Raw genomic sequence first — 72,089 nt, forward strand, 5'->3', positions numbered from 1 at the left:
ACACGCTAGCACCAGTGTTCCTATATCAGAACACACGCTAGCACCAGTGTTCCTATATCAGAACACACTAGCACCAGTGTTCCTATATCAGAACACACGCTAGCACCAGTGTTCCTATACCACACCAGCACCAGTGTTCCTATACCACACCAGCACCAGTGTTCCTATATCAGAACACACCAGCACCAGTGTTCCTATATCAGACCACACCAGCACCAGTGTTCCTATATCAGACCACACCAGCACCAGTGTTCCTATATCAGAACACACCAGCACCAGTGTTCCTATATCAGAACACACCAGCACCAGTGTTCCTATATCAGAACACACCAGCACCAGTGTTCCTATATCAGAACACACTAGCACCAGTGTTCCTATGTCAGAACACACTAGCACCAGTGTTCCTATATCAGAACACACGCTAGCACCAGTGTTCCTATATCAGAACACACGCTAGCACCAGTGTTCCTATATCAGAACACACGCTAGCACCAGTGTTCCTATATCAGAACACACGCTAGCACCAGTGTTCCTATATCAGAACACACGCTAGCACCAGTGTTCCTATATCAGAACACACACAGTAGCACCAGTGTTCCTATATCAGAACACACGCTAGCACCAGTGTTCCTATATCAGAACACACGCTAGCACCAGTGTTCCTATATCAGAACACACACTAGCACCAGTGTTCCTATATCAGAACACACTAGCACCAGTGTTCCTATATCAGAACACACTAGCACCAGTGTTCCTATATCAGAACACACGCTAGCACCAGTGTTCCTATATCAGAACACACAGTAGCACCAGTGTTCCTATATCAGAACACACAGTAGCACCAGTGTTCCTATATCAGAACACAGTAGCACCAGTGTTCCTATATCAGAACACAGTAGCACCAGTGTTCCTATATCAGAACACACAGTAGCACCAGTGTTCCTATATCAGAACACACGCTAGCACCAGTGTTCCTATATCAGAACACACGCTAGCACCAGTGTTCCTATATCAGAACACACGCTAGCACCAGTGTTCCTATATCAGAACACACGCTAGCACCAGTGTTCCTATACCACACCAGCACCAGTGTTCCTATACCATACCAGCACCAGTGTTCCTTTTTCAGAACACACAGCAGCACCAGTGTTCCTATATCAGAACACACTAGCACCAGTGTTCCTATATCAGAACACACTAGCACCAGTGTTCCTATATCAGAACACACCAGCACCAGTGTTCCTATATCAGAACACACTAGCACCAGTGTTCCTATATCAGAACACACCAGCACCAGTGTTCCTATATCAGAACACACAGTAGCACCAGTGTTCCTATATCAGAACACACTAGCACCAGTGTTCCTATATCAGACGACACCAATGTTCCTTTATCAGAACACACTAGCACCAGTGTTCCTATATCAGAACACACTAGCACCAGTGTTCCTATATCAGAACACACCAGCACCAGTGTTCCTATATCAGAACACACTAGCACCAGTGCACACCAGTGTTCCTATATCAGAACACACTAGCACCAGTGTTCCTATATCAGACACACACCAATGTTCCTATATCAGAACACACTAGCACCAGTGTTCCTATATCAGAACACACTAGCACCAGTGTTCCTATATCAGAACACACTAGCACCAGTGTTCCTATATCAGACGACACCAATGTTCCTATATCAGAACACACTAGCACCAGTGTTGCTATATCAGAACACACTAGCACCAGTGTTCCTATATCAGAACACACTAGCACCAGTGTTCCTATATCAGAACACACTAGCACCAGTGTTCCTATATCAGAACACACTAGCACCAGTGTTCCTATATCAGACACACGCTAGCACCAGTGTTCCTATATCAGAACACACGCTAGCACCAGTGTTCCTATATCAGAACACACTAGCACCAGTGTTCCTATATCAGAACACACGCTAGCACCAGTGTTCCTATACCACACCAGCACCAGTGTTCCTATACCACACCAGCACCAGTGTTCCTATATCAGACCACACCAGCACCAGTGTTCCTATATCAGAACACCAGTGTTCCTATATCAGACCACACCAGCACCAGTGTTCCTATATCAGACCACACCAGCACCAGTGTTCCTATATCAGAACACACCAGCACCAGTGTTCCTATATCAGACCAGCACCAGTGTTCCTATATCAGAACACACTAGCACCAGTGTTCCTATATCAGAGCACCAGTGTTCCTATATCAGAACACACCACCAGTGTTCCTATATCAGAACACACGCTAGCACCAGTGTTCCTATATCAGAACACACGCTAGCACCAGTGTTCCTATATCAGAACACACGCTAGCACCAGTGTTCCTATATCAGAACACACGCTAGCACCAGTGTTCCTATATCAGAACACATAGCACCAGTGTTCCTATATCAACACACACAGTAGCACCAGTGTTCCTATATCAGAACACACGCTAGCACCAGTGTTCCTATATCAGAACACACACTAGCACCAGTGTTCCTATATCAGAACACACACTAGCACCAGTGTTCCTATATCAGAACACACAGCACCAGTGTTCCTATATCAGAACACACTAGCACCAGTGTTCCTATATCAGAACACACTAGCACCAGTGTTCCTATATCAGAACACACAGTAGCACCAGTGTTCCTATATCAGAACAGACAGTAGCACCAGTGTTCCTATATCAGAACAGACAGTAGCACCAGTGTTCCTATATCAGAACAGACAGTAGCACCAGTGTTCCTATATCAGAACACACGCTAGCACCAGTGTTCCTATATCAGAACACACGCTAGCACCAGTGTTCCTATATCAGAACACACGCTAGCACCAGTGTTCCTATATCAGAACACACGCTAGCACCAGTGTTCCTATACATCAGAACACACTAGCACCAGTGTTCCTATATCAGAACACACCAGCACCAGTGTTCCTATATCAGAACACACACCAATCCAGTGTTCCTATATCAGACACACAGCACCAGTGTTCCTATATCAGAACACACCAGCACCAGTGTTCCTATATCAGAACACACTAGCACCAGTGTTCCTATATCAGAACACACTAGCACCAGTGTTCCTATATCAGAACACACTAGCACCAGTGTTCCTATATCAGAACACACTAGCACCAGTGTTCCTATATCAGCACCAGTGTTCCTATATCAGAACACACTAGCACCAGTGTTCCTATATCAGAACACACACTAGCACCAGTGTTCCTATATCACAGAACACACTAGCACCAGTGTTCCTATATCAGAACACACTAGCACCAGTGTTCCTATATCAGAACCACATGTCAGAACACACTAGCACCAGTGTTCCTCAGAACACACTAGCACCAGTGTTCCTATATCAGAACAGCACCAGTGTTCCTATATCAGAACACACGCTAGCACCCAGCACCAGTGTTCCTAGCACCAGTGTTCCTATCAGAACACACCAGCACCAGTGTTCCTATATCAGAAGCACAGTGTTCCTATATCAGCACCAGTGTTCCTATATCAGACCACACCAGCACCAGTGTTCCTATATCAGAACACACTAGCACCAGTGTTCCTATATCAGAACACACTAGCACCAGTGTTCCTATATCAGAACACACTAGCACCAGTGTTCCTATATCAGAACACGCTAGCACCAGTGTTCCTATATCAGAACACGCTAGCACCAGTGTTCCTATATCAGAACACACTAGCACCAGTGTTCCTATATCAGAACACACCAGTGTTCCTCAGAACACAGCACCAGTGTTCCTATATCAGAACATCAGCACCAGTGTTCCACTACCAGCACCAGTGTTCCTATATCAGAACACACCAGCACCAGTGTTCCTATATCAGAACACACAGCACCAGTGTTCCTATATCAGACCACACCAGCACCAGTGTTCCTATATCAGAACACACCAGCACCAGTGTTCCTATATCAGAACACACAGCACCAGTGTTCCTATATCAGAACACACCAGCACCAGTGTTCCTATATCAGAACACACTAGCACCAGTGTTCCTATGTCAGAACACACTAGCACCAGTGTTCCTATATCAGAACACGCTAGCACCAGTGTTCCTATATCAGAACACACGCTAGCACCAGTGTTCCTATATCAGAACACACTAGCACCAGTGTTCCTATATCAGAACACACGCTAGCACCAGTGTTCCTATACCACACCAGCACCAGTGTTCCTATACCATACCAGCACCAGTGTTCCTATATCAGACCACACCAGCACCAGTGTTCCTATATCAGACCACACCAGCACCAGTGTTCCTATATCAGAACACACCAGCACCAGTGTTCCTATATCAGAACACACCAGCACCAGTGTTCCTATATCAGAACACACGCTAGCACCAGTGTTCCTATATCAGAACACACTAGCACCAGTGTTCCTATATCAGAACACACGCTAGCACCAGTGTTCCTATATCAGAACACACGCTAGCACCAGTGTTCCTATATCAGAACACACGCTAGCACCAGTGTTCCTATATCAGAACACACGCTAGCACCAGTGTTCCTATATCAGAACACACTAGCACCAGTGTTCCTATATCAGAACACACACCAGCACCAGTGTTCCTATATCAGAACACACTAGCACCAGTGTTCCTATATCAGACCACACCAGCACCAGTGTTCCTATATCAGAACACACCAGCACCAGTGTTCCTATATCAGAACACACTAGCACCAGTGTTCCTATATCAGACCACACCAGCACCAGTGTTCCTATATCAGACCGCACCAGTGTTCCTATATCAGAACACACCAGCACCAGTGTTCCTATATCAGAACACACTAGCACCAGTGTTCCTATATCAGAACACACGCTAGCACCAGTGTTCCTATATCAGAACACACGCTAGCACCAGTGTTCCTATATCAGAACACACGCTAGCACCAGTGTTCCTATATCAGAACACACGCTAGCACCAGTGTTCCTATATCAGAACACACGCTAGCACCAGTGTTCCTATATCAGAACACACGCTAGCACCAGTGTTCCTATATCAGAACACACAGTAGCACCAGTGTTCCTATATCAGAACACACTAGCACCAGTGTTCCTATATCAGAACACACACTAGCACCAGTGTTCCTATATCAGAACACACACTAGCACCAGTGTTCCTATATCAGAACACACTAGCACCAGTGTTCCTATATCAGAACACACGCTAGCACCAGTGTTCCTATATCAGAACACACGCTAGCACCAGTGTTCCTATATCAGAACACACAGTAGCACCAGTGTTCCTATATCAGAACACACAGTAGCACCAGTGTTCCTATATCAGAACACACAGTAGCACCAGTGTTCCTATATCAGAACACACAGTAGCACCAGTGTTCCTATATCAGAACACACAGTAGCACCAGTGTTCCTATATCAGAACACACGCTAGCACCAGTGTTCCTATATCAGAACACACGCTAGCACCAGTGTTCCTATATCAGAACACACGCTAGCACCAGTGTTCCTATATCAGAACACACGCTAGCACCAGTGTTCCTATACCACACCAGCACCAGTGTTCCTATACCATACCAGCACCAGTGTTCCTTTTTCAGACCACACCAGCACCAGTGTTCCTATATCAGACACACCAGCACCAGTGTTCCTATATCAGACCACACCAGCACCAGTGTTCCTATATCAGAACACACCAGCACCAGTGTTCCTATATCAGAACACACTAGCACCAGTGTTCCTATATCAGAACACACCAGCACCAGTGTTCCTATATCAGAACACACTAGCACCAGTGTTCCTATATCACCAGTGTTCCTATATCAGAACACACTAGCACCAGTGTTCCTATATCAGAACACACGACACCAATGTTCCTATATCAGAACACACTAGCACCAGTGTTCCTATATCAGAACACACTAGCACCAGTGTTCCTATATCAGAACACACTAGCACCAGTGTTCCTATATCAGAAACACTAGCACCAGTGTTCCTATATCAGAACACACTAGCACCAGTGTTCCTATATCAGAACACCATGTTCCTATATCAGAACACACTAGCACCAGTGTTCCTATATCAGAACACACTAGCACCAGTGTTCCTATATCAGAACACACTAGCACCAGTGTTCCTATATCAGAACACACTAGCACCAGTGTTCCTATATCAGAACACACTAGCACCAGTGTTCCTATATCAGAAACACGCTAGCACCAGTGTTCCTATATCAGAACACGCTAGCACCAGTGTTCCTATATCAGAACACACTAGCACCAGTGTTCCTATATCCAGAACACACACTAGCACCAGTGTTCCTATACAGAACCAGCACCAGTGTTCCTATATCAGAACACACAGCACCAGTGTTCCTATATCAGAACACACTAGCACCAGTGTTCCTATATCAGAAGACCACACAGCACCAGTGTTCCTATATCAGCACCAGTGTTCCTATATCAGAACACACTAGCACCAGTGTTCCTATATCAGAACACACTAGCACCAGTGTTCCTATATCAGAACACACGCTAGCACCAGTGTTCCTATATCAGAACACACGCTAGCACCAGTGTTCCTATATCAGAACACACGCTAGCACCAGTGTTCCTATATCAGAACACACGCTAGCACCAGTGTTCCTATATCAGAACACACCTAGCACCAGTGTTCCTATCAGACCACACCAGCACCAGTGTTCCTATATCAGACACACCAGCACCAGTGTTCCTATATCAGACACACCAGCACCAGTGTTCCTATATCAGACCACACCAGCACCAGTGTTCCTATATCAGAACACACAGCACCAGTGTTCCTATATCAGACCACACCAGCACCAGTGTTCCTATATCAGACACACCAGCACCAGTGTTCCTATATCAGAACACACTAGCACCAGTGTTCCTATATCAGAACACACTAGCACCAGTGTTCCTATGTCAGAACACACTAGCACCAGTGTTCCTATATCAGAACACGCTAGCACCAGTGTTCCTATATCAGAACACACGCTAGCACCAGTGTTCCTATATCAGAACACACTAGCACCAGTGTTCCTATATCAGAACACACGCTAGCACCAGTGTTCCTATACCACACCAGCACCAGTGTTCCTATATCAGACCACACCAGCACCAGTGTTCCTATATCAGAACACACCAGCACCAGTGTTCCTATATCAGACACACACCAGCACCAGTGTTCCTATATCAGAACACACCAGCACCAGTGTTCCTATATCAGAACACACTAGCACCAGTGTTCCTATATCAGAACACACGCTAGCACCAGTGTTCCTATATCAGAACACACTAGCACCAGTGTTCCTATATCAGAACACACGCTAGCACCAGTGTTCCTATATCAGAACACACGCTAGCACCAGTGTTCCTATATCAGAACACACTAGCACCAGTGTTCCTATATCAGAACACACCAGCACCAGTGTTCCTATATCAGAACACACACTAGCACCAGTGTTCCTATATCAGAACACACTAGCACCAGTGTTCCTATATCAGACCACACCAATGTTCCTATATCAGAACACACCAGCACCAGTGTTCCTATATCAGAACACCAGCACCAGTGTTCCTATATCAGACCACACCAGCACCAGTGTTCCTATATCAGACCACACCAGCACCAGTGTTCCTATATCAGACCACACCAGCACCAGTGTTCCTATATCAGACCACACCAGCACCAGTGTTCCTATATCAGAACACACTAGCACCAGTGTTCCTATATCAGAACACACTAGCACCAGTGTTCCTATATCAGAACACACTAGCACCAGTGTTCCTATATCAGAACACACGCTAGCACCAGTGTTCCTATATCAGAACACACGCTAGCACCAGTGTTCCTATATCAGAACACACGCTAGCACCAGTGTTCCTATATCAGAACACACGCTAGCACCAGTGTTCCTATATCAGAACACACGCTAGCACCAGTGTTCCTATATCAGAACACACACTAGCACCAGTGTTCCTATATCAGAACACACACTAGCACCAGTGTTCCTATATCAGAACACACACTAGCACCAGTGTTCCTATATCAGAACACACACTAGCACCAGTGTTCCTATATCAGAACACACTAGCACCAGTGTTCCTATATCAGAACACACGCTAGCACCAGTGTTCCTATATCAGAACACACAGTAGCACCAGTGTTCCTATATCAGAACACACAGTAGCACCAGTGTTCCTATATCAGAACACAGTAGCACCAGTGTTCCTATATCAGAACACACAGTAGCACCAGTGTTCCTATATCAGAACACACTAGCACCAGTGTTCCTATATCAGAACAGACAGTAGCACCAGTGTTCCTATATCAGAACACACGCTAGCACCAGTGTTCCTATATCAGAACACACGCTAGCACCAGTGTTCCTATATCAGAACACACTAGCACCAGTGTTCCTATATCAGAACACACGCTAGCACCAGTGTTCCTATACCACACCAGCACCAGTGTTCCTATACCATACCAGCACCAGTGTTCCTTTTCAGACTACACCAGCACCAGTGTTCCTATATCAGACCACACCAGCACGAGTGTTCCTATATCAGACCACACCAGCACCAGTGTTCCTATATCAGAACACACCAGCACCAGTGTTCCTATATCAGAACACACTAGCACCAGTGTTCCTATATCAGAACACACCAGCACCAGTGTTCCTATATCAGAACACACTAGCACCAGTGTTCCTATATCAGACCACACCAATGTTCCTATATCAGAACACACTAGCACCAGTGTTCCTATATCAGACGACACCAATGTTCCTATATCAGAACACACTAGCACCAGTGTTCCTATATCAGACCACACAGTAGCACCAGTGTTCCAATATCAGACCGCACCAGTGTTCCTACATCAGAACACACTAGCACCAGTGTTCCTATATCAGAACACCACACCAGCACCAGTGTTCCTATATCAGAACACACTAGCACCAGTGTTCCTATATCAGAGCACCAGTGTTCCTATATCAGAACACACACTAGCACCAGTGTTCCTATATCAGAACACACTAGCACCAGTGTTCCTATATCAGAACACACAGCACCAGTGTTCCTATATCAGAACATGTTCCTATATCAGACTAGCACCAGTGTTCCTATATCAGAACACACTAGCACCAGTGTTCCTATATCAGACCGCACCAGTGTTCCTATATCAGAACACACTAGCACCAGTGTTCCTATATCAGAACACACGCTAGCACCAGTGTTCCTATATCAGAACACACGCTAGCACCAGTGTTCCTATATCAGAACACACGCTAGCACCAGTGTTCCTATATCAGAACACACTAGCACCAGTGTTCCTATATATAGCACCAGTGTTCCTATATCAGAACACACGCTAGCACCAGTGTTCCTATATCAGAACACACCAGCACCAGTGTTCCTATATCAGAACACACAGCACCAGTGTTCCTATATCAGTGTTCCTATATCAGACACACCAGCACCAGTGTTCCTATATCAGACCACACACCTAGCACCAGTGTTCCTATATCAGAACACACCAGCACCAGTGTTCCTATATCAGAACACACACTAGCACCAGTGTTCCTATATCAGAACACACTAGCACCAGTGTTCCTATATCAGAACACACTAGCACCAGTGTTCCTATATCAGAACACACTAGCACCAGTGTTCCTATATCAGAACACACGCTAGCACCAGTGTTCCTATATCAGAACACACGCTAGCACCAGTGTTCCTATATCAGAACACACGCTAGCACCAGTGTTCCTATATCAGAACACCAGCACCAGTGTTCCTATATCAGAACACACGCTAGCACCAGTGTTCCTATATCAGAACACACACTAGCACCAGTGTTCCTATATCAGAACACCACTAGCACCAGTGTTCCTATATCAGAACACACTAGCACCAGTGTTCCTATCAGAACACACTAGCACCAGTGTTCCTATATCAGAACACACTAGCACCAGTGTTCCTATATCAGAACACACACTAGCACCAGTGTTCCTATATCAGAACACACTAGCACCAGTGTTCCTATATCAGAACACACTAGCACCAGTGTGTTCCTATATCAGAACACACACTAGCACCAGTGTTCCTATATCAGAACACACGCTAGCACCAGTGTTCCTATATCAGAACACACGCTAGCACCAGTGTTCCTATATCAGAACACACCAGCACCAGTGTTCCTATATCAGAACACACACTAGCACCAGTGTTCCTATATCAGAACACACTAGCACCAGTGTTCCTATATCAGAACACACGCTAGCACCAGTGTTCCTATATCAGAACACACGCTAGCACCAGTGTTCCTATATCAGAACACACGCTAGCACCAGTGTTCCTATATCAGAACACACGCTAGCACCAGTGTTCCTATATCAGAACACACGCTAGCACCAGTGTTCCTATATCAGACACACAGCACCACTATATCAGAACACACCAGCACCAGTGTTCCTATATCAGAACACACTAGCACCAGTGTTCCTATATCAGAACACACTAGCACCAGTGTTCCTATATCAGAACACACGCTAGCACCAGTGTTCCTATATCAGAACACACGCTAGCACCAGTGTTCCTATATCAGAACACACGCTAGCACCAGTGTTCCTATATCAGAACACACGCTAGCACCAGTGTTCCTATATCAGAACACACACTAGCACCAGTGTTCCTATATCAGACTAGCACAGTGTTCCCAGCACCAGTGTTCCTATATCAGACACACCACCAGTGTTCCTATATCAGAACACACTAGCACCAGTGTTCCTATATCAGAACACACCAGCACCAGTGTTCCTATATCAGAACACACAGCACCAGTGTTCCTATATCAGACCACACCAGCACCAGTGTTCCTATATCAGAACACACCAGCACCAGTGTTCCTATATCAGAACACACCAGCACCAGTGTTCCTATATCAGAACACACCAGCACCAGTGTTCCTATATCAGAACACACTAGCACCAGTGTTCCTATATCAGAACACACTAGCACCAGTGTTCCTATATCAGAACACACTAGCACCAGTGTTCCTATATCAGAACACACACTAGCACCAGTGTTCCTATATCAGAACACACTAGCACCAGTGTTCCTATATCAGAACACACACTAGCACCAGTGTTCCTATATCAGAACACACGCTAGCACCAGTGTTCCTATATCAGAACACACGCTAGCACCAGTGTTCCTATATCAGAACACACGCTAGCACCAGTGTTCCTATATCAGAACACACGCTAGCACCAGTGTTCCTATATCAGAACACACACACTAGCACCAGTGTTCCTATATCAGAACACACGCTAGCACCAGTGTTCCTATATCAGAACACACGCTAGCACCAGTGTTCCTATATCAGAACACACGCTAGCACCAGTGTTCCTATATCAGAACACACGCTAGCACCAGTGTTCCTATATCAGAACACACGCTAGCACCAGTGTTCCTATGTCAGAACACACTAGCACCAGTGTTCCTATATCAGAACACACTAGCACCAGTGTTCCTATATCAGAACACACGCTAGCACCAGTGTTCCTATATCAGAACACACGCTAGCACCAGTGTTCCTATATCAGAACACACGCTAGCACCAGTGTTCCTATATCAGAACACACTAGCACCAGTGTTCCTATATCAGAACACACGCTAGCACCAGTGTTCCTATATCAGAACACACGCTAGCACCAGTGTTCCTATATCAGAACACACGCTAGCACCAGTGTTCCTATATCAGAACACACGCTAGCACCAGTGTTCCTATATCAGAACACACCAGTGTTCCTATATCAGAACACACTAGCACCAGTGTTCCTATATCAGAACACACTAGCACCAGTGTTCCTATATCAGAACACACACTAGCACCAGTGTTCCTATATCAGACACACGCTAGCACCAGTGTTCCTATATCAGAACACACTAGCACCAGTGTTCCTATATCAGAACACACTAGCACCAGTGTTCCTATATCACACCAGTGTTCCTATATCAGAACACACTAGCACCAGTGTTCCTATATCAGAACACACTAGCACCAGTGTTCCTATATCAGAACACACCAGCACCAGTGTTCCTATATCAGAACACACGCTAGCACCAGTGTTCCTATATCAGAACACACTAGCACCAGTGTTCCTATATCAGAACACACTAGCACCAGTGTTCCTATATCAGAACACACGCTAGCACCAGTGTTCCTATATCAGAACACACTAGCACCAGTGTTCCTATATCAGAACACACGCTAGCACCAGTGTTCCTATATCAGAACACACTAGCACCAGTGTTCCTATATCAGACACACATTTCAGCACCAGTGTTCCTATATCAGAACACACCAGTGTTCCTAGCACCAGTGTTCCTATATCAGAACACACTAGCACCAGTGTTCCTATATCAGAACACACCAGCACCAGTGTTCCTATATCAGAACACACCAGCACCAGTGTTCCTATATCAGAACACACAGCACCAGTGTTCCTATATCAGAACACACAGCACCAGTGTTCCTATATCAGAACACACTAGCACCAGTGTTCCTATATCAGAACACACGCTAGCACCAGTGTTCCTATATCAGAACACACTAGCACCAGTGTTCCTATATCAGAACACACTAGCACCAGTGTTCCTATATCAGAACACACTAGCACCAGTGTTCCTATATCAGAACACACTAGCACCACTGTTCCTATATCAGAACACACACTAGCACCAGTGTTCCTATATCAGAACACACGCTAGCACCAGTGTTCCTATATCAGAACACACACTAGCACCAGTGTTCCTATATCAGAACACACACTAGCACCAGTGTTCCTATATCAGAACACACTAGCACCAGTGTTCCTATATCAGAACACACTAGCACCAGTGTTCCTATACACACTAGCACCAGTGTTCCTATATCAGAACACACGCTAGCACCAGTGTTCCTATGTCAGAACACACTAGCACCAGTGTTCCTATATCAGAACACACTAGCACCAGTGTTCCTATATCAGAACACACGCTAGCACCAGTGTTCCTATATCAGAACACACGCTAGCACCAGTGTTCCTATATCAGAACACACGCTAGCACCAGTGTTCCTATATCAGAACACACGCTAGCACCAGTGTTCCTATATCAGAACACACGCTAGCACCAGTGTTCCTATATCAGAACACACGCTAGCACCAGTGTTCCTATATCAGAACACAGCTAGCACCAGTGTTCCTATATCAGAACACACCTAGCACCAGTGTTCCTATATCAGAACACACGCTAGCACCAGTGTTCCTATATCAGAACACACGCTAGCACCAGTGTTCCTATATCAGAACACACGCTAGCACCAGTGTTCCTATATCAGAACACACTAGCACCAGTGTTCCTATATCAGAACACACTAGCACCAGTGTTCCTATATCAGAACACACTAGCACCAGTGTTCCTATATCAGAACACACTAGCACCAGTGTTCCTATATCAGAACACACAGCTAGCACCAGTGTTCCTATATCAGAACACACTAGCACCAGTGTTCCTATATCAGAACACACTAGCACCAGTGTTCCTATATCAGACGACACCAATGTTCCTATATCAGAACACACTAGCACCAGTGTTCCTATATCAGAACACACGCTAGCACCAGTGTTCCTATATCAGAACACACGCTAGCACCAGTGTTCCTATATCAGAACACACGCTAGCACCAGTGTTCCTATATCAGAACACACGCTAGCACCAGTGTTCCTATATCAGAACACACGCTAGCACCAGTGTTCCTATATCAGAACACACTAGCACCAGTGTTCCTATATCAGAACACACCTAGCACCAGTGTTCCTATATCAGAACACACTAGCACCAGTGTTCCTATATCAGAACACACTAGCACCAGTGTTCCTATATCAGAACACACTAGCACCAGTGTTCCTATATCAGAACACACTAGCACCAGTGTTCCTATATCAGAACACACTAGCACCAGTGTTCCTATATCAGAACACCAGTGTTCCTATATACCTAGCACCAGTGTTCCTATATCAGAACACACGCTAGCACCAGTGTTCCTATATCAGAACACACGCTAGCACCAGTGTTCCTATATCAGAACACACTAGCACCAGTGTTCCTATATCAGAACACACGCTAGCACCAGTGTTCCTATATCAGAACACACGCTAGCACCAGTGTTCCTATATCAGAACACACGCTAGCACCAGTGTTCCTATATCAGAACACACGCTAGCACCAGTGTTCCTATATCAGAACACACGCTAGCACCAGTGTTCCTATATCAGAACACACGCTAGCACCAGTGTTCCTATATCAGAACACACGCTAGCACCAGTGTTCCTATATCAGAACACACGCTAGCACCAGTGTTCCTATATCAGAACACACGCTAGCACCAGTGTTCCTATATCAGAACACACGCTAGCACCAGTGTTCCTATATCAGAACACACTAGCACCAGTGTTCCTATATCAGAACACACGCTAGCACCAGTGTTCCTATATCAGAACACACGCTAGCACCAGTGTTCCTATATCAGAACACACGCTAGCACCAGTGTTCCTATATCAGAACACACGCTAGCACCAGTGTTCCTATATCAGAACACACGCTAGCACCAGTGTTCCTATATCAGAACACACGCTAGCACCAGTGTTCCTATATCAGAACACACGCTAGCACCAGTGTTCCTATATCAGAACACACTAGCACCAGTGTTCCTATATCAGAACACACTAGCACCAGTGTTCCTATATCAGAACACACGCTAGCACCAGTGTTCCTATATCAGAACACACTAGCACCAGTGTTCCTATATCAGAACACACACTAGCACCAGTGTTCCTATATCAGAACACACTAGCACCAGTGTTCCTATATCAGAACACACTAGCACCAGTGTTCCTATATCAGAACACACTAGCACCAGTGTTCCTATATCAGAACACACTAGCACCAGTGTTCCTATATCAGAACACACTAGCACCAGTGTTCCTATATCAGAAACACACTAGCACCAGTGTTCCTATATCAGAACACACTAGCACCAGTGTTCCTATATCAGACACACTAGCACCAGTGTTCCTATATCAGAAACACACTAGCACCAGTGTTCCTATATCAGAACACACACCTAGCACCAGTGTTCCTATATCAGAACACACTAGCACCAGTGTTCCTATATCAGAACACACTAGCACCAGTGTTCCTATATCAGAACACACACTAGCACCAGTGTTCCTATATCAGAACACACGCTAGCACCAGTGTTCCTATATCAGACACCACACAGAACACACTAGCACCAGTGTTCCTATATCAGAACACACTAGCACCAGTGTTCCTATATCAGAACACATAGCACCAGTGTTCCTATATCAGAACACACGCTAGCACCAGTGTTCCTATATCAGAACACACGCTAGCACCAGTGTTCCTATATCAGAACACACAGCACCAGTGTTCCTATATCAGAACACACTAGCACCAGTGTTCCTATATCAGAACACACGCTAGCACCAGTGTTCCTATATCAGAACACACGCTAGCACCAGTGTTCCTATATCAGAACACACGCTAGCACCAGTGTTCCTCAGATCAGAACACAGTGCTAGCACCAGTGTTCCTAGCACCAGTGTTCCTATATCAGAACACACTAGCACCAGTGTTCCTATATCAGAACACACTAGCACCAGTGTTCCTATATCAGAACACACGCTAGCACCAGTGTTCCTATATCAGAACACACGCTAGCACCAGTGTTCCTATATCAGAACACACGCTAGCACCAGTGTTCCTATATCAGAACACACGCTAGCACCAGTGTTCCTATATCAGAACACACGCTAGCACCAGTGTTCCTATATCAGAACACACGCTAGCACCAGTGTTCCTATATCAGAACACACGCTAGCACCAGTGTTCCTATATCAGAACACACGCTAGCACCAGTGTTCCTATATCAGAACACACTAGCACCAGTCAGTTCCTATATCAGAACACACACTAGCACCAGTGTTCCTATATCAGAACACACGCTAGCACCAGTGTTCCTATATCAGAACACACGCTAGCACCAGTGTTCCTATATCAGAACACACACTAGCACCAGTGTTCCTATATCAGAACACACACTAGCACCAGTGTTCCTATATCAGAACACACTAGCACCAGTGTTCCTATATCAGAACACACTAGCACCAGTGTTCCTATATCAGAACACACTAGCACCAGTGTTCCTATATCAGAACACACTAGCACCAGTGTTCCTATATCAGAACACACACTAGCACCAGTGTTCCTCAGAATATCAGAACACACACCAGCACCAGTGTTCCTATATCAGAACACACTAGCACCAGTGTTCCTATATCAGAACACACACTAGCACCAGTGTTCCTATATCAGAACACACACTAGCACCAGTGTTCCTATATCAGAACACACTAGCACCAGTGTTCCTATATCAGAACACACACTAGCACCAGTGTTCCTATATCAGAACACACGCTAGCACCAGTGTTCCTATATCAGAACACACGCTAGCACCAGTGTTCCTATATCAGACGACACCAATGTTCCTATATCAGAACACACTAGCACCAGTGTTCCTATATCAGAACACACTCTAGCACCAGTGTTCCTATATCAGAACACACACTAGCACCAGTGTTCCTATATCAGAACACACACTAGCACCAGTGTTCCTATATCAGAACACACACTAGCACCAGTGTTCCTATATCAGAACACACGCTAGCACCAGTGTTCCTATATCAGAACACACGCTAGCACCAGTGTTCCTATATCAGAACACACTAGCACCAGTGTTCCTATATCAGAACACACGCTAGCACCAGTGTTCCTATATATCAGAACACATCAGAACACGCTAGCACCAGTGTTCCTATATCAGAACACACACTAGCACCAGCACCAGTGTTCCTATATCAGAACACACACTAGCACCAGTGTTCCTATATCAGAACACACACTAGCACCAGTGTTCCTATATCAGAACACCAGCACCAGTGTTCCTATATCAGAACACACACTAGCACCAGTGTTCCTATATCAGAACACACTAGCACCAGTGTTCCTATATCAGAACACACACTAGCACCAGTGTTCCTATATCAGAACACACTAGCACCAGTGTTCCTATATCAGAACACACGCTAGCACCAGTGTTCCTATATCAGAACACACGCTAGCACCAGTGTTCCTATATCAGAACACACGCTAGCACCAGTGTTCCTATATCAGAACACACACTAGCACCAGTGTTCCTATATCAGAACACACTAGCACCAGTGTTCCTATATCAGAACACACGCTAGCACCAGTGTTCCTATATCAGAACACACGCTAGCACCAGTGTTCCTATATCAGAACACACGCTAGCACCAGTGTTCCTATATCAGAACACACTAGCACCAGTGTTCCTATATCAGAACACACGCTAGCACCAGTGTTCCTATATCAGAACACACACTAGCACCAGTGTTCCTATATCTGAACACACCAGCACCTATTATTCCTATATCAGAACACACACTAGCACCAGTGTTCCTATATCAGAACACACTAGCACCAATGTTCCTATATCAGACCACACCAATGTTCCTATATCAGAACACACCAGCACCAGTGTTCCTATATCAGACCAGCACCAGTGTGCACCAGTGTTCCTATATCAGACCACACCAGTGTTCCTATATCAGACCACACCAGCACCAGTGTTCCTATATCAGACCTCACCAGTTTTCCTATATCAGACCTCACCAGTTTTCCTATATCAGAACACACTAGCACCAGTGTTCCTATATCAGAACACACTAGCACCAGTGTTCCTATATCAGACCACACCAATGTTCCTATATCAGAACACACCAGCACCAGTGTTCCTATATCAGACCACACCAGTGTTCCTCTATTAGACCACACCAGTGTTCCTATATCAGACCACACCAGTGTTCCTATATCAGACCACACCAGCACCAGTGTTCCTATATCAGACCTCACCAGTTTTCCTATATCAGACAGCACCAGTGTTCCTATATCAGAACACACCAGCACCAGTGTTCCTATATCAGACCACACCAGTGTTCCTATATCAGACCGCACCAGTGTTCCTATATCAGAACACACTAGCACCAGTGTTCCTATATCAGACCACACCAATGTTCCTATATCAGAACACACTAGCACCAGTGTTCCTATATCAGACGACACCAGTGTTCCTATATCAGAACACACTAGCACCAGTGTTCCTATATCAGAACACACACTAGCACCAGTGTTCCTATATCAGAACACACACTAGCACCAGTGTTCCTATATCAGAACACACACTAGCACCAGTGTTCCTATATCAGAACACACACTAGCACCAGTGTTCCTATATCAGAACACACTAGCACCAGTGTTCCTATATCAGAACACACACTAGCACCAGTGTTCCTATATCAGAACACACACTAGCACCAGTGTTCCTATATCAGAACACACACTAGCACCGGTGTTCCTATATCAGAACACACACTAGTACCAGTGATCCTATATCAGAACACACACTAGCACCAGTGTTCCTATATCAGAACACACACTAGCACCAGTGTTCCTATATCAGAACACACAGTAGCACCAGTGTTCCTATATCAGAACACACAGTAGCACCAGTGTTCCTATATCAGAACACACAGTAGCACCAGTGTTCCTATATCAGAACACACTAGCACCAGTGTTCCTATATCAGAACACACTAGCACCAGTGTTTCTTATTACCTCAGTTTGCTGCTTCGGCTTGTTGTTATTTCATTCTTTTCTTTTCTTCTTGTACCATCGGCCATGGTCATAGGAGCCTATATTCATTGATACCTATATTCATTCATATTAATGAACCTCCTCTTTTGCAATCCAAATGCTAGGCTATAAACATGGGGTAATAATGCCTAGATGATTCTTTCTAGTGATCATTAGTTTATGAATTGCCTGGCTGGACTGTGGGACAGTGGAGATTAGTTGATGAATTGCCTGGCTGGACTGTGGGACAGTGGAGATTAGTTGATGAATTGCCCGGCTGGGCTGTGGGACAGTGGATGTGTAGGAATGATTCAAATAGAACATTCATTACCCGGGTAGTATTGTGAATAACTAACGGCTATAACCAATCAGCATCCAGGATCAAAATGTTGTGTTATAATGAAATATCTAGACCTCAATAGGAAGACTGTTTTGTCATATGGAGGTTTTAGTCCGGTGTCTGTTTAACTAAATACTTTGTTTGTCTTTGGCAGGAGAGAGACCAGACTCTCCCTCTGACAGACGGAAGAGTCCTTCAGGGGAAACAGACCCAGAGACTCCCAAAGCAGTGAGACGACATCACTGCTCCCTGTGTGGAAGGAGTTTTACCAAGTTAGGGAACCTAAAAGAGCATGAGAGAAAACACACAGGAGAAAAGCCTTTCCAATGCTCCCAGTGTGGAAAGAGATTTTCACGAACTCATGAACTAATATTACATGAAAGGACACACACAGGGGAAAAACCACACAGTTGCTCCCAGTGTGGAAAGAGTTTTACGCAGTTAGGGAACTTAAAAAAACACAAGAGAGTACACTCTGGAGAAAAGCCTTACCCCTGTTCCCATTGTGGAAAATATTTTAGGTTGTCAGAACACTTAAAATCACATGAGAGGACACACACAGGGGAAAAAACACACAATTGCGTCCAGTGTGGAAAGAGTTTTTCCCATCTAGGGAACCTAAAAAAACATAAGAGAATACACACCGGAGAGAAGCCTTACCCCTGTTCCCATTGTGGAAAGAATTTTAGGTTATTACAAAACTTAAAATCACATGAGAGGACACACACAGGGGAAAAACCACACAATTGCATCCAGTGTGGAAAGAGTTTTTCCCATTTAGGGAACCTGAACAAACATAAGAAAATACACTCTGGAGAGAAACCTTACCCCTGTTCTCATTGCGGAAAGAATTTTACATTGTCAGAAAGCTTAAAATCACATGAGAGGACACACACAGGGGGAAAACCACACAATTGCTCCCAGTGTGGAAAGAGTTTTTCCCACTCAGCGACCCTGAATCAACATAAGAGAATACATTCTCGAGATAAGCCTTACCACTGTTCCCAATGTGGAAAGAATTTTGCATTGTCAGATAACCTGAAAGAGCATGAGAGGACACACACAGGAGAGAAGCCTTACCAATGCTCCCAGTGTGGAAAGAGATTTTCAACATCACCGGACCTAAAGAAGCATGAAAGGACACACACAGGAGAAAATCCTTACCACTGCTCCCAGTGTGGAAAGAGTTTTACTGACTTAGATAGCCTGAACGTACATAAGCTAATACACTCTAAAGCGAAACCGTACCATTGTTCCCAGTGTGGAAAGAGTTTTACTAAGCTAGGGAACCTGAAAAGGCATGTGGACAAACACACACAGGGGAGGATAACCTCACAGTTTGGAAAGAGTTTTAGTTAGGGAACCCAATTGTGGAAAGACATTTTCCCAGACAGAGGACCTGAAATCACATGACAGAATAGACAGGCTGTGTTCTGATGAGTCACTGTGTTCTGACTGATGTTTGACCATTGTTTTATGTCACATTAAATCATATTGTTTATATTAAATTTAACTAAAATATAGGCCTCTACTTTTGTTTTAGTTTTTTCCCCTGGAGACATGATTATGTCTACAATAAGATTACAATTTTAAAATGTGTTTAATTGAATACAAGTATGAACCCTTATTATTCCACAATGTGCCGATTGTAAAAATGATTTGATTAATGCAACGTTATCTGAATAAACTGTATAGAATGATGTTAGCCGCTAGTGGACATTCATTATCTACATCTATGTATTTACAGAAATTAGTTATTCTGAATGGAGGTCTGGAAGGTGGATAACACAACGTATCAGGACAGGTCTTCTGATTGGGTGAATGGATGGCTGGAGGGGTCTTCTGATTGGGTGAATGGATGGCAGGAGAGGTCTTCTGATTGGGTGAATGGATGTCAGGACAGGTCTTCTGAGTGGGTGATTGGATGGCTGGATGGTAGATAACACAACATGTCAGTCAGAACAGCAGGAGAGGGTTTTGGGAGCTTTTAACCTTTTTATTTAAATTAGTTTTCTTCTTTAGTCTTTTTGGTTTTCAATAGTCTTTGTCTATTACAGCGAACACCTGGTAAAGAGAAACTTGTCATCTCTGATCCACCTCAGTAGTCCTGTAGTGTCCACCTATCTGGTAAAGAGGAGGTGATCATCTCTGATCCACCTCAGTAGTCCTGTAGTGTCCACCTATCTGGTAAAGAGGTTACCATCTCTGATCCACCTCAGTAGTCCTGTAAGTGTCCACCTCTGGTAAAGAGGTTACCATCTCTGATCCACCTCAGTAGTCCTGTAAGTGTCCACCTCTGGTAAAGAGGTTACCATCTCTGATCCACCTCAGTAGTACTGTAGTGTCCACCTATCTGGTAAAGAGGAACTTATCATCTCTGATCCCCCTCAGTAGTACTGTAGTGTCCACCTATCTGGTAAAGATGAGGTTACCATCTCTGATCCCCCTCAGTAGTCCTGTAGTGTCCACCTATCTGGTCAAGAGGAACTTACCATCATCTCTGGTCCACCTCAGTAATCATGTAGTGTCCACCTATCTGGTAAAGAGGAGGTGGGGTTTGCACATTGTAGTCTATTCCATTTTCCTTAAGTGAAATTTCCACCCACCTGGTGAACCTGGCCATGCAAAACAAACTAGCCCAATATTTCTGCCTCATGGACATAGCAGGTTAGGAGGCTGAGGTTAAGGTTAGGAAAAGGGTTAGCTAAATTGCTCTCCTAACCTGCTACGAAATGTCACTTGCGGTCGTAACTGTACTCCATCTAGTCACAACCGAGAATCATGAATTGACTCCCTGAAACTATTCAACCACTGTGGTTCGTCTGTGAGCTAGCTGATCAACCAATAGTTTGAGTTGCCTGATCCTGTGGTATTCTGTTCACTAGGATAATCAGTATGTACAGTGGGGAGAACAAGTATTTGATTTTGCAGGTTTATCATAGGTACACTTCAACTGTGAGAGACCGAATCTAAAACAAAAATCCAGAAAATCACATTGTATGATTTTTAAGTAATTAATTTGCATTTTATTGCATGACAGGTATTTGATACATTAGAAAAGCCAAACTTAATATTTGGTACAGAAACATTTGTTTGCAATCACAGAGATCATACGTTTCCTGTAGTTATAATATAATAATAATATATGCCATTTAGCAGACGCTTTTATCCAAAGCGACTTACAGTCATGTGTGCATACATTCTACGTATGGGTGGTCCCGGGGATCGAACCCACTACCCTGGCGTTACAAGCGCCATGCTACCAACTGAGCTACAGAAGGACCACAGTTCTTGACCAGGTTTGCACACACTGCAGCAGGGATGTTGGCCCACTCCTCCATACAGACCTTCTCCAGATCCTTCAGGTTTCGGGGCTGTCACTGGGCAATACGGACTTTCAGCTCCCTCCAAAGATTTTCTATTGGGTTCAGGTCTGGAGACTGGCTAGGCCACTCCAGGACCTTGAGATGCTTCTTACGGAGCCACTTCTTAGTTGCCCTGGCTGTGTGTTTCGGGTCGTTGTCATGCTGGAAGACCCAGCCACGACCCATCTTCAATGCTCTTACTGAGGGAAGGAGGTTGTTGGTCAAGATCTCGCGATACATGGCCCCATCATTCCTCCCCTCAATGTGGTGCAGTCGTCCTGTCCCCTTTGCAGAAAAGCATCCCCAAAGAATTATGTTTCCACCTCCTTGCTTCATGGTTGGGATGGTGTTCTTGGGGTTGTACTCATCCTTCTTCTTCCTCCAAACACGGCGAGTGGAGTTTAGACCGAAAAGCTCTATTTTTGTCTCATCAGACCACATGACCTTCTCCCATTCCTCCTCTGGATCATCCAGATGGTCATTGGAAAACTTCAGACGGGCCTGGACATGCGCTGGCTTGAGCAGGGGGACCTTGCGTGCGCTGCAGGATTTTAATCCATGACGGCGTAGTGTGTTTCTAATGGTTTTCTTTGAGACTGTGGTCCCATCTCTCTTCAGGTCATTGACCAGGTCCTGCCGTGTAGTTTTGGGCTGATCCCTCCCCTTCCTCATGATCATTGCTGCCCCACGAGGTGAGATCTTGCATGTAGCCCCAGACTGAGGGTGATTGACCGTCATCTTGAACTTCTTCCACTTCTTCCAACTTCTTCCATTGCGCCAACAGTTGTTGCCTTCTCACCAAGCTGCTTGCCTATTGTCCTGTAGCCCATCCCAGCCTTGTGCAGGTCTACAATTTTAGCCCTGATGTCCTTACACAGCTCTCTGGTCTTGGCCATTGTGGAGAGGTTGGAGTCTGTTGGATTGAGTGTGTGGACAGGTGTATTTTATACAGGTAACGAGTTCAGACAGGTGCAGTTAATACAGGTAATGAGTGGAGAACAGGAGAGCTTCTTCAAGAAAAACTAACAGGTCTGTGAGAGTCGGAATTCTTACTGGTTGGTAGGTGATCAAATACCCTGCTCAAAAAAATAAAGGGAACACTAAAATAACACATCCTAGATCTGAATGAATTAAATATTCTTATTACATACTTATTTCTTTACATAGTTAAATGTGCTGACAACATAATCACACAAAATGTATCAATGGAAATCAAATTTATCAACCCATGGAGGTCTGAATTTGGAGTCACACTCAAAATTAAAGTGGAAAACCACACTACAGGCCGATCCAACTTTGATGTAATGTCCTTAAAACAAGTCAAAATGAGTCTCAGTAGTGCGTGTGGCCTCCACGTGCCTATATGACCTCCCTACAATGCCTGGGCATGCTCCTGATGGGGTGGCGGATGGTCTCCTGAGGGATCTCCTCCCAGACCTGGACTAAAGCATCCGCCAACCCTGGACAGTCTGTGGTGCAACGTGGCGTTGGTGGATGGAGCGAGACATGATGTCCCAGATGTGCTCAATTGGATTCAGGTCTGGGTAACGGGCGGGCCAGTCCATAGCACCAATGCCTTCCTCTTGCAGGAACAGCTGACACACTCCAGCCACATGAGGTCTAGCATTGTCTTGCATTAGGAGGAACCCAGAGCCAACCGCACCAGCATATGGTCTCACAAGGGGTCTGAGGATCTCATCTCGGTACCTAATGGCAGTCAGACTACCTCTGACGAGCACATGGAGGGCTGTGCGGCCCCCCAAAGAAATGCCACCCCACACCATGACTGACCCACCGCCAAACCGGTCATGCTGGAGGATGTTGCAGGCAGCAGAACGTTCTCCACGGCGTCTCCCGACTCTGTCACGTCTGTCACATGTGCTCAGTGTGAATCTGCTCTCATCTGTGAAGAGCACAGTGCGCCAGTGGCATATTTGCCAATCTTGGTGTTCTCCGGCAAATGCCAAACGTCCTGCACAGTGTTGGGCTGTAAGCACAACCCCCACCTGTGGACGTCGGGCCCTCATACCACCCTCATGGAGTCTGTTTCTGACCGTTTGAGCAGACCCATGCACATTTGTGGCCTGCTGGAGGTCATTTTGCAGGGCTCTGGCAGTGCTCCTCCTTGCACAAAGGCGGAGGTAGCGGTCCTGTTGCTGGGTTGTTGCCCTCCTATGGCCTCCTCCATGTCTCCTGATGTACTGGCCTGTCTCCTGGTGACACCTCCATGCTCTGGACACTACGCTGACAGACACAGCAAACCTTCTTGTCACAGCTCGCATTGATGTTCCATCCTGGATGAGCTGCACTACCTGAGCCACTTGTGTGGGTTGTAGACTCCGTCTCATGCTACCACGAGAGTGAAAGCACCGCCAGCATTCAAAAGTGACCTAAACATCAGCCAGGAAGCATAGGAACTGAGCAGTGGTCTGTGGTCACCGCCTGCAGAACCACTCCTTTATTGGGGGTGTCTTGCTAATTGCCTATAATTTCCACCTGTGTTCTAGTCCATTTGCACAACTGCATGTGAAATGTATTGTCAATCAGTGTTGCTTCCTAAGTGGACAGTTTGATTTCACAGAAGTGTGATTGACTTGGAGTTACATTGTGTTGTTTAAGTGTTCCCTTTATTTTCTTGAGCAGTGTACTTAGTGGGGCAAAAAAGTACTTAGTCAGCCACCAATTGTGCAAGTTCTCCCACTTAAAAAGATGAGAGAGGCCTGTAATTTTCATCATAGGTACACTTCAACTATGACAGACAAAATGAGAAAAGAAAATTACATTGTAGGATTTTAAATTTATTTATTTGCAAATTATGGTGGAAAATAAGTATTTGGTCACCTACAAACAAGCAAGATTTCTGGCTCTCACAGACCTGTAACTTCTTCTTTAAGAGGCCTGAGTCTGGTGATTATACCAGGGACTATGCATGCAGTTAGGTTTGTATGCAGTCTGATGATATACCAGGGACTGGGGATGCAGTTAGGTTTGTATGCAGTCTGGTGATATACCAGGGCCTGGGGATGCAGTTAGGTTTGTATGCAGTCTGATGATATACCAGGGCCTGTTTTTCTCTAACTATTCTACAGTTTGCTCCCAGCAGCATTCATAGAACATAGATCACTGTTAAACTAGGCTTGCAGAGTGTTTCTAGTTTGACAGATAATTCAACCAGTATTTGACCAGTGGGTTTCTTTAAATGAATGAATATGAAACTGCCTTAAATACAGATGTGAAGGACAGTATGTTTTAAATTCTCACTCAAAATTTCACTGCTCTATTTGAACCTCTCAATATAAGATTATTATTTCATGAAAGGAATAAAAAATAAATTGGTCTGCGAATGAAAAATATAAAAGCGTATCTTAACTGCGGTTTCCCCTCCAGTCAGCAGACGGCTATGTGCATCTTTCAGGCGACGCTGCCAGCGTGATGTATAATCTAGTGGACGGGTCTTTAGTGGATTGGACGGATCAACAATAAGGAGTCATACGCCATTTTTATTTATACCTTTATTTAACTAGGCAAGTTGGTTAAGAACAAATTCTTATTTTCAATGACGACCCAGGAACAAGTAGGTTAACTGCTCTGTTCAGGGGCAGAACAACATATTTTTACCTTCTCAGCTCCGGGATTCAATCCACCAACCTTTTGGGTTACTAGTCCAATGCTCTAACCACTAGGCTAAAACATTTAGACTGTTTATGTGCATATTTGCCTCTGTGTTTTCAATATACTTCTGGCATCTACTTAATTGCCCCCATTTTAAATGTTATATGTACATTGTTAGTCAACTAGCTGGCTTGATAAGTTGGCCTGGCACTAAACTAGTCGCTCATGCAAACTAGCTAGCTAGCTAAGCTACTCTCCTCCTGCTGAAGAAGAAGAGGTCTGGATGGAGAAAGAGGGTCTGTGGCTGAACATTGTCGTGAATGAGGAGAAGGAAGAGAAGGATGTCTCAGTAAAACAAGAAGTAGAGGGTGGGTGTTACAGCGAAAGAAGAGGAAGAAGCGTTCAGAGTGAAGGAGGAGGAGGATGTTACAGTAAAATAAGAGGAAGAGAAAGAGGAGGATGCAGTTTTTTAAGTGAATGAGGAGAAAGAGGGAGAGAGAACTGTTATATTGACAGAGGAGTCAGGAGATCTGATTACCGCCAGTAAGTACTGTCTTAAAAAACGGGCACTAACTCTCCAAAGTTTTTGAACGAATGTGTGGTTTTAAAGCAGCATGCTACTGAAATTCTACACTTGAAAATGTTCTGTACTACTACAGGAGTTTGTTATAATATTAAAGCTACATTTTAAAGTGGCTAATTAAATGCCTGAATGCTGATTGGGTGACAGCTGTGTATACCATGGGTATGACAGAACATGTATTTTTACTGTTCTAATTACGTTGGTAACCAGTTTATAATTTTAATAATCCACCTCGGGTTTCTGATATATGGCCAATATACCACGGCTAAGGGCTGTATCCAGGCACTCTGCGTTGCGTTGTGCATAAGAACAGTCTTTAACCATGCTATATTGGCCATATACCACACTTCCTCGGGTCTTATTGCTTAACTGTGACATGTGTATACCATCAGAGTCTCCCCCCCACCACAAAATCACAACTTAATTGTCTCACCAAATGGCAAACAAGTTATAAATGAAACGTTTGACGTGTGTCTATTGTAGACCTTGCATGGAGTGTGTAAATACGCAAAAAGCAGATTTCAGATGTTGGAGAAATACAGAAAATAACAAGCATTATTGCCATGAAATGGACTCGTGTTATGGAGAGACTAAACATATTAGCAAAAGGACAAGCGCTTTGTGGGGACTGAACACATTAGCAAAAGGACAAGAGTTTTGGGGAGACTGAACATGTTAGCAAAAGGACAAGCGTTTTGGGGAGACTAAACATAATAGCATATTAGCAAAAGTTTGTAAGTCTACATAAAACATGGCCAAAATAGCCGTTTCAAGGAAAGGCTGAACTAAAGAATTATAATTTAGTAAATATAGTAATTATTACTTTAGAGATGGTGGGCCACCAACAAAATGTTAACATTGGATCAAATGCAGCCTATAACATTGACTGAAATAGTCATATATATTATTATAGAGCTCTGCTCAGCCTAAAACATGACATTATCTATTATTATAGACCTCTGCTCAGCCTAAAACATGACATTATATATTATTATAGAGCTCTGCTCAGCCTATAAACATGACAGAATATATTATTATAGAGCTCTGCTCAGCCTATAAACATGACAGAATATATTATTATAGAGCTCTGCTCAGCCTAAACATCGCCTATAAACATGACAATCACACCGTCACCAAGTTTATGTTTAATGATGTATTGTTGTGAAGACTGACCTCGGGTTATTGAGGTATCTAGTCTGGATAAAACCTCATAGGAAAACAGTTCTATTATGTGGAGATTTCATTCAGGTCTCTCTTTAGTATTAAACAAATTGCTCTGTCTTTGGCAGGAGAGAGACCAGACTCTCCCTCTGACAGCAGAAAGAGTCCTTCAGAGGAACCAGACACGGAGATGCCCAAACCAGCGAGACGACACCACTGCTCCTACTGTGGAAATAGTTTTACCCGATTACTACACCTGAAAGCACATGAGAGAATACATACAGGAGAAAAGCCCTTCCACTGTTCCCAGTGTGAAAAGAGTTTTAGGTGGTTAACGAGTCTGAAAAAGCATGAGAGGGGGCACACACAAGAAAAGCTCTACCAATGCTCCTTGTGTGGAAAGAGTTTTACCAAGTTAGGGGGTCTGACAAGGCATGAGAGGACACACACAGGAGGGGATAAGACGTACCACTGCTCCCAGTGTGGCAAGAGATTCAACCGGTTAAGGCATCTGAATAAGCATGAAAAAATACATACACAGGAGGAGAAGACATACCACTGCTCTCATTGTGGAAAGACATTTTCGCAGTCAGAGGACCTGGAATCACATGAGAGAATAGAGAGACTGTGTTCTGACTTGTGTTTTTGACTGAGAATTTGTGTTTTGTTTGTCACATTAAATCATATTGTTTAAATTAAATCAGACATGAAAATCTGACCAAAACAACAGGCCTGTTTCTGTTGTTTATTCACCTTGATCTAAAATCACATTAAATATTTTAACATATGTATTTCGTTTTCATTATGAACTTTGATTAGTTGTATACAAGTATAAATCCTCTGATGGAGTTCATAATATGATTTGGATATTGCTAAATGTAAATTATTATATAAGGATGTAAGTAGCCTTGGCTTGTAGCTGTTTCTGTAATGTGAGGCAGCTTGATGTACAAGTACTTCCTCTGGACAAGACTCTATAGTCTATGAAGTTATTACATAGATTAATTGAATGTTGCTATTCTTCACTCCAACATTGGATTTGATTTGATATATGATTTGGATATTGCTAAATTACTTTGATTGGATACAGCTGCAGCCAAATATATTTGCACCCTTACACTTAGAAATAATTTCCCTATTTCTTCTCAAATCAGTTGAAATTGATGGTGGTCTGGTACCACTACTATACTGTGATGGTCTCCACACCTTGTTATTATACCTGCTCCATTACTAATACCACTACTATACTGTGAAGGTCTCCACCTTATTGTACTAGTACCACTACTATACTATGATCTCACCCCCCCCCCCCTTAAGTTTTAGATGCACTATTGTAAAGTGACTGTTCCACTGGATGTCATAAGGTGAATGCACCAATTTGTAAGTCGCTCTGGATAAGAGCGTCTGCTAAATGACTTAAATGTAAATGTAATGATGGTCACCACACTTTGTTATTGTACTAGTACCACTACTATACTATGATGGTCTCCACACCTTGTTATTGTACTAGCTCCACTACTGTACTATGATGGTGTCCACACCTTATTGTACTAGCTCCACTACTAGTATCACTACTATACTATGATGGTCTCCACACCTTATTGTACTAGCTCCACTACTTTACTATGATGGTCTCCACACCTTGTTATTGTACTAGCTCCACTACTATACTATGATGGTCTCCACACCTTGTTATTGTACTAGTACCACTACTAGTACCACTACTATACTATGATGGTCTCCACACCTTGTTATTATACTAGCTCCACTACTAGTACCACTAATATACTATGATGGTCTCCACACCTTGTTATTATACTAGCTCCACTACTAGCTCCACTAATATACTATGATGGTCTTCACACCTTGTTATTGTACTAGCTCCACTACTATACTATGATATCAAATCAAATCAAATTTTATTTGTCACATACACATGGTTAGCAGATGTTAATGCGAGTGTAGCGAAATGCTTGTGCTTCTAGTTCCGACAATGCAGTGATAACCAACAAGTAATCTAACTAACAATTCCAAAACTACTGTCTTATACACAGTGTAAGGGGATAAGGAACATGTACATAAGGATATATGAATGAGTGATGGTACAGAGCAGCATACAGTAGATGGTATCGAGTACAGTATATACATATGAGATGAGTGTGTAGACAAAGTAAACAAAGTGGCATAGTTAAAGTGGCTAGTGATACATGTGTTACATAAGGATGCAGTCGATGATGTAGAGTACAGTATATACATATGCATATGAGATGAATAATGTAGGGTAAGTAACATTATTACATGATGGTCTCCACACCTTGTTATTGTACTAGCTCCACTACTATACTATGATGGTCTCCACATCTTGTCATCAAATGTATCTTTATAAAGCCCTTTTTACTTTAGCTGATGTCAAAGTGATGTACAGAAACTCAGCCAAAAAAACAAACAGCAATGCAGATATAGATGCAAGGTGGCTCCCCAATTAAGGTTCAACCAGCCGCCTGTAATTGGGAGGTAGTTCTGTAGTTGTATACAGCCAGACTGGAAGGGTTCATGCAGATTGTTGGTAGAGAGGTAGTTGCATCTAGCCAGACTAGAAGGGTTCATGCAGATTTTTCAAGGTTAGTTTGATGGAGGCAGTTTTAAGGGAATTATTCACAGTGCCTGAATTAAGAAAGTGTTTAGTGATTTATGATTGTATGAGTCCTGTGGGAACAGGGTCCAAGGGGCAGGTAGTTGATCTCATATTATGGACCATTTCAGAGACAGATTTTTTATTTATTTTTATTTATTTCACCTTTATTTAACCAGGTAGGCAAGTTGAGAACAAGTTCTCATTTACAATTGCGACCTGGCAATTGGGGTTGTCAATGAGAATGTGGTGAAACTGTAGCTGGGAGGCTCAGTATGAAGCAGAGGGACAGGTCTGAATAAAGGGGTAGATTGGACAGTGAAGTAAATCCTCTTTATTTTGGATTTGGGGATTTGAAAAATGGTACTTTATTCAATGGAGTGGGTAAAAGGAGGAGTTATCGAGTGGTTTTCCTCTAGCTACTCTGCAGTTTTCTGCCAGCAGCTTTCATAGAACGTAGATCACTGTTAAACTAGGCTGCAGAGCGTTTATTTGACTGAATGAATATGACATTGCCTTAAATGCAGCATTAGATGTAAAGTTTAAATTCTCATTCATTACAAATCTTCATTAATCAATCAACACATGCTTTCATTTCGAGGTATCAATATAATATTATTTAACGAAATATATTTTTTAAATGAAAAGTTTTGTCAGGAAATTAAATAAACATTTCCTTATACTGCGTTACCCACTCCAGTCAGCTGATAACAATGCTGCCAGTGTGACGTATAATCTAGTGGACGGGACACTTCAACAACAACAGCGACTCAGTCACTTCAGTAGCTTGCTAGGCGACATGGCCTAAACATTCAAGCTTTTTAGACTGTTTCAGTGCACATTTGCATATGTGTTTTAAACATGCTAATGTTTTATAGCTAGTTGCCCCATTTCTTTTCATATTTACGCTGTTAGTCAGGCAGATGTCTTAAATGTACCTAGCGGTCGGCTAGTCGCTAATGCTAACTAGCTAGTTAACATCCCCGACCATGAGCTCCCTACATTTCTCCCCTCCTGTTAAAGAAGAGGGGGTCTGCTGCTCGGAGAAAGAAACTCTATGACTGAACATTGTCGTGAAAGAGGAGAAGGATGTCACAGTAAAGAAAACAAGTAGAGGGTGAGGCTGTTACAGACAAAGAAGAAAAGAAAGACGTTTCAGTGAAAGAAGAGGAAGACGCGTTCAGAGTGAAAGAAGAAGAGGATGTTACTGTAAAAGAAGAAGAGGAAAAGAAAGAGGATGATGTAGTTTTTGGAGTGAAGGAGGGAGAGAACTGTCACATTGAAGGAAGAACAGGAGTAGGAGACGAAAACCAGTAAGTACTGTCTTAAAAACAGGAACATGCTTTATCTATTATTATAGAGCTCTGCTCAGCCTATAAACATTATCATTATGATAAATCTCTGCTCAGCCTAAAACATGACATTATGTATTATTATAGAGCTCTGCTCAACCTATAAACATGACATTATATATTATTGTAGAGCTCTGCTCAGCCTAAAACATGGCAGTGTGGAAGCAGTTTTAGGTGGTAAGTAAGCCTGAAAAAACATGAGAGAATACACACAGGAGAAAAGCCTTTCCAATGTTCCCAGTGTGAAAAGAGTTTTAGGTGGTCAGGAAGTCTGAAAAAGCACGAGCAAAAACACAGGAGAAAAGCCTTTCCAACATACTAATACACTGGAGGAGAAGACATACCACTGCTCTTATTGTGAAAATACATTTTCCCAGTCAGAGGACCTGAAATCACATGAGAGAATAGAGAGACTGTCTTATGACTTATGTCTTTGACTGAGAATTTGGGTTTTTGTTTGGGCTGTCAGGCTTGAGTTCACTTTGTGTAATGTTAGTGCACTATTTTTTTATTGCGATTAATCCATTGTCTGAAAACGTTGAAAATACACTGAAAACATTGAAAATACAATTTCCAATTGTCCACATGGCTGGGAGAACCTATTCAAGTAAGTAAGTAAATAGATTTTGAAAAAAAAATAAAACTCTGTATTATTAGATAACTAGTTACAGTGCAGATTAACTCAAATGAGCTGCTAAATGAGCTAGCTAGTTGGCTAGCATCTGAACTGGCTACGTAGAGGGCACAGCATGATCAGAGGTGAGAGGTCACAAGGTCAGGTCAACAGGAAGTATTATTCAAGAGATGCTTTACATTGAAATACAGATAGGTGAGGTCTGCACAACGCATCACCGGGGGCAAACTACCTGCCCTCCAGGACACCTACACCACCCGATGTTACAGAAAGGCCATAAAGATCATCAAGGACATCAACCACCCGAGCCACTGCCTGTTCACCCCGCTATCATCCAGAAGGCGAGGTCAGTACAGGTGCATCAAAGCTGGGACCGAGAGACTGAAAAACAGCTTCTATCTCAAGGCCATCAGACTGTGAGTGGCCGCTGCCAACACACTGACACTGACTCAACTTCAGCCACTTTAATAATGGGAATTGATGGGAATGATGTAAATATATCACTAGCCACTTTAAACAATGCTACCTTATATAATGTTACTTACCCTACATTATTAATCTCATATGCATACGTATATACTGTACTCTATATCATTGACTGCATCCTTATGTAATACATGTATCACTAGCCACTTTAACTATGCCACTTTGTTTACATACTCATCTTATATGTATATACTGTACTCGATACCATCTACTGTATCTTGCCTATGCTGCTCTGTACCATCACTCATTCATATATCCTTATGTACATATTCTTTATCCCCTTACACTGTGTATAAGACAGTAGTTTAGGAATTGTTAGTTAGATTACTTGTTGGTTATTACTGCATTGTCGGAACTAGAAGCACAAGCATTTCGCTACACTCGCATTAACATCTGCTAACCATGTGTATGTGACAAATAAAATTTGATTTGATTTGAGATGCAGTAGTCCCAGAGTTAATGCAGTAGTCCCAGAGTTAATGAGTTAATGATCCAAGGTCAGTTTTGCACCTCCTGATTGATGACTAACAATGTTAGAATAAAAAATAAAAAAGCAAAGCTTAAACATGCTCTCTCTCTCGTCTGCAGACATGTTTTGATGTGAGAGGATGCCAACCCCCAGTCCCATCATCGCCAACTCACCTGCTTTTAAGTTGACCTTTGGGCCGACTAGAGACACTATTATGTAATTGTGATGAACTGAAATAATATTTATGTAGCACTGTGATTCATTAATAATGTGCTGCCTTCCCTGCTCCTTTGAGCTTAACTCTTTCCCTTTCTGTCTTTTACACCTCTCCTTCCACCTCCTCTTTCTTCCTCTGTTTTTATAATGCACAACAGATGTGCATTGAAGTCCAGATTGAACTTGTATTTATAACATTTGGATAATGAGCTTTTCAATAAAGCGTTTCACATTCTCTACTGGTTGAAATGAAGTGTAATGTGATGAAATACTCCACCTATCCTGTGTTTATCAGATCAATGCAGATGAAGGACGTTAGATATTGTGATGAACCGGTTTTAGAGTATTTACATGATGCATAGGGAGTGTGGTGTAGTGTTTTTGAACATTATATTTCTGTATATATGAATTAACTAGGTAAATCCTGTTTCTAGTCTATTAGTTACAATGTGTAACCATTGATGTCCCAGGACCAAGATTGGTAAACACTGTTGAAGTGTATAATTGTAATACATACATGCAGACACAGAGTCATTCAAATACTGTTATTTGATAGTCCTGGTATTGGATATGACTGAAAAATAATCTCAAAGACATTCATACCTGAACAGCACCTTTATTTGCCAAGGTAGAGTACATGATCAGTGAATATATTAAATGTACAGACTACAATGTGGGGATCTCATGTATGGTAATAACTACATGTGTATAAATCTTGCATTCTTGGTACAACATGATATTATATTCTACTCAATCCATAGGCTTCAATAATGTAATTCCGGCTGTTTTGAAGTTGATACAACTGGTTATGATAGCTGACGTTCATAGCTAGGTTCTAATATGTATACCAAACGTTTGGGTTCATTACACAGATCGGCTAGATAGCTAGCTACACATGGGCATACAGTCCTGTGTAGCTCAGTTGGTAGAGCATGGCGCTTGTAACGCCAGGGTAGTGGGTTCGATCCCCGGGACCACCCATACCTAAAATGTATGCACACATGACTGTAAGTCGCTTTGGATAAAAGCGTCTGCTAAATGGCATATATTATAATCATCCACTGCACAATAAGCAAGAACACAGCTAGCTACGTTATTTCATCTATCTGCATGGCAAATATCAGCAAGACAAACTTACAAAATTGTACATTCAATTTGCAGTAAATTCTTGACCTAGCTAGATTCTATACATCCACTGTTTCACAAAACGACAGCCTGGTTTGCTGGTCATTTCAGGAGTCCCTAAAACAACCAGAATGACAATTTCATACTCATGTCACAACATCCACAATGCTAGCTGGCTAATGTTAGCTAGTCAGCGGACTTGCTAAATCGCGATTTTCGTAAATTAACTTTACGTTAAAAAAATGCATAATCGTTTGTCTCTACATTAACTAACATTAACTAACATTCCTGTAACCTGACTATAGGGAGCCGGTCATCAATTTAACCTGACTAGAGGGAGCCGGTCATCAATTTAACCTGACTAGAGGGAGCCGGTCATCAATTTAACCTGACTATAGGGAGCCGGTCATCAATTTAACCTGACTATAGGGAGCCGGTCATCAATTTAACCTGACTAGAGGGAGCCGGTCATCAATTTAACCTGACTATAAGGAGCCGGTCATCAATTTAACCTGACTAGAGGGAGCTGGTCATCAATTTAACCTGACCAGAGGGAGAAAAACTCCTCCCGACTGCCGTTCTGCTCCTGAAGTTTTCAAAAATTGACTACACCACCAGTCGGCAACCTTTTCCAGTTGGAGTGCCAATGTATCTTACCATTTCTACCGATCTACCAGTTATGATTTTTACATGCACATTTTCATGGAACAGTTTCATTTAATTTATAATAGTATCTCAAAATCATTGCCTGTGAATAATCTATATTCTATCTAAATCTAAATGAAAATTATACAAATTTAAAATGAACTTTTATTGCCATTGCCAACTATGTAAAAATAGCCAACATAAAGCCAACAAATAAAAACATTGCAGCCTGCAGGTAGAAAATATCCTAGAAATCACATTTGCTGCACATGGCCTGTCTACAACAAACTTGAAACATTGTATCAACTATCAACTGGGTCCTCTGAAACTTGTGATAGCAAGCTTGCAACATTGTATAAAATATTCTGGGCCCTCAGAGTTTCCCGCGCCAGTGAGTTCGGGACAGAAATAGCTGTTGGGCTATTTGTGCAAAGGATAAGAAGTAATCAGGTATTTTATGACATTTCCACTGGAGCATTAAATTTTTCCCTTTCATGCCGAGTGGAAATATTTTACGAAAATACTTGGAGGAACTATTGTCGTATGCAATTGATTTTGATTAGACTTAGTTTGCTTGCTGTTTGAGGTGAAGAAACATTTGCTTTGAGAAGCTCCACAGCTCATTAGTGGTGGTGCGTTAAGACAGAGATACTATCAGGCATCCCCAAATGGGCACATTTATAGGCCTACATTTGCACGCAGGCCAGGTAGACTAGTCCTACTTCTATATGCGTAATTAGATGTGCGTCCTTACTCAACATTGACAGGAGTTTTCAAACAAAGGGTAATTTATAAATTGACAAAACTGACGCATCTTGCTGGGTAAGGTCTGGGTGGTCTGCCCGGGGCCGTTTAATTTAGTATCCGTTTGGATCGGCATGGGGAATGATTGTATTTTCGCATAGTGTGTTTTACTGAAGTTGACCGACTGAAAGGGAGTGTAACTTTATGACTGTTGTTGGATTATAAACTTTGAACATTGAGATATTAAAGACATGCTAGTTCAGACACAGAGTATATAAAGGAGTGAGATCTGTAGAAAGACAGAGTGACTGTGGAATGTGCTGGGTGGACAGGAGGAGATCACAGGATTGGTTTAGGGGAAGCGGATGGACATCTGTTGATTAGGCAAAGGAGGGGTTAAGGGCAGGAGGTCAGGTCAGATCCCCTGAAGGGAGTAATAAGGGTTTAGTATCCTGTCACCCTCTTCCTGTGGAACCAGGAGATGTAAGAATTGGAGAGAAGGAGTGTTCAAAGTGGCGTATACAGTGGGGAGAACAAGTATTTGATACACTGCCGATTTTGCAGGTTTTCCTACTTACAAAGCATGTAGAGTTCTGTAATTTTTAGTCATAGGTACACTTCAACTGTGAGAGTCCAGAAAATCACATTGTATGATTTTTAAGGAATTAATTAGCATTTTATTGAATGACATAAGTATTTGATCACCTACCAACCAGTAAGAATTCCGGCTCTCACAGACCTGTTAGTTTCTATTTAAGAAGCCCACCTGTTCTCCACTCATTACCTGTATTAACTGCACCTGTCTGAACTCGTTACCTGTATAAAAGACACCTGTCCACACACTCAATCAAACAGACTCCAATCTCTCCACAATGGCCAAGACCAGAGAGCTGTGTAAGGACATCAGGGCTAAAATTGTAGACCTGCACAAGGCTGGGATGGGCTACAGGACAATAAGCAAGCAGCTTGGTGAGAAGGCAACAACTGTTGGCGCAATTATTAGAAAATGGGAGAAGTTCAAGATGACGGTCAATCACCCTCGGTCTGGGGCTCCATGCAAGAGGGCATCAATGGGGAATCAATGATCACGAGGAAGGTGAGGGATCAGCCCAGAACTACATGGCAGGACCTGGTCAATGACCTGAAGAGAGCTGGGACCAGTCTAAAAAAAACATTAGTAACACACTATGCTGTCATTGATTAAAATCTGGCAGAGCACGCAAGGTCCCCCTGCTCAAGCCAGCGCATGTCCAGGCCTGTCTGAAGTTTGCCAATGACCATCTGTATGATCCAGAGGAGGAATGGGAGAAGGTCATGTGGTCTGATGAGACAAAAATAGAGCTTTTTAGTCTAAACTCCACTCGCCGTGTTTGGAGGAAGAAGAAGGATGAGTACAACCCCAGAACACCATCCCAACTGTGAAGCATGGAGGTGGAAACATCATTCATTGGGGATTCTTTTCTGCAAAGGGGACAGGACAACTGCACCGTATTGAGGGAAGGATGGGTGGGGCCATGTATCACGAGATCTTGGCCAACAACCTCCTTCCCTCAGTAAGAGCATTGAAATTGGGTCGTGGCTGGGTCTTCCAGCATGACAACGACCCGAAACACACAGCCAGGGCAACTAAGGAGTGGCTCTGTAAGAAGCATCTCAAGGTCCTGGAGTGGCCTAGCCAGCCTCCAGACCTGAAGCCAATAGAAAATCTTTGGAGGGAGCTGAAAGTCTGTATTGCCCAGCGACAGCCCCGAATCCTGAAGGATCTGGAGAAAGTCTGTATGGAGGAGTGGGCCAAAATCCCTGCTGCAGTGTGTGCAAACCTGGTCAAGAACTACAGGAAACGTATGAACTCTGTAATTGCAAACAAAGGTTTCTGTACCAAATATTAAGTTCTGCTTTTCTGATGTATCAAATACTTATGTCATGCAATAAAATGCTAATTAATTACTTAAAAATCATCATCATCTGATTTTCTGGATTTTTGTTTAAGATTCTGTCTCTCACAGTTGAAGTGTACCTATGATAAGAATCACAGACCTCTAGATACTTTGTAAGTAGGAACACCTGCAAAATCGGCAGTGTCTCAAATACTTGTTCTCCCCAATGTATATACTTGTGATGGTGAGGACGTGTTTTTGTCTGAATTAAAGCTGTAACGACCCTTTGGGAATAATTAAACTTGATTAAGCTTCTCTAGTGTCCGTGAGTTATTTTCTCTGAAAAATTAGAACCTAACACTCTAATTACTGTTCCCCGAAGGAGGGAAACGAGGTAAAACACCTGTTTGGCCCCACCCCTTCCTGGGTCGCTGAAGAGCCGTATTCAATTTAAGAAATAAATCCGAGCCTCACGCTGATCACCTGTGGAAGACGGGGCTTCCAGCGAGGCGTGAATTTAATAGTATGTTGTATCTAGTTTCCTTCCTTCAGGGAACAGTAGTTATAGTCCAGTGGTGGGCTGTCAGGGCCAGCAAGGCCTTCTCTGCTGGCCTAAACATCATCAGAATATAATTTATTATTCAATTATTCCCCAGAGTAAGAGTTACAGTGGGGCAAAACAGTATTTAGTCAGCCACCAATTGTGCAAGTTCTCCCACTTAAAAAGATGAGAGAGGCCTGTAATTTTCATCATAGGTACACTTCGATTATGACAGACAAAATGAGAAAGAAAATCCAGAAAATCACATTGTAGGATTTTTAATGAATTTATTTGCAAATTATGGTGGAAAATAAGTATTTGGTCACCTACAAACAAGCAAGATTTCTGGCTCTCACAGACCTGTAACTTCTTCTTTAAGAGGCTCCTCTGTCCTCCACTCGTTACCTGTATTAATGGCACCTGTTTGAACTTGTTATCAGTATAAAAGACACCTGTCCACAACCTCAAACAGTCACACTCCAAACTCCACTATGGCCAAGACCAAAGAGCTGTCAAAGAACACCAGAAACAAAATTGTAGACCTGCACCAGGCTGGGAAGACTGAATCTGCAATAGGTAAGCAGCTTGGTTTGAAGAAATCAACTGTGGGAGCAATTATTAGCAAATGGAAGATATACAAGATCACTGATAATCTCCCTCGATCTGGGGCTTTACGCAAGATCTCACTCCATGAGGTCAAAATGATCACAAGAACGGGGAGCAAAATCCCAGAACCACATGGGGGAACCTAGTGAATGACCTGCAGAGAGCTGGGACCAAAGTAACAAAGCCTACCATCAGTAACACACTACGCCGCCAGGGACTCAAATCCTGCAGTGCCCGACGTGTCCCCCTGCTTAAGCCAGTACATGTCCAGGCCCGTCTGAAGTTTGCTAGAGAGCATTTGGATAATCCAGAAGAAGATTGGGAGAATGTCATATGGTCAGATGAAAACAAAATAGAACTTTCTGGTAAAAACTCAACTCGTCGTGTTTGGAGGACAAAGAACGCTGAGTTGCATCCAAAGAACACCATACCTACTGTGAAGCATGGGGGTGGAAATATCATGCTTTGGGGCTGTTTTTCTGCAAGGGGACCAGGACGACTGATCCGTGTAAAGGAAAGAATGAATGGGGCCATGTATCATGAGATTTTGAGTGAAAAACTCCTTCAATCAGCAAGGGCATTGAAGATGAAACGTGGCTGGGTCTTTCAACATGACAATGATCCCAAACACACCGACCGGGAAATGAAGGAGTGGCTTCCTAAGAAGCATTTCAAGGTCCTGGAGTGGCCTAGCCAGTCTCCAGATCTCAACCCCATAGAAAATCTTTGGAGGGAGTTGAAAGTCCGTGTTGCCCAGCAACAGCCCCACAACATCACTGCTCTAGAGGAGATCTGCATGGATGAATGGGCCAAAATACCAGCAACAGTGTGTGAAAACCTTGTGAAGTCTTACAGAAAACGTTTGACCTCAGTCATTGCCAACAAAGGGTATATAACAAAGTATTGAGATAAACTTTTGTTATTGACCAAATACTTATTTTCCACCATAATTTGCAAATAAATTCATTAAAAATCCTACAATGTGATTTTCTGGATTTTTTCCCCCCATTTTGTCTGTCATAGTTGAAGTGTACCTATGATGAAAATTACAGGCCTCCCTATCTTTTTAAGTGGGAGAACTTGCACAATTGGTGGCTGACTAAATACTTTTTTGCCCTACTGTATACTCTTCATTTCATAGCTTTCCTCTTGGTTGCACTGGTTCCAGCCCCAGGTTGAGATTTGGAGGGCTGGTCTTTATGTTAGATCTTTTATCCAATCATATTCAGCCATCATGAGTTGCCAGGGGTCTAAAATCTGCCCTCAGGCCTTCAGAATCAACAGTGCGGGCGCTTGTAGCTTGAAGTGAATGGAAATTAAAATTTAGTGTCAACCAATCAGCTTTAGAGTTGGCTATTGTACGCCTGCTGGCTGGCTCCAGTGTTACACAGAAGCCAGCAAGCAGGCGTAGTGCGTGCACATCTTTTGATTGGATTACCAATATTGAGAGGCAGGTCCTATGGGCAGGTCTATGCAGAACCTCAGAACTAGGAAACTGAATTTGATAAACAAATTAATTTGCATACTAGTAAGCTGTTTTTTCAACCCACAATGGCGGAAGGAGGAGAAGATATCGATTTGGTCGTGGATATAATTTAACGCCATTCTCAAGACAAACTTTTCAAGAAAAGTTAGACATTGTAAGGAGAGGTCGCCCGACGACGACGCTACAAAGCCTGTCACAGGTGGGAAAGGGGTTTGTTCGCCACTTTCAAAGTTCCAACTAGGAGCGCTATCAATGGCTCACAGACTCCGAGAAGCACTGCAAACTGTACTGCTGGGAATGCCTGTTTGCAAGTGATGGATTTGGTCTATGGAGCTACACTGGCTTAACAAACTTGAGTTGTCTAACCAAAGCAGCAACGAGACACCAAAGTACGGCTGGGCACTTAAAAACTTTTGGGGACACCCGAGTGGATCTACAGCTCAACAAACAAGCGCACAGGGCAACGGAGCTGCACAATGAAAAGGTTAAGAAAAATAGGGAAATATTGAAAAGACTCATTGATTGTGTCATGTTTTTGGGTGACGCCTGGTTATACTGTGTTTCTGTCTAAATGTATAGTGTCTAGAGCCATGGCAACATAATGATGGTAATAAGAGGTGGATTAATTTGGGTGGGACTGTGTAGGACCTCACTGAAGGCCCAGGCCTCAGGCCCACGGCACGCCACTGTTATAGTCATAATGTCTTGCTGTCGGAGAGTTTTTTTTCTATTCTGAAATGCACTCAAACAATGTATCATTTAGTGGCTCCTTATGTTACCCTGGTAAAACAGTTTTCGTGGGCACAGAAATACTAAATAATTTCAGAGTTTGCTAAATCCAATGGTTTTTAATTAACTGAGAGTAATCTTGTAATCCAAGATGGCTTAGCAGTAAGACGTGTTGTCTTCTTTGTATATATTGCAATATTTTTCAATCTCTTTTTCCATTTTTAAATAAAATATACCTTCCGGCAACCCGCCTCACCCAGAATGATACAGATCTGTTATTTTTTAGACCTTATAGTTAGAACCTCCATTTGCAGCTAGCCATCAGAAGCTAACCAGATAGCTTCTGATGGCTAGCTGCTGATGGAGCTTCTAACTATAAGGTCTAAAAAATAGCAGATCCGTTAGCTACTAGCTATTTAGGCATTGTTAGCCACTGCTAGCGGTCTTTACCTTTTTAGCTCAGACACCAGCCGCTTTTAGTCTGGATAATACCTGCCAGTCTGCACAGCGCAATATCAACCCTGAGCATATCGGACTGTTTTTCTCCACTACATCACCGTATTCCTGCCGTAAGCTCTGGACCATTACACCAGATAATCACAGCTAACTAACTGCTACCAAGCTAGCCTTGAGCCAGGCCCATCTCCCGGCCTGCTCAGTGGACCCTATGATCACACAGCTACACAGCTGATGCCTCCCAGACTCTTCACTAAGATGACTAGAAGCCACTACATCACCGGATTCCTGCCGTAAGCTATGGACCTTTGCACCGGATTGGCCATAGTGGCTAACGCCCTTGTCCCGAAGCTAGCACCAGTTAGCCTCAAGCCAGGTGCATCTCCCGGCTAGCAAACAAAATTACTTCAGTTACAATACCTCTTGCCAATTGGCCTGGACCCTTTGTCGACACGGAGCCCTGCCTATCCATCATGACTGGTCTGTCGAAGTAATTCCGTCCGATGTGCCCTCAACCAGCCTTTGACAGACGTCGGTGACACCCTTGTCCCGAAGCTAGCACCAGTTAGCCTCGAGCCAGGCGCATCTCCCGGCTAGCGTAGTAATGACTACCTAACGGCTTCCCTGGTTCATATATTGCTGTTCACTGGACCTTATGATCACTTGGGTACATAGCTGATGCCTGCTGGACTGTTCATTAATCACGGTACTCCATTTTGTTTATTTTGTTTATCTGTCGGCTTCAGCATCGAACTCAGGCCCTGTGTGTAGTTAACTGACCCTCTCTGCCCATTCATCGCCATTTTACCAGTTGTTGTCTTAGCTAGCTCTCCCAATCAACACCTGCGATTGCTTTATGCCTCGCTTTATGTCTCTCTCTAATGTCAATGTGCCTTGTGTTCTGTTGTTTAGGGTAGTTATCATTGTTTTATTTTACTGCGGAGCCCCTAGCCCCACTCAGGCTCAGACAGCTCTCTTGTCCCACCTCCCACACATGAGATGACCTCACCTAGCATAACTAGTGCCTCCAGAGATGCAACCTCTCATCGTCACTCAATACCTAGGTTTATCTCTACTGTGCCCGTACCCTACCATACCCGTGTCTGTACATTATGCCTTGAATCCCTCCTACCACACCCATAAATCTGCTCCTTTTATTCTCTGTTCCCAACGCACTATTCGACCATTTCTGATAGCCTTATCCTACTCCTCTGTTCCTCTGGTGATGTATAGGTTAACCCAAGCCCTGTGTGTCCCCAGGCTCTCTCATTTGTTGACTTCTGTAACCATAAAAGCCTTGGTATCATGAATGTTAACATCAGAAGCCTCCTCCCTAAGTTTGTTTTACTCACGGCTTTAGCACACTCCGCCAACCTTGCTGTCTTTCCCGTGTCTGAATCCTGGCTTTGGAAGGCCACCAAATATTCTGATATTTCCATCCCTATCTACAACATTTTCCGTCAAGATAGAACTGCAAAGTTATATCATACTTTCCAGGTCCATGCCCAAAGAGTTCGAGCTTCTAATTTTACAAGTTATTATATCCAGAAATAAGTCTCTCACTTGCTGCCTGTTACAGACCCCCCTCAGCTCCCAGCTGTGCCCTGGACACCATATGTGAATTGATTGCCCCCCATCGATCTTCAGAGTTCGTTCTGTTAGGTGACATAAACTGGGATATGCTTAACACCCCGACCGTCCTACAATCCAAGCTAGATGCCCCCAATCTCACACAAATTATCAAGGAACCCACAAGGTACAACTCTAAATCCGTAAACATGGGCACCCTCATAGATATTATCCTGACCAACTTTCCCTTCAAATACCCCTCTGCTGTTTTCAATCAGGATCTCAGCGATCACTGCCTCGTTGTCTGCATCCGTTAACGGTCCGCAAGTCAAACGACCACCCCTCATCACTGTCGAACGCTCCCTAGAACACTTCTGCGAGCAGGCCTTTCTAATCGACCTGGCCCTGGTATCCTGGAAGGATATTGACCTCATCCCGTCAGTAGAGGATGCCTGGTTGGTCTTTAAAAGGAATTTACTCACCACCTTAAACAAGCATGTCCCTTTCAAAAAATGAAGAACTAAGAACAGATATAGCCCTTTGTTCACTCCAGACCTGACTGCCCTCGACCAGCACAAAAACATCCTGTGCGTACTGCACTAGCATCGAATAGTCCCCACGATATGCAACTTTTCAGAGAAGTCAGGAACCAATACACACAGTCAGATAGGAAAGCAAAGGCAAGCTTTTTCAAACAGAAATTTGCATCCTGTAGCTCTAACTCCAAACAGTTTTGGGACACTGTGAAGTCCATGGAGAATAAGAGCACCTCCTCCCAGCTGCCCACTGCACTGAGGCTAGGAAACACTTTCACCACCGATAAATCCACGGTAATCGAGAATTTCAACAAGCATTTCATTACGGCTGGCCATGCTTTCCTCCTGGCTACCCCAACCCTGGCCAACAGCTCCGCATCGCCTGCAGTTACTTGCCCAAGCCTTCCCTGTCATGTTTTGTCATTGATTATCATGTCTTGTCCCTGTGCTTCCCCTTCTATTCGTTTCCCTCTGCTGGTCTTATTAGGTTCTTTCCCTCTTTCTATCCCTCTCTCTCCCCCTCCCTCTCACTCTCTCACTCTCTCTTCTCTCTATCGTTCCGTTCCTGCTTCCAGCTGTTCCTATTCCCCTAATCAATCATTTAGTCTTCCCACACCTGTTCCCGATCCTTTTCCCTGATTAGAGTCCCTATTTCTCTCCTTGTTTTCCGTTCCTGCCCTGTCGGATCCTTGTCTATATTCACCGTGCTGTGTCTATGTTTTGCCCTGTCGTGTCGTGTTTCCCTCAGATGCTGCGTGGTGAGCAGGTGTCTGAGTCTGCTAGGTTCAAGTGCCTTCCCGAGGCAACCTACAGTTCTTGATCAAGTCTCCAGTCTGTTCTCGTCTTTACGAGTAGTATTATGCCTTTTGTTTTGTTAAGTATCTTACTGGATTAAAAACTCTGTTTTCGCCAAGTCGCTTTTGGGTCCTCATTCACCTGCATAACAGAAGGATCCGACCAAGGAATGGACCCAGCGACTACAGATGCTCGTAACACTGCCGTCGAGATCCAAGGAGCCATGCTCGGCAGACACGAGCAGGAATTTGTCTGCTGCTCGCCATGCCGTGGAGAACCTGGCCGCTCAGGTTTCCGACCTCTCTGGACAGTTCCAGAGTCTTCGTCTCGTGCCACCTGTTACTTCCTGGCCTGCCGAGCCTCCGGAACCTAGGGTTAATAACCCACCTTGCTACTCCGGGCAGCCCACGGAGTGCCGCTCCTTTCTCACCCAGTGTGATATTGTGTTCTCTCTCCAACCCAACACATACTCTAGCGAGAGAGCTCGGGTTGCTTACGTCATTTCACTCCTTACTGGCCGGGCTCGAGAGTGGGGCACAGCTATCTGGGAGGCAAGGGCTGATTGTTCTAACAATTACCAGAACTTTAAAGAGGAGATGATTCGGGTTTTTGACCGTTCAGTTTTTGGTGGGGAGGCTTCTAGGGCCCTGGCTTCCCTATGCCAAGGTGATCGATCCATAACGGATTACTCTATAGAGTTTCGCACTCTTGCTGCCTCTAGTGACTGGAAAGAGCCGGCGCTGCTCGCTCGTTTTCTGGAGGGACTCCACGCAGTGGTCAAAGATGAGATTCTCTCTCGGGAGGTTCCTTCCAGTGTGGACTCTTTGATTGCTCTCGCCATCCGCATAGAACGACGGGTAGATCTTCGTCACCAAGCTCGTGGAAGAGAGCTCGCGTCAACGGTGTTTCCCTGCTCCGCATCGCAACCATCTCCCTCCTCTGGCTCAGAGACTGAGCCCATGCAGCTGGGAGGTATTCGCATCTCGACCAAGGAGAGGGAACGGAGGATCACCAACCGCCTGTGCCTCTATTGCGGATTTGATGGACATTTTGTCAATTCATGTCCAGTAAAAGGCCAGAGCTCATCAGTAAGCGGAGGGCTACTGGTGAGCGCTACTACTCAGGTCTCTTCATCTAGATCCTGTACTACTATGTCGGTCCATCTACGCTGGACCGGTTCGGGTGCTACATGCAGTGCCTTGATTGACTCTGGGGCTGAGGGTTGTTTCATGGACGAAGCATGGGCTCGGAAACATGACATTCCTTTCAGACAGTTAGACAAGCCTACGCCCATGTTTGCCTTAGATGGTAGTCATCTTCCCAGTATCAGATTTGAGACACTACCTTTAACTCTCACTGTATCTGGTAACCACAGTGAGACTATTTCTTTTTTGATTTTTCGTTCACCTTTTACACCTGTTGTTTTGGGTCATCCCTGGCTAGTATGTCATAATCCTTCTATTAATTGGTCTAGTAATTCTATCCTATCCTGGAACGTTTCTTGTCATGTGAAGTGTTTAATGTCTGCCATCCCTCCCATTTCTTCTGTCCCCACTTCTCAGGAGGAACCTGGCGATTTGACAGGAGTGCCGGAGGAATATCATGATCTGCGCACGGTCTTCAGTCGGTCCCGAGCCAACTCCCTTCCTCCTCACCGGTCGTATGATTGTAGTATTGATCTCCTTCCGGGGACCACTCCTCCTCGGGGTAGACTATACTCTCTGTCGGCTCCCGAACGTAAGGCTCTCGAGGATTATTTATCTGTGTCTCTTGACGCCGGTACCATAGTGCCTTCTTCCTCTCCGGCCGGGGCGGGGTTCTTTTTGTTAAGAAGAAGGACGGTACTCTGCGCCCCTGCGTGGATTATCGAGGGCTGAATGACATAACGGTTAAGAATCGTTATCCGCTTCCCCTTATGTCATCAGCCTTCGAGATTCTGCAGGGAGCCAGGTGCTTTACTAAGTTGGACCTTCGTAACGCTTACCATCTCGTGCGCATCAGAGAGGGGGACGAGTGGAAAACGGCGTTTAACACTCCGTTAGGGCATTTTGAGTACCGGGTTCTGCCGTTTGGTCTCGCCAATGCGCCAGCTGTTTTTCAGGCATTAGTTAATGATGTTCTGAGAGACATGCTGAACATCTTTGTTTTTGTCTATCTTGACGATATCCTGATTTTTTCACCGTCACTCGAGATTCATGTTCAGCACGTTCGACGTGTTCTACAGCGCCTTTTAGAGAATTGTCTCTACGTAAAGTCTGAGAAGTGCTCTTTTCATGTCTCCTCCGTTACTTTTCTCGGTTCCGTTATTTCCGCTGAAGGCATTCAGATGGATTCCGCTAAGGTCCAAGCTGTCAGTGATTGGCCCGTTCCAAGGTCACGTGTCGAGTTGCAGCGCTTTTTAGGTTTCGCTAATTTCTATCGGCGTTTCATTCGTAATTTCGGTCAAGTTGCTGCCCCTCTCACAGCTCTTACTTCTGTCAAGACGTGTTTTAAGTGGTCCGGTTCCGCCCAGGGAGCTTTTGATCTTCTAAAAGAACGTTTTACGTCCGCTCCTATCCTCGTTACTCCTGACGTCACTAGACAATTCATTGTCGAGGTTGACGCTTCAGAGGTAGGCGTGGGAGCCATTCTATCCCAGCGCTTCCAGTCTGACGATAAGGTTCATCCTTGCGCTTATTTTTCTCATCGCCTGTCGCCATCTGAGCGCAACTATGATGTGGGTAACCGTGAACTGCTCGCCATCCGCTTAGCCCTAGGCGAATGGCGACAGTGGTTGGAGGGGGCGACCGTTCCTTTTGTCGTTTGGACAGACCATAAGAACCTTGAGTACATCCGTTCTGCCAAACGACTTAATGCCCGTCAAGCTCGTTGGGCGTTGTTTTTCGCTCGTTTCGAGTTTGTGATTTCTTACCGTCCGGGTAGCAAAAACACCAAGCCTGATGCCTTATCCCGTCTGTTTAGTTCTTCTGTGGCTTCTACTGATCCCGAGGGGATTCTTCCTTATGGGCGTGTTGTCGGGTTAACAGTCTGGGGAATTGAAAGACAGGTTAAGCAAGCACTCACGCACACTGCGTCGCCGCGCGCTTGTCCTAGTAACCTCCTTTTCGTTCCTGTTTCCACTCGTCTGGCTGTTCTTCAGTGGGCTCACTCTGCCAAGTTAGCTGGTCATCCCGGTGTTCGAGGCACTCTTGCGTCTATTCGCCAGCGCTTTTGGTGGCCGACTCAGGAGCGTGACACGCGCCGTTTCGTGGCTGCTTGTTCGGACTGCGCGCAGACTAAGTCGGGTAACTCTCCTCCTGCCGGTCGTCTCAGACCGCTCCCCATTCCTTCTCGACCATGGTCTCACATCGCCCTAGACTTCATTACCGGTCTGCCTTTGTCTGCGGGAAAGACTGTGATTCTTACGGTTGTCGATAGGTTCTCTAAGGCGGCACATTTCATTCCCCTCGCTAAACTTCCTTCCGCTAAGGAGACGGCACAAATCATCATCGAGAATGTGTTCAGAATTCATGGCCTCCCGTTAGACGCCGTTTCAGACAGAGGCCCGCAATTCACGTCACAGTTTTGGAGGGAGTTCTGTCGTTTGATTGGTGCGTCCGTCAGTCTCTCTTCCGGGTTTCATCCCCAGTCTAACGGTCAAGCAGAGAGGGCCAATCAGACGATTGGTCGCATACTACGCAGCCTTTCTTTCAGAAACCCTGCGTCTTGGGCAGAACAGCTCCCCTGGGCAGAATACGCTCACAACTCGCTTCCTTCGTCTCCGTTTCAGAGTAGTCTGGGTTACCAGCCTCCTCTGTTCTCATCCCAGCTTGCCGAGTCCAGCGTTCCCTCCGCTCAAGCGTTTGTCCAACGTTGTGAGCGCACCTGGAGGAGGGTGTGGTCTGCACTTTGCCGTTACAGGGCACAGACTGTGAGAGCCGCCAATAAACGCAGGATTAAGAGTCCAAGGTATTGTTGCGGCCAGAGAGTGTGGCTTTCCACTCGCAACCTTCCTCTTACGACAGCTTCTCGTAAGTTGACTCCGCGGTTCATTGGTCCGTTCCGTGTCTCCCAGGTCGTCAATCCTGTCGCTGTGCGACTGCTTCTTCCGCGACATCTTCGTCGCGTCCATCCTGTCTTCCATGTCTCCTGTGTCAAGCCCTTTCTTCGCACCCCCGTTCGTCTTCCCTCCCCCTCCCGTCCTTGTCGAGAGCGCACCTATTTACAAGGTACGTAAGATCATGGACATGCGTTCTCGGGGACGGGGTCACCAATACTTAGTGGATTGGGAGGGTTACGGTCCTGAGGAGAGGAGTTGGGTTCCGTCTCGGGACGTGCTGGACCGTTCGCTTATTGATGATTTCCTCCGTTGCCGCCAGGGTTCCTCCTCGAGTGCGCCAGGAGGCGCTCGGTGAGTGGGGGGGTACTGTCATGTTTTGTCATTGATTATCATGTCTTGTCCCTGTGCTTCCCCTTCTATTCGTTTCCCTCTCCTGGTCTTATTAGGTTCTTTCCCTCTTTCTATCCCTCTCTCTCCCCCTCCCTCTCACTCTCTCGCTCTCTCTTCTCTCTATCGTTCCGTTCCTGCTTCCAGCTGTTCCTATTCCCCTAATCAATCATTTAGTCTTCCCACACCTGTTCCCGATCCTTTTCCCTGATTAGAGTCCCTATTTCTCTCCTTGTTTTCCGTTCCTGCCCTGTCGGATCCTTGTCTATATTCACCGTGCTGTGTCTATGTTTTGCCCTGTCGTGTCGTGTTTCCCTCAGATGCTGCGTGGTGAGCAGGTGTCTGAGTCTGCTAGGTTCAAGTGCCTTCCCGAGGCAACCTACAGTTCTTGATCAAGTCTCCAGTCTGTTCTCGTCTTTACGAGTAGTATTATGCCTTTTGTTTTGTTAAGTATCTTACTGGATTAAAAACTCGCTTTTGGGTCCTCATTCACCTGCATAACATTCCCAGCTTCTCCTTCACCCAAATCCAGATAGCTGATGTTCTGAAAGAGCTGCAAAACCTGGACCCGTACAAATAAGCTGGGCTTGACAAACTGGACCCTCTTTCTAAAATTAGCCACGGCCAATGTTGCAATCTCTATTACTAGTCTGTTCAACCTCTCTTTCGTATCGTCCGAGATTCCTAAAGATTGGAAAGCTTCTGCGGTCATCCCCCTCTTCAAAGGGGGTGACACTCTAGACCCAAACTGTTACAGACCTATATCCATCCTGTCCTGCCTTTCTAAAGTCTCGAAAGCCAAGTTAACAAACAGATCACTGACCTTTTCTAATCCCACCGTACCTTCACCTCAGTGCAATCCAGTTTCCAAGCTGGTCATGGGTGCACCTCATCCACGCGCATGGTATTAAACGATATCATAACCGCCATCGATAAAAGACAGTACTGTGCAGCCGTCTTCATCGATCTGGCCAAGACCTTCGACTCTTGTCAATCACCGTATTCTTATCGGCAGACTCAACAGCCTTGGTTTCTCAAATGACTGACTCACCTGGTTCACCAACTACTTCTCAGATAGAGGACAGTGTGTCAAATCAGAGGGCCTGTTGTCCACACCTTTGGCAGTCTCTATGGGGGTACCACAGGGTTAAATTCTCGGGCCGACTTTTTCTCTGTATATATCAACGATGTCGCTCTTGCTGCGGGTGTTTCCTTGATCCACCTCTACGCAGTTGACACCATTCTGTATACTTCTGGCCCTTCTTTGGACACTGTGTTAACTTATGGCTGCAGGTGCAGTATTGAGTAGCTTGGATGAAAAGGTGCCCATTGTAAAGGCCAGCTCCTCAGTCTCAGTTGCTAACAAATGCATATTATTAGTAATATTGGATAGGAAACACTCTGAAGTTTCTAAAACTGTTTGGATTATGTCTGTGAGTATAACAGAACTCATATTGCAGGCAAAAACCTGAGAAATTCCACTTCCTGTTTGGATTTTTTTCTGGGGGTGGCAGATTTTCAACCTAGCTCTCATTGAAATTACAGCTAGATATGGATGAGTTTTCACTTCCTACGCCTTCCACTAGATGTCAACAGTCAATAGAACTTTGTCTGATGACTAATGTGAAGGGGGGTCGAATGAAACAGGAAATAGTCACCACTGCCACGAGTTGACCATGCTTTCACTATACACGTTCACAAGGGAAGGACCTGTGTTCCACCGGTCATTTGAAGTCATTCTAATTCTCTGGATGGAACGTTATTCAAGATGTATGTAAACAACATTCTAAAGATTGATTCAGTACATTGTTTGACATGTTTCTACTTACTGTTACGGAACTTTTGGACATTTCGTCACGTTATAGTGGACGCGCTTGGTGACTTTGGAATCGTTTACCAAACGCGCTAACCAAAGTAGCTAATTGGACATAAATAACGGACATTATTGAACAAATCAAGCATTTATTGTGGACCTGGGATTCCTAGGACTGCATTCTGATGAAGTTCATCAAAGGTAAGGAAACATTTATCATGTATTTTCTGGTTTCTGTTCACTCCAACATGGAGGCTAATTTTTCTATTGTTCTGAGCGCCGTCTCAGATTATTGCATGAGTTTCTTTTTCCGTAAAGTTTTAAAAAAAATCTGACACAGCGGTTGCATTAAGGAGAGGTATTTCTATAATTCCATGTGTATAACTTGTTTTATCATCTACATTTATGATGAGTATTTCTGTTGAAACGATCTGGCTATGCAAAATCACTGGATGTTTTTGGAACTAGTGAATGGAATGCTCCAATATAAACTCAGATTTTCTGATATAAATATGATCTTTATCAAACAAAACATGCATGTATTGTGTAACATGAAGTCCTATGAGTGTCATCACTCATACAAATACCTAGGTGTCTGGTTAGATTGTAAACTCTCCTTCCAGACTCATATTAAGCATCTCCAATCCAAAATTAAGTCTAGAATCGGCTTCCTATTTCACAACAAAGCCTCCTTCACTCATGCTGCAAAACATACCCTCGTAAAACTGACTTTCCTACCGATCCTTGACTTCGGCGATGTCATTTACAAAATAGCCTCCAACTCTCTACTCAGCAAACTGGATGCAGTCTATCACAGTGCCATCTGTTTTATCACCAAAGCCCCATATACCACCCACCACTGCGACCTGTGTGCTCTCATCGGCTGGCCCTCGCTACATATTCGTCACCAAACCCACTGGCTCCAGGTCATCTAAAAGTCTTTGCTATGTAAAGCTCCGCCTTAACTCAGCTCACTGGTCACCATAGCAACACCCACCCATAGCACACGCTCCAGCAGGTATATCTCACTGGTCATCCCCAAAGCCAACACCTCTTTGGCCGCCTTTCCTTCCAGTTCTCTGCTGCCAAGGACTGGAACGAATGGCAAAAAAATCGCTGAAGTTGGAGACTTTTATCTCCCTCACTAGCTTTAAGCATCAGCTATCTGAGCAGTTTACCGCTCGCTTCAGCTGTACACAGCCCATCTGTAAATAGCCCATCCAACTACCTACCTCATCCCCATTTTTAAACTTTCTTTTGCACACCGGTACTTCTACTTGCACATCATCATCTGCACATCTATCACTCCAGTTAATTTCCAAATTTGCAATTACTTTGCTACTATGGCCTATTTATTGCCGTGGCTCCTTACTCCATTTGCACACACTGTATATAGATTTTTCTACTGTTTTATTGACTTCTTTTATCCCATGTGTAACTTTGTTTTTTTGTCACACTGCTTTTCTTTATCTTGGCCAGGTCGCAGTTGTAAATTAGAACTTGTTCTCAACTGGCCATCTAATTAAGTAAAGGTGGTAAAAATGTCATTAAAAATACATTATCATTATCATGTGAGATGGTAGCGTCCCACCTCGCCAACAGCCAGTGAGAGTGCACGGCGCCAAATTCAAAACAACAAAAATCTCATAATTAAAATTCCTCAAGCATACAAGTATTTTACACAATTTTAAAGATACATTTCTCGTTAATCCAGCCACAGTGTCTGATTTTAAAAAGGCTTTACAGCGAAGGCACCACAAACGATTGTTAGGTCACCACCAAGTACAGAAAAACACAGCCATTTTTCCAGCCAAAAAGAGGAGTCACAAAAAGCACAAATAGAGATAAAATTCATCTCTAACCTTCGATGATCTTCATCAGATGACCCTCATAGGACTTCATGTTACACAATACATGTATGTTTTGTTCGCTAAAGTGAATATTTATATCAAAAAATCTCATTTTACATTGGCGTGTTACTTTCAGTAGTTCTAAACATGCAATGACTTTGCATAGAGCCCCATCAATTGACTGAAATACTCATCATAAATGTTGATGAGATTACAAGTATTACACATGGAATTAGAGATATGCTTCTCCTTAATGCAACTGTAACAGTACTCTTCTTGCGTTGTGTACAATCAGTCATCGGCACGGAACTCCAACATGTAGCACCAGTAATGTAGATTTATTCTGATATGAACAGCACAAAATTGCACGTCATGCAATGCACGGCTCACCATCCAACTCTGCACTCACGCTCTGTACAAAATATATGAACCCCCCCCCCCACCAGACACAGTAAGTTGCTAGCTAGTACTGGCGGCAATTCTCTACAACAAAATGCACAACAAATATTCTCAAAAAAACGCTGCATCTTATGTGTGATGTTCGAATAACATTTACAAACAATTTGATATAAATTGTACATTTTAATCATCACTTGAGAGTATAAAAATCACTTTTGATGTACAGTACTTTGCAACCAAAAACTTGCAACCAACAACCACTGGTTTGGTGCTTGTTCACTGGGACGATTCTAACTGGAACATCCCCCCTCGTAAGCAAGCTACGCAAACCAGCCAATAAGATGCCATGTTGAGTAGGTGAAGGCAAGACAAATTCAAACCAAAAACCCATTGGCTTAACAATAAAGTGGCAAGGGTAATCACCAATATAACCCTGTTACACAACCGCTGTGTCAGATTTCAAAAAAACGTTACGGAAAAGCAAACCATGCAATAATCTGAGTACAGAGTTCAGACAACAATGCAGCCAAAAAGATATACTCCATATTAGTCAGAAATAGCGTTATAAATATTAACTTACCTTTGATGATCTTCATCAGAATGCCCTCCCAGGAATCCCAGTTCCACCATAAATGTTTGATTTGTTTGATTATGTCCAAATAGCTTCTTTTGTTAGGACGTTTAGTACACAAATCCAAACGTGAGTTCAGGTCCAGCCGAACATCTGATGAAAAGTTCAAAAAGTTATATTACAGGTCGTAGAAACATTTCAAACTAAGTATAGAATCAATCTTTAGGGTGTTTTTATCATAAATCTACAATAACGTTCCAACCGGAGAATTCCTATGTCTGTAGAAAAGCAATGGAACTCAGGTCGCTCTCATGTGAAATGCGCGTGACTCTCTGCGAGACACCTGACTCATTCAGCTCTCATTCAGTCCTACTTCACAGTGGAAGCCTCAAACCAGTTTCTAAAGGCGGTTGACATCTCGTGGAAGCCTTAGGAAGTGCAACACAACCAATATCCCGCTGTATCTCCAATAGAGGCTGAGCAAAAAAAAGAAAAGATTTCCCACTTCTTGTTTGGACTTTTTCTCAGGTTTTTGCCTGCCATATGAGTTCTGTTATGCTCACAGACATCATTCAAACAGTTTTAGAAACTTCAGAGTGTTTTCTATCCAATACTACTAATAATACACATATATTAGCATCTGGAACAGAGTAGCAGGCAGTTTACTCTGGGCACCTTATTCATCCAAGCTACTCAATACTGCCCCCAGTCACCAAGAAGTTCAAAAGAATCATAACTTTATTGACAACACTCAAATGGATACTGTCATTAACGCGGTTCGTAATAGTGTAGCAAACATTATATTAAGCAGGACATTCAAGCGAGCCTTGCAATTATAATCCAAAGTAGTGTGAAATGCAGTCATAAGCAACCTGGAAATGGAGATTTACTCCCCTGAGTTTTCCCCCATTCACATTCAGAATAGTTTGTGAAAAACTAAAATCTTTGTTCACCATTTTTGCTCCAGGCAGATATAGTACATCCATAACTATCGGTTTCCTCATTAGCAGGGAGGCGTTTCTATAACCAAATTGCATGTGCAATGCCCTCGTGCCGCAATTTTAGGAAACACCAAAAGGGGCCTATATTGGAGACCAAAAGTCATCTGGCACAGTGCTTAGTTTCAACAACATGAATAGCTTATTTCTAGCCTACAATCATCGATGTTACTACTAAAATATGACTTTTCTTGCTCATTTTAAGACAATTGTAACATTTATTATAGACTTCAATTGTTGTACAGCATCATGGCTATGCTGTTGGCATCACCTTTTACAGTGTATTTCCACTGTTGTGGGCCTTTAACCATTTGTCTGACTTTGTTGTTCACACAGGAGAGATGCAGGACTATCGTGGATCCTCTGGGGAGCCTCAACAACCTCATGATGCTGACGAGGCAGAGAAGAGTCTCTCCAGATCAGAACACCTCAAGAAACACCTGCAGAGATCCACAGGGAAGAGAACTCACTGCTGCTCTGACTGTGGAAAGAGATTCACCCCATCAAGCATTAAAATTCATCAGAGAATCCCCACAGGAGAGAAACTTTATAGCTGTGATCAATGTGGGAAGAGTTTTACTACATCTGGCTCTCTGACAGTGCACCAGAGAATACACACAGGAGAGAAATCTTACAGCTGTGGTCAAAGTGGGAAGAGTTTTTGTCAATCTAGAGATCTGACAGTGCACCAGAGAACACACACAGGAGAGAAACCTCATAGCTGTGATCAGAGATAATCTGATAAAAGATATCTTATCAAATATCAGAAAATGTATACATGGAGTTGTTTCATGATATCAATGAATTAATGTCACAATGTAGAATGTTTTAACATTGTAGTAGGAGAATTTTAATGATGTCACAATGCAGAACCTAAATGTTTGCTCCCTGTTCTATGGATTTCAGCATGATATGGATATTAGCCTCAGGGGGAAAATCCAGGCTCTGAATTGGATGGGGCCACAGTGTCTCCTGACCCCTCCTGTCTCAGCCTCCAGTATTTATGCTGCAGTAGTTTATGTGTCGGGGGGCTAGGGTCAGTTTGTTATATCTGGATTACTTCTCCTGTCCTATTCGGTGTCCTGTGTGAATTTAAGTGTGCTCTCTCTAATTATTTCTTTCTATCTTTCTTTCTCTCTCTCAGAGGACCTGAGCCCTAGGAACATGCCCCAGGACTACCTGACACGATGACTCCTTGCTGTGCCCAGTCCACCTAGCCTTGCTGCTGCTCCAGTACCAACTGTTCTACCTTATTATTATTTGACCATGCTGGTCATTTATGAACATTTGAACATCTTGGCCATGTTCTGTTATAATCTCCACACGGCACAGCCAGAAGAGGACTGGCCACCCCACATAGCCTGGTTCCTCTCTAGGTTTCTTCCTAGGTTTTGGCCTTTCTAGGAAGTTTTTCCTAGCCACCGTGCTTCTACACCTGCATTGCTTGCTGTTTGGGGTTTTAGGCTGGGTTTCTGTACAGCACTTTGAGATATCAGCTGATCTACGAAGGGCTATATAAATAAATTTGATTTGATGAGATTTAACAAAAAGTGACTAACAAAAAAGAGTTGTCCTCTAACCAGGGATGTACACATTATTCCCATATTTTGTGTGGTTTTTGAGCTGTTAGTTTTAACAGGACGTGCAACCTCATCTCCCTCCTCTCAGCACATCTGATATCGATGAGTGATGACAAATAAGTGTTGCGTTCCTTTGTTTAGCGACCGCTAAATTTAAATGCATCACTCCAAAATGTAGCTGACTGTCTTCTGCAGGTTGTCCTCTAACCAGTGAGGTAAAATATATCTCCCATTTCCATGTGTTTTTTATAGTTGTGTTAGTTTCAACAGCACCATACAACCTGATTTCCCCCTAATCGATATCAGCGATTTATTGCTACTTGTCAAAACAACAGTGTTTCTGGTGCTTGTGCAGTTTATAAAGGAGCTTGTTTAAAATAAATACAAGTAATATGATTATTGTGGCAGATGTTTGTGTGCAAATTGCACATGTTATGTTTAGGTTTTCAATATATCACAAACTGTTTCTGCATATTGGTTATTGATTAAGACACGTTAAAAATGTGTTTTGACATTGGGGCTATCCCACTTAGCAAAATGTAATTGAAAAGCTGTTGAAAATAAGACTATGAAATTAAATATTTCATATTTACATTTCATGTAACATTTAGTAATGATAATTATTTATGCAACCAACTGACAATTTTTTGTACAATTATATTGACATTGTTGCCCTGCTTTTAGAATTTCAGGGTTAATTCTCTAATGTGCCAACCCAAATGTACTAGAGCATGACATTGGGGACTGGGCCCCGATCCAACAACATGCCTATCTCGTGAATCCTGAAAAGAGAAAGAGGCTCCGCAGTGAGGTGAAAAGTTACTACAAATATTGCAGGAGTTTCCTCTTGAAATCAGACATGTCCGTGGTGAGAACAACCTGGTTGCTGATTGTCTCAAGGGTGGGAGGTCAAAAAGTTTTGTGTTTTGCATTTAGCCAATGCATTGCCATTTATATTGACTGCAGATAATTCAAGGTTAGTGATTCATTTTTATCTTTAATTCTGCTTTTTGTGAATGCTATATTTTGCTGGAAAATGGCTGTGCTTATTGTGGTTTGGTGGAGACCTAACATAATCGTTTGTAGTGCTTTCGCTGAAAAGCTTACTTGAAATCGGACACTTTGGTGGGATTAACAACAAGATTACCTTTAAAATTATTTAAGACACGTATGTTTTAGGAATTGTAATTATGAGAGTTCTTTGGTTTGAATTTGTCGCCCTCTATTTTCACTGGTAGTTGTCATATTGATCCCTGTTATGGGATTGCAGTTAAGACATAGTATAAGATAGTAAGGTGCACCTGTAATTATTTGAAACCTGGACCCCATATTAGAAGTATTGAAAGATATAAAACAGTCTACAAAGTCTGGGCAGTTGTCTCAGAAACTGATGGGAGTGTGTCCACTTTAGGGTACCCTAAATTACCCTAAGGATGAAACGCTAATTGGATTTTCTCCATCCGGGTACTACATTTGAAATAAAACTGCCCGTAAGGCCTGAAAATGTTATATTTATCTTCCCAGTATGAGAGGTGTTGGTAGATTTATTGAATAAACATGTTTTCCAAAACGTTAGAGAGAACCAAGGTGGCTGACTAGCTGTTGATGTTGAAGAAGCGTCCCGTCTACTAGATTATACGTCACAGTGACAGAATCACCTGAAAGACGCACATCGCCATCTGCTGACTGGAATTGGTATCGCAGTTGAGAAAATAATTTCAGACAAAAAGCTAAAAAGCGACTGCCTCTAAAAACCATCGACTCCTTTTGAAAATGGGCGATGTGGCATCAGAAACATTTATTATCGTGTAAAAATGTACTACAAAGTGAAGCTAAATAGAATAACTTTGATCATACCCAGTCAGCACGTGACATCGAAATATGGGCGATATCAGGTCTGTCTGTTGTGGCCGCTATTTCATTAACCCCTCTCATCCCCAGAGCACAGTAACTTAAGAACATGTGTTTTTCTGAAATTTAAGGGAAAATAAAAAAATCCAGCACGTCCTCGAGGGCGTGGATGTTCTCCCCATCAAAGGCCAGCGGGATTTCACTCTCTTGGTGAAATGGATTTCCGCCAATGTGCAGTAAAGGATTGAAGAGCGGTGAAATCTGTGTCAACAAAAGTAAGAAAAGTTTAATACACATACAATTAACAAAGACCATAACAAATGTTCAGCTGTAGTTTTATATAAGCATGCACACCTATGTTAATGAAGAAACAGATGATTGGTGCATAGGCATACCTTGCCACGGACGTAAAGGCCACTCGGGTCCTCATTGAAGAGGTAGGGCAAGAGCAGAATCGCTGCTGTGGTCTCCAGTCTTAGTAAAGTAAAGCAACGATCTTATACACTTGCTAATTTTATTACAAAATACATTAGAGAAAGGGAAGGAAAAAAAGCAAGTACCTCTTCTGTATTGTCCTTCAGGGACTGTCAAAATAGCAGGATGATGCCCTCACTCCTGCCTCGCCTCCTTGAATTATATTTTTGTCTATATCCATTCCATGGATGCTAATAGATGTAGTTTGTTTTGACTGCTATGTAGGTTAAATGTTCACTTCAAATGCAGCTGTCCTACAACATATCTGTACCTTCTTCTTGATCCCAATTGCATTGTGTCCATGTTCTGTCCTATAAGAATTTCAAAGAAAGAGAAAATGTGTCAAAGAAGTCTTACAAGCATTAAAACAAATATATACATCTTAAATAAATATTGAAAGATAAAAGGCATCGACATACAATTTAATGCAAAATAGAAGAACATATTGGAGATAGCACTAGCCAATACAGTACTGCCATAAAGTAACAGTACTGCCATAGCGGTGTGCGCTAAATAGCGTTTCAATCGGTTACGTCACTTGCTCTGAGACCTTGAAGTAGTAGTTCCCCTTGCTCTGCAAGGGCCACGGCTTTTGTGGAGCGATGGGTAACGATGCTTCGAGGGTGACTGTTGTCGGTGGTTTCACCCTGCTCCTGTTTGCGCATATTAAACCAAGCTCTCTCAAAAATAATGTTGTGTCTCCCTACAAAATGCGTTTCAAAACAGTCTTTAAACGGCACTGTAGTTAAGTTTCTCTTCATCACCCATAGAGTAGATCAGTGTATTAACTTTAAACGCCTCATTTTTCACGTTGAAGCCTGATGCTACCCTGTACCTTTCAAAGCGCCTGATCCAGTTCGGCCAGTTTTGAATGTCCCTACAAACAAAATTAACCAGGGGACTAATGCGAAATCCGTCTGCACTAGCCACTGGCCTGTCCGTGTTTGCGCCAGAGCCCGTTTAACTTGGAGACGCAAACCCTGAAATCCCGCCAGCTTCTTCCTTCTTGCAACATGTTGCTTAGCAGTAACTTAGTTAGCAAAATAATTATATGCGCTGATTTATCTCCAACACAGGGCCCTCCCTGATTTGAAACAGCCTGAATGTATGATTTACTTGGGACGCCCTTCACGTTTGTGTGAATTTTAAAACCACTTCTGACATCATGTAGTATGATCTAAAATAAGGACGCGCGAGAACAAGGTTCTAGCTCCAGCCTTGTTTATTAACCTAACCCTCGCATGTCCTATATAGGTACGGATACCCCCAAGGGACATCCTACTACAAACCAGAATTGTCTTCGTTATTCATTAGTATGTTATATTATTATATAAATTATTACGATACATATTCAGAGCCAAACATCAACCCAAACTTACATTTTTAACTGTTGTACAATATATGGGAAAGAATATAGTTGAGGGAAATAATCCAAACCAAGTTGTGCCTCAATAGGACATAACGTTTATCTAGCTAGGTAACGGTACTGTACTGTAGGTCATACAACGCCGACGGTCAACCCCGACTTTCTAATATTTACGGTAATTAACTAAAGTAACGTTATGGAGATATTCACAGAAAACCAGAATTGTCTTCGTTATTCATTATTAGTATGTTATATTATTATATAGAAATTATTTCGAGACATATTCAGAGCCAAACATCAACCCAACTTAACATTTCTAACGTGTTGTTGCATCCAAACTTCTCACCATCGTTTTCGGTTGTAATTGCGAAGTTCCCGGAAGAAGTCCAGCAACAACGGAGGTTCCTCGATGAACCCACCGTCAACAAGCTCTTTGAATAACTTTTTGAGGCTGTTTTTCATTGACCAAGAACACTACGGTTATTAGGGGATCTGACAACAACTCCAGTTGAACCCTTCATTTTTAGAGTTGTATTCGGCTCTATTTACTCTCAGATTCAAAACATGCTGATTAGCATCAACGATCAAGTCAGCTGCTGCTGCTCCAATACAGTATGAGGTGAGACGATAAACTGACGTTGAACCGGGCAGTTAGTCATTCATGTAGTAGGAAGATGATGTTCAACTAGAGATAAATCAGACCAAGCCTGCACTGTGTGATGAAGTAGGGAATTGTAGTTTCCAAAATAGCAATATTCCACATAGTTTAGGCATAAAACGTTATTAACTACAATGACCATAATCCATTGCGTGCCTACACCTGCTATGTAAAAGAGACAGAATAATGCACAGTGGTCAATGCTATCTGGGATATCTCAACCTTAAACCCCAACCTTAACCATTTTAAATGTCAATTTCAATGGGCTAGGGATATCCCAAGGATGTATCTCTATCTGAAAATACATGATCTAAGTGATTGATAGTTGGTATTTAGCAGTCATAAAGCCTTATTTACTTTAATGAACTACTAAAATAGTGATTTTGTCAGACAGCATAGACAGCAGCTCTACACTTTGACTGACTGATCTATTCATCCTTCCATCCCTCCTCAGCCTTCCTGTCCTCTGAAGACCCAGTGAGGGTGGAGCTCAGTCAGAGAGCTGTTGAGGGACTGGTTAGGAAGAACACTTCTACAGCCAGAGAGGTGAGAGGTCACACATGGTTTAGATGGTAAATATTTATGTCCCCTTAGCAGTTCATCACGTCAGCAAAAGGGAATATGTTCCATCTATGTTTATTTACATGAGTACAAATTGTCCACAGATATTGGTGTAATTTCCCACCCCTTTTGGCTGTATGAAAGTACATTTCCTCTCAGGCACACTCATTTGTTCTTTGCTATTGTGAAGGTCATTTGTGTAAAATGTACTTTTCCCCACTACTCTTTACATTGCTTATGCATATTCAGTGGCCTGACTGCATCCAGACTATGTCAAAGGCCCATCCTGGTAGATCTGAAACTAATGCAGCTTGGAGTGATCAGATGACAGAAGTCACATTTAGGTGCCAGGTGTAACTGAGGCCGTAGATGCTCCATATCCATTACTTGAGTGTTTAATATGACTAAATGTGTTTCTGTGTTGCAGGGGCAGTCAATAAATGGAACGGCAAGGGCACAGAACATGACATAAGCAGAGCTGTGGGAGATCACCTCAAGCCCCTGGTAGAGCCGGGGGGTGGTGTTTACCACTCCTTCAACAGGCTTGAAAAGTGAGATTGAAACTGTTTTTCATACTAAGATGGGCCAATAGTCTGTTGATTGGTCTGTCATTGGGTTCAAATCAAGCTTTATTTATACAGCACATTTAAGACATGGATGCAACCCAATGGAAACAGGAAAAGAAAAACCCACACCAAACTTAAAGACAGGAAGCAAGCCAAAAAGGTGGTTAAAATAATTTATTTACAATCAATACCATTCACACTTTACAAAATCATATCTCTCATTCATTCTTAATTACTTATATTTACAAAACCAAATCACCAAACACCAAACAAAAACAAACCTCAGGGGAGCATCGTCCCTCCCCGTCATACCTAACCAATACCCAACCCTTTCCCTATCTCCCCTTCCCTAATCTATCCCCTTACCAAACTCACTCTAACACTCCCAGCCCTAAACCCCCTTTCCACCTCTCCCGTGCCGCATGCTTCCCCCACTTCCTCTCCTCCCTCTTCATCCTCCCCCTCCCTTCCACCCCCCCAATCTCTCCCTGTCTTGACTAAATTCTTCCTGGCTTCCCACAGTCCCTTTTTAAAGAGACTCATGAGAAGCCAGAGCAGAAACCTGTCCCTATCCATTCCCTTTGCTCTCCCTACGCCTCTCTCTAGCCTATGTCAAAACAAAATCACTCCTAACCACACCTAGCATCACCCGTGCCCTAGCCCAGACTAGTCCGGCAAAGTCCCAGAAGGCATGGCGCACAGTCTCCTCCCTGCCACAAGAGGATCTTGGACAGGTGGGGGATCGCACCAAACTATACCGGTACAAGATGGAAAGTACCGGCAAACGCTTATGAAGGCTCAACCAATTCAGGTCCTTGAGCCCGTTGTCCAGTCCTCGCGCCTGCACTCCCTCCCAGACCACTGACGAGATGCCCGCTGCGGGCGCAGGACTCCCTGCCTGCCTGACCTCCTCGTACAGGTGCCTGTGGTCTAAACCTACTCGGGCAACTTCAACCTCGGGGTGCGCACGCAGCCACTTGGCCGCATGACCAAAGTGCCACGGCAGCTGTTCTGCCAGAGGACCCGCGTTAGACCACACCATTACGCTTCTCGCTTGATACGAGAAGAACACCCGCAGGAGGTAACCGGACGGGTGTATCACTGGCTGAGCAAGCTCCGCTAACAAGAAAGAAACAAAAATTGAGTCCAGCTTGAGGGGGAAATGTGGTACCCCCCTACCTCCCTCCCCGATGGGACAGATCATGCGTGCCCTGGCGACCCACTCGCACCTGCCACTCCACATAAACTGAAACACAAGCCTCACTAGAGGCCTCCTCAGACAAGCCGGCAATGGGTAGATGTACGCCAAATACAAAAGAGACGGCAACACATCCACCTTTAGGACCAGGACTTTGCCCATAAAAGACAAATACCTAGCCTTCCACATTGCTAGCTTCCTCTGTACCACTGCGATACGCATGTTCCAGTTTAGCGTCGCTGAGCCGGAGGTCTCAAAATGAACCCCGAGAATCCTCAGGTCCCCTTCACAGAGAGATAACCCCCAGGCACATCCGTTCTACCGCGCCATCTTCCGAAAAACTTGACGGAAGACTTTGCATGGTTCAGAACTGCTCCCGACGCTCTGGTGAAATCCCCAAAGATGGCAAGGGACCCTGTCAGGCACGAGTCCTTGCACAACAGCAAGGAAGTGTCGTCGGCGTACTGCGTCATCTTAACACGCAGCCCACCACTTCCAGGGATCAACAAGCCTTCCACCCGCGTGTCTGCCCTAATGGCAGCCCCCAGAGGATCCATGTACAGAACGAAGAGGAGAGCCCGAGAGTGGGCATCCCTGCCTGACCCCAGACGAGAGGTCAAAAACTTCACCTAAGTGACTATTTACACTAACTCGACACCCCGCTCCGACATATAAAGTACGGATCCATCCTATAAACTTCTCCCCAAATCCTAATCTACCTAACACCCTGAATAGGAAAGATCTATTCGCGCGATCAAAAGCTTTCGCCTGATCTAGCGCTGCTACCATTAAAGGCAGCCCTCTATCTTCAACCCAAGCGATGGAACCCCTGATCAACTGTAGGTTCCATCTTATAGAGCGGCCCTCTACCCCGCACGTCTGATCCTCGTGGACGACGTAGGGGAGGGCTGTGCGCAACCGGTCTGCTAAAGAATCTTGTAATCTACGCACAGCATGGTCAATGGCCGCCAGTTGCCAAGGTCAGTTGCTTCCCCCTTCTTATAAAGAAGTGACAGCACCCCCCGGGACCCCCGTCTCAAGGATGCCCTTCAAGACTTCGAGAACCACTGGTCCAAGTATACCCCAAAACTTGAGGTAAAACTCAGCCGGCAGCCCATTCATCCCAGGCACCTTCCCTTTTCCCATCCTCCTAAGAGCGCTCTCAACCTCTTCTAGTGAGATCTGGGCCTCCATCACGTCTCTAATGTCCTCTGGCAACCGCCGGGACAAGTGTTCTAAAAACACGTTTCCCTGCTCTACATCTATTTCCCTTTCCTTAAATAAAGCTTGGAAATGATCAGTTGTCACCCTGACCATTTCCTCTGGTTTACTTACTATACTACCATTTTCTTCCCTAACTCCATGCATTACCTTCCTACTCTGCCTGGCCCTAACCGACTTAAAGAACATAGCGGAACAAGTCTCATTATGTTCTAGAAAGCCACTATGCGCACGCTTCAGGAAAGCTCGAGCCTTCTGCTCCTGCAGCTCCCTGAGCTGCGCCTTTAGGGCTGCGAATCTCTCCCAGTCAATCGACCCGCCGAGGTTGCCTGCCTCGTACTCGAGTTCAATTAACCTCTGGATACGATCCACCTCCCTCCTTTCCTCCCTGTTTTTCCTTCTACAATATCCTATTATAAAAGCCCTTATCCTCCCCTTAACTAAATCCCACCACTCTAACACCCCTCGCACATGGACCGGAGGCCGTCAAGCCTCCGAAAGAAACAAAAAAATGCGTCAACGAAAGCCTGCTCCTCCAGTATATCCCGATCTAACTTCCAGTACCCCCTACCGAAGAGGCAGACTGGCGACTCCACCTGCAGGAACACCCCGTCGCGATCCGTGAAGAAAACAGGCAACAGCCGCCCAGACAACTGACCCAAAGACCTGGATGCAAAAATGTAGTCGAGCCTCCGCGCAACCCCCCTGGAGTTGCGCCATGTAGGACCGACCATTGTCGGAGTAGTGTGCAGGCCACCATCAACCAGACCATGGCAAGCCATTAGCCCAGTGATGGCGCCTGCACTGCTATCACCACCTACCCCTACATCTATATTAAAATCCCCTCCTATCACCAAGTGCCTGTTTGTAACACACAGGGGCGCCAGACAGTCCACCATCTCCCTCCTGTCTGCCGCCACCTGTGGCCCATACACCCCAATTAACCTATATCTAGCTTCTCTATACTTGACATCTATCCCCAATACTCTACCCTGCATTATAACAAAAGTGCTCTCTACCTTAACCTCTTGCTCCTACCTGGCACGCAGGCGTCCCATCTAGAGCTCTGGAAATGCAAATGCGCTACGCTAAATGCTAATAGTATTAGTTAAAACTCAAACGTTCATTAAAATACACATGCAGGTTATTGAATTAAAGCTACACTCGTTGTGAATCTAGGCAACAAGTCAGATTTTTAAAATGCTTTTCGGCGAAAGCATGAGAAGCTATTATCTGATAGCATGTAACACCCCAAAAGACCCGCAGGGGACGTAAACAAAATAATTAGCATAGTCGGCGCTACACAAACCGCACAAATAAAATATAAAACATTCATTACCTTTGACCATCTTCTTTGTTGGCACTCCTAGATGTCCCATAATCACTATTGGGTCTTTTTTTCGATTAAATCGGTCCATATATAGCCTAGATATCGATCTATGAAGACTGTGTGATAAACGGAAAAAAATAGCGTTTCATAACGTAACGTCATTTTTTAAAATTCAAAAAGTCGACGATAAACTTTCACAAAACACTTCGAAATACTTTTGTAATGCAACTTTAGGTATTAGTAAATGTTAATAAGCGATCAAATTAATCACGAGACGAAGTGTTTTCTATAGGGGTCCGTCTTAAAATACTGTCCGTGTATTTCTCAACCAAAATATCCGGTCGGAGACCTGAAGAAAAAGCCTGTCTCTTGTTCGTTTGACCAAGAAACAAAGAATTGGCAAATGACAAGACTGTTGACATCGTGTGGAAGCTGTAGGTACTGCAACCTCAGCCCTATTTAATATCTTTCGCCCATAACAATGGGTTGAAGCGGCGGATGGATATATTTTTCCACTTTCAGTGATCAGATTTTCCTACACTTTTCAATGAAACGCACATTCTGTAATAGTCACAGCTGTGATTTAACCAGTTTTGTAAACGTCGGAGTGTTTTCTATCCACACATACTAATCATATGCATATACTGTATTCCTGGCATGAGTAGCAGGGCGCTGAAATGTTGCGCGATTTTTAACAGAATGTTCGAAAAATTAGGGGGTAGGAGGAAGAGGTTAATAGGAAACGGTGGAGCAACTGAAGGTGTTGACTCTCCACATCTATCTAGACAACTGGAGTACGGGGCCAGACAATCTTAAATAGAACCTGGACCAGCTCAGGTGAAACACCTTCCCACTAACGAGATGGACAAGCCAGTACAGGTCAAACACATACTGACTAACGAGGTGGCACCAATCAGTTCGTCCTACATGCTAAAGTCCAACCTCAAAACATAAATGGAAAAACCAAAGCCTGTAACACCTTCCGCCTTAAGACAACAAATATATCCTATATTTTTGTTGGACAAGTTTGCTTACCACCAAAAACTTCCATTTCACATTATAATCAACTACAATGCTTCACCTTCACCAATATAAACACGGCGTCTACTGGCTGTCAACAATTAAAAACAAGAAAAAAAACATTTCTAAATAATAATATACCATTTTCTCATTTTTTTTCTATAGAATCCTAAAACTCACTAGCTTCTAGAACTCTCATCTTCCTAAACCTCACGAGCTTCTAGTCCACTTGGAATGAGTCCAAACAAAACCCATCTCCAATACAGAAAAACGTGCAGTCACAATAAATTGTGATCAAATGTACACCCCTTTGTTAATATGTATTGGCATTAATTCACTTAATTGTCAGGCATTGAATAATAAAACATGTATCTTTTGTCAGGCTGAATGTTTGAAATATGAGGTGATTTGAGACATGCGTCTTCAGTAGTGGAATAAAGACAATTAGCAATTGAATGTTGTCAAGAAATACTGGAGTGATGAAAGATGGTTAATAAAATTGAATATAGACCAATTTATTATACTGTGTCCATGTGTATTTATTTATTTATTTTAACCTTCATTTAACAGGAACCGAAAGGTTGCTGGACTGGATCCCGAGCTGACAAGGTAAAAATCTGTCATTCTGCACCTAAATAAGGCAGTTAACCCACTGCTCTCTGGTAGGCCGTCATTGTAAATAAGTCAGTGAAGAACAAATTCTGGCTTACAATGACGGCCCAACACTCTAACCACTAGGATACCTGCAAGTTAGTTGAAATTAAGTTATTTTCAAGTCATTGAAAGAAATTACCCCAAAATACATATTTTCAACCGAACGTATATTGGACCTCGGGCATAGTCTTCTTTTGAACGTCTTTTCAATTACATTTTGCTCGGTGGGAAAGCCCGATGTCAAAACAGTGTTAATGTGTCCAAATCAATAACCAATACGCAGAAACAGTTTGGGATAAATTGAAAACCTAAACATAACATGTGCTATATACACAAACATCTGCCACAATAATCATGTTATTTGTATTTTTTAAGCAAGCTCCTTATAAACTGCAGTGGGTCACCAACGTGGTAAGTGTAACACAACTCAACACAACTTTCAATTCTGGATTTTTCCCCCGAACGCTAATATCCATATCATGTTGATATCAATTGATAAGGGGGCAAAAATTTAGGCTTCTACATTGTGACATGATTGAAATACTCCTAGTACAATGTTAAAACATTGACAGTAATCCATTGATATCATGAAACAACTCCTTCCTGTATGTACTTTCTGATATTTGATCTGAAATCTTTTATCAGATTATCTCTGGTCAAAGCTAAGAGGTTTCTCCTGTGTGTGTTCTCTGGTGTTGTACCAGGCTGTTGGACTGACTAAAACTCTTCCCACATGTATTTCAGCTACAGAATGTCTCTCCTGTGTGTGTTCTCTGGTGTATAGTCAGCTGCCCAGATGTAGCAAAACTCTTCCCACATTGACCACAGCTATAGGGTTTCTCTCCTGTGTGTGTTCTCTGGTGTGATATTAGGTTGCTTAGCTGAGTAAAACTCTTCCCACATTGATCACAGCTATAGGGTTTCTCTCCTGTGTGTGTTCTCTGGTGTGATATCAGGTTGCTTTGCTGAGTAAAACTCTTCCCACAGTGAGTACAGCTAAAAGGTTTTTCTCCTGTGTGTATTCTCTGGTGTCGAGTCAGATTTCTATATGTAGTAAAAATCTTCCCACATTCATCACAGCTAAAAGGTTTCTCTCCTGTGTGTGTTCTCTGGTGTGAAATCAGGTTGCTTAGCTGAGTAAAACTCTTCCCACATTGAGAACAGCTATAAGGTCTCTCGCCTGTGTGTGTTCTCTGGTGTGATATCAGGATGCTTAGCTGAGTAAATCTCTTCCCACATTGATCACAGCTATAAGGTTTTTCTCCTGTGTGTGTTCTCTGGTGTGATATCAGGCTGGTTGAATGACTAAAACTCTTCCCACATTCAGTACAGCTAAAAGGTTTCTCTCCTGTGTGTGTTCTCTGGTGTATTTTCAGATGGCTATATTGAAGAAAACACTTCCCACATTGAGTACAGCTAAAAGATTTCTCTCTTGTGTGTATGCTCTGGTGTAGAGTCAGATTTCTAGATGTAGTAAAAATCTTCCCACATTCATCACAGCTATAAGGATTATCTCCTGTGTGTGTTCTCTGGTGTGGTATCAGGCTGGTTGAATGACTAAAACTCTTACCACATTGAGTACAGCTATAAGATTTCTCTCCTGTGTGTGTTCTCTGGTGTATCTTCAGATGGCTGTATTGAACAAAACTCTTCCCACATTGATCACAGCTGTAAGATTTCCCTCCTGTGTGGATTCTCTGATGAATTTTAATGCCTGATGAGGTGAATCTCTTCCCACAGTCAGAGCAGCAGTGAGTTCCCTTCCCTGTGGATCTCTGCTGCTGTTTCTTGACGTGTTCTGATCTGTAGAGACTCTTCTCTGCCTCGTCAGCATCATGAGGTTGTTGAGGCTTCCCAGATGACCCACGGTAGTCCCGTCTCTCTCCTGTGTGAACAAAAAGTCAGACAGATGGTTAAAGGCCCACAACAGTGGAAATCCACTGTAAAAGGTGATGTCAACAGCGTAGCCACGACGTTGTACAACAATTGACATATAATTAAGGTGAAAATGATTTGACAATTATCTTAAAACTAGCAACAATAGTCATATTTAGTCTTATTTTCACATTAGTAGTAACATCTATGATAGAAGGTTAAAAATAAAGTTATTAAAGTTGTTGAAACCCTAAGCAATGTGCCAGATGACTTTTGGTCGCCAATACAGGCCCCTTTCTGTGTTTGCTAAAATTGCGGCATGAGGGTGAAGCACACGCAATTTGGTTGCAGAAACTCCTCCCTGCTAATGACGAAACCACTAGTTATAGATGTAGTATATCTGGTAATGAGGAAACCGCTAGTTATGGATGTAGTATATCTGGTAACGAGGAAACCGCTAGTTATGGATGTAGTATATCTGGTAATGAGGAAACCGCTAGTTATGGATGTAGTATATCTGGTAACGAGGAAACCACTAGTTATGCATGTAGTATATCTGGTAACGGGGAAACGACTAGTTATGGATGAAGTATATCTGGTAACGAGGAAACCACTAGTTATGGATGTAGTATATTTGGTAACGGGGAAACGACTAGTTATGGATGAAGTATATCTGGTAACGAGGAAACCACTAGTTATGGATGTAGTATATCTGGTAATGAGGAAACCACTAGTTATGGATGTGGTATATCTGGTAATGAGGAAACCACTAGTTATGGATGGAGTATATCTGGTAATGAGGAAACCACTAGTTATGGATGTGGTATATCTGGTAATGAGGAAACCACTAGTTATGGATGTGGTATATCTGGTAACGAGGAAACCACTAGTTATGGATGTAGTATATCTGGTAATGAGGAAACCACTAGTTATGGATGTGGTATATCTGGTAATGAGGAAACCACTAGTTATGGATGTGGTATATCTGGTAATGAGGAAACCACTAGTTATGGATGGAGTATATCTGGTAATGAGGAAACCACTAGTTATGGATGTAGTATATCTGCTAATGAGGAAACCGCTAGTTATGGATGTAGTATATCTGGTAACGGGGAAACGACTAGTTATGGATGAAGTCTATCTGGTAATGAGGAAACCGATAGTTATGGATGTAGTATATCTAGTAATGAGGAAACCACTAGTTATGGATGTAGTATATCTGCTAATGAGGAAACCACTAGTTATGGATGTAGTATATCTGGTAATGAGGAAACCACTAGTTATGAATGTAGTATATCTGGTAATGAGGAAACCACTAGTTATGATGTAGTATATCTAGTAATGAGGAAACCACTAGTTATGGATGTAGTATATCTAGTAATGAGGAAACCACTAGTTATGGATGTAGTATATCTGCTAATGAGGAAACCACTAGTTATGGATGTAGTATATCTGGTAATGAGGAAACCACTAGGTATGGATGTAGTATATCTGGTAATGAGGAAACCACTAGTTATGGATGTAGTATATCTAGTAATGAGGAAACCACTAGTTATGGATGTAGTATATCAAGTAATGAGGAAACCACTAGTTATGGATGTAGTATATCTGCTAATGAGGAAACCACTAGTTATGGATGTAGTATATCTGCTAATGAGGAAACCACTAGTTATGGATGTAGTATATCTGGTAATGAGGAAACCACTAGTTATGGATGTAGTATATCTAGTAATGAGCAAACCACTAGTTATGCATGTAGTATATCTGGTAACGGGGAAACGACTAGTTATGGATGAAGTATATCTGGTAACGAGGAAACCACTAGTTATGGATGTAGTATATCTGGTAATGAGGAAACCGCTAGTTATGGATGTAGTATATCTGGTAACGAGGAAACCGCTAGTTATGGATGTAGTATATCTGGTAATGAGGAAACCACTAGTTATGCATGTAGTATATCTGGTAACGAGGAAACCACTAGTTATGCATGTAGTATATCTGGTAACGGGGAAACGACTAGTTATGGATGAAGTATATCTGGTAACGAGGAAACCACTAGTTATGGATGTAGTATATCTGGTAATGAGGAAAGCACTAGTTATGGATGTAGTATATCTGGTAATGAGGAAATTACTAGTTATGGATGTGGTATATCTGGTAATGAGGAAACCACTAGTTATGGATGTGGTATATCTGGTAATGAGGAAACCACTAGTTATGGATGGAGTATATCTGGTAATGAGGAAACCACTAGTTATGGATGGAGTATATTTGGTAACGGGGAAACGACTAGTTATGGATGAAGTATATCTGGTAACGAGGAAACCACTAGTTATGGATGTAGTATATCTGGTAATGAGGAAACCACTAGTTATGGATGTGGTATATCTGGTAATGAGGAAACCACTAGTTATGGATGGAGTATATCTGGTAATGAGGAAACCACTAGTTATGGATGTGGTATATCTGGTAATGAGGAAACCACTAGTTATGGATGTGGTATATCTGGTAATGAGGAAACCACTAGTTATGGATGTAGTATATCTGGTAATGAGGAAACCACTAGTTATGGATGTGGTATATCTGGTAATGAGGAAACCACTAGTTATGGATGTGGTATATCTGGTAATGAGGAAACCACTAGTTATGGATGGAGTATATCTGGTAATGAGGAAACCACTAGTTATGGATGTAGTATATCTGCTAATGAGGAAACGCTACTAGTTATGGATAGTAGTATATCTGGTAATGAGGAAACCGACTAGTTATGGATGTAGTATATCTGGTAATGAGGAAACCACTAGTTATGGATGTAGTATATCTGCTAATGAGGAAACCACTAGTTATGGATGT

General features: G+C 43.4%; 2 protein-coding genes and 1 long non-coding RNA gene across 4 annotated transcripts in view; 2 read left to right on the plus strand and 1 right to left on the minus strand.

The window, feature by feature from the left end:
• Positions 1-19,353: 19,353 nt before the first annotated feature.
• Positions 19,354-20,905, plus strand: LOC124015827 (zinc finger protein 135-like; the record flags this gene model as incomplete). Its single annotated transcript, XM_046331317.1, has 1 exon — positions 19,354-20,905. A coding segment is annotated over one exon (1,212 nt), but the record flags the coding sequence as incomplete, so codon positions are not given.
• An 11,996-nt stretch (positions 20,906-32,901) lies between these two features.
• Positions 32,902-33,955, plus strand: LOC124015848. Its single transcript, XR_006835238.1, has 2 exons — positions 32,902-32,961; positions 33,620-33,955. It is a non-coding gene; the product is annotated as an uncharacterized LOC124015848 (long non-coding RNA).
• A 24,290-nt stretch (positions 33,956-58,245) lies between these two features.
• Positions 58,246-72,089, minus strand: part of LOC124015790 (zinc finger protein 501-like) — a 22,491-nt gene continuing 8,647 nt past the window's right edge. The window contains exons 2-5 of one of the 2 annotated variants that reach the window (XM_046331257.1): positions 68,932-69,246; positions 58,874-59,098; positions 58,709-58,787; positions 58,246-58,574 (exon numbers count right to left, since the gene is read on the minus strand). In XM_046331257.1, coding sequence (XP_046187213.1) covers positions 59,022-59,098; positions 68,932-69,246 — 392 coding nt within the window. In that variant the 3' untranslated portion in view covers positions 58,246-58,574; positions 58,709-58,787; positions 58,874-59,021. Of the gene's footprint in view, positions 58,575-58,708; positions 58,788-58,873; positions 59,099-66,337; positions 69,247-72,089 lie in introns of those variants that run through there. The other variant, XM_046331256.1, reaches the window with a different exon arrangement.

The sequence above is a fragment of the Oncorhynchus gorbuscha genome, linkage group LG26 (assembly GCF_021184085.1).
Source record: "Oncorhynchus gorbuscha isolate QuinsamMale2020 ecotype Even-year linkage group LG26, OgorEven_v1.0, whole genome shotgun sequence".
Taxonomy (NCBI): Eukaryota; Metazoa; Chordata; class Actinopteri; order Salmoniformes; family Salmonidae; genus Oncorhynchus; species Oncorhynchus gorbuscha.